This window comes from Podarcis raffonei, chromosome 2 (genome assembly GCF_027172205.1).
Source record: "Podarcis raffonei isolate rPodRaf1 chromosome 2, rPodRaf1.pri, whole genome shotgun sequence".
NCBI lineage: Eukaryota > Metazoa > Chordata > Lepidosauria > Squamata > Lacertidae > Podarcis > Podarcis raffonei.
In genome coordinates, this window is record NC_070603.1 from 18,167,742 (window position 1) to 18,239,830 (window position 72,089).

The following is a 72,089-nucleotide window of genomic DNA, read 5'->3' on the forward strand; positions in this document are numbered from 1 at the left end:
CTGGGGAGAAGCGTGCTTCTCCCCAGCGCCAGCCCCACAAGCTCGGGGGACAGCGGGGAGGCGGAGCGCCGCCATCCCGCTGTTCCCCGACCTGGTTTGGATTCCCCAACCTGGTTTTGGGGGGGAAATAAAGGGGAATTTCCCCCCCTTTATTTCCCCCCCAAAAAGCTAGGTGCGTCCTATGGGCCAGTGCGCCCTATGGGACGAAAAATACGATAGAATACAAAATGGATCAATCCATTCCAGACTTTTAAAAACAACCCCCAGAACTGCAATTTAACATGAATTTTATTATCTAACGAGACCATTGATCCATAAAATGAAAGCAATAAGCAATGTACTGCAGTCACACAATCAATCAATCAATCAATCAATCAATCAATCAGTAGCTGAACTGGGTTCCACACAGGCAAAAGACAAAACAAAAAGAGCCACAAACATGTAAAATAAAAAGCAAAAACAGACAGACCTCAGCATAACACTCAAAACGGAAGTGTGGCACTCAAATCAGAAGTATAACACTCAAATCGGAAGTGTAACACTCTTATGGAGCACGTTCGGCTTCTGAAAAAAGTTCGCAAAGGAACACTTACTTACAGGTTTGCAGTGAGTGGGTTCCAAGTTGTTTGAGTACCAAGGCATTTGAGAACCAAGGTACCACTGTATTCAGATCTGGTATTCTGACAGTGGAGGTAGTTCTGCCCTTTGAGAAGAACCCTTTGTTGTTGTTTAGTCGTTTAGTTGTGTCCAACTCTTCATGACCCCATGGACCAGAGCACGCCAGCCACTTCTGTCTTCCACTGCCTCCAGCAGTTTGGTCAAACTCATGCTGGTAGCTTCGAAGACAGTATCCAACCACCTCGTCCTCTGTTGTCCCATTCTCCTTGTGCCCTCCATCTTTCCCAACATCAGAGTCTTTTCCAGGGAGTCTTCTCTTCTCATGAGGTGGCCAAAGTATTGGAGCCTCAGCTTCACGATCTGTCCTTTCAGTGAGCACTCAGGGCTGATTTCCTTCAGAATGGAGAGATTTGATCTTCTTGCAGTCCATGGGACTCTCAAGAGTCTCCTCCAGCACCATAATTCAAAAGCATCAATTCTTCGGCAATCAGCCTTCTTTATGGTCCAGCTCTCACTTCCATACATCACTACGGGGAAAACCATAGCTTTTACTATACGGACCTTTGTTGGCAAGGTGATGTCTCTACTTTTTAAGATGCTGTCTAGGTTTGTCATTGCTTTTCTCCCAAGAAGCAGTCGTCTCTTAATTTGAGAAGAACCCTTATCTTCTCTTAAATGCAGGAGATTGTGTAATACTCAGTATATACTTTGCAATTTAACCATGAACTTTAAGGTGAATTATCACCCCCTCTCCCCTTGCACCATCACTGAAAAGCAAAATGGCATTTCTTTCCTGCTTGTAACAACCCAGGACTATTTTCCCACAGCCTGGAGATTTTCTAAACAGAAATATAATTTTTATATTGCCTACTTTCCACCCCCACCGCCACACCCAGTCTTCTTTATTCTCAAAATTGCAGCTGTCTTTGGAGATTATAGGTCAAACTCCCACTGAAATGATGTTTGCACTCTGCCACAATAGTCAGTCCATGCTAATTTAATATGTACCCAGATAGCTATTCGGTGCCATCTTCCTAGTTAAACAAACGATTCAAACTTTTGTGTTGACAAAAAGACCGCATTCATGCAGTCTCACCTTTTGTAATGTCTCATCAATTACTTTCTACCTCAGATCACCTCTCTGTCCTACAGTTCATTAATTCCAGTCATCCCATTCTTTGTTGGCTTTACTCTCTAAACTACTACATCATTTACTCAGATAAATTAAATTGCCTGAAAGGGAGGGAATTGCAGGGTTTTTTAAAGAAAGAAAGAAAAAAGATGAACTATTCTGTCTCTTTGCCCCATTTCTGAGAGCTCAATTAGAAGGACTCCTTTGCACCAATCATGTATTAGTATGAATGAGCTTTGAGAACAGGAATTCCTAAATTTTGGTTATAGAAAGCTAAGTTTTCAGGAGATGTTTTTTAATGGAAATTGCAGGATGGGATTTATTTTATCCATCTTCCACATAGAGCATTTCCATCTAGCACTCACAAATTTGCTTGCCGATCAGATTGCAATGCCTAGTCAGATTATGTACTATTCTGAATTTTGCAAATTAGTTGATGTTTGCAAAAAACAACAACAAAACACCAAACCAAACCTATGGAAATTAGCCCAGTACTGGATCTGCTTTGCCATTGGGATCAAATTCCCTACCCCAATTTAAAAATGATTTTGAGACTGCCTGCTCATCCTACACACTTACATACAGTAATGGAACAAAACCTACCCTCAGTGTTATATTTCTGAATATACAGAACAAAATTTCCTACAGCCTAGTGGGAAACCACTCCAAATTTTGTTCTGCCTAACTTCCATCACCACCTTTTGTTCGACCTCACTGGAACATTGAGAGGTACTATGGCTGAACTGTGTATGTGATGGCACTTATTGGTATGTTTTGACCACTCTCCCTCCAACTCACCCTCCCCTTCTTGACACACACTAAAACAACCAGTTTGAACATGCTTTGGTCTGTCTCCATTCACCTTCAACAGAAGCTTGCATCTCGAGGCCCCAAGACCCACCCCAAAATAAATACACACGGACACTTATATTAGTTCAAGTTTTGGGGCAAATTTTTTGGCCACAAGTTTATTGAAATACAATCACGTGAGTGGTATTGGCTTAGGCATTGACTCCCCACTATAACTAGCTCCACCTCTCAGGGTGATCGTCAAATGGGGTAAACCAAACGAGGGAGCTAGGTTGATGAGGACCAATGTGAGCTCACCCCAGGGTTCCTGTGGTCCCGGCATGGCCCTAGCCCCTCAAGTGGACTTCGGACGAGATCCAGGACCCCCAGATTCCTTTAACGGAATACCCAGTTCCTGAAGGGGCAGGTGATGGCTGCACCTCCCCTCCCCACAATCCAACTGAGCCAATGCCTAACCACCACCTTACAAGTTGTGACAATTTGCTAAGGGGTAAGCGAAAACCAAATGGTTAAGCCAATCTGCCAAATGGAAAAATTCCTACCCAGCCCTTGTTCCAAAACAGGCGACCCAAACCAAAGCAAGGCCAAGCGACTCTACCTAAACTAGGGAGGGTGGGCGGGTGTTCAACAGTGTGAAGCAAGTGCCCCTCCTTGCATCACACTGCTGTTCTTAAAGCCCCTGGGATCACACCACCCACTGGCTATTGGGTAAAATCGCCTGGTGTGATCCCAGGGGAATGGCCAGGACTTCTTGCTCCTCCCCCCCATACTAACCCTATCAGGTGAGCTCTTGGGTCCCGTGCACAACCAGGACCCTCTGTTATGAGGATCCCATTTATCAGAATCAGGGGCCCAAGCTCCTCCCTAACCAATGAAGGCTGTAAGTCTATTGAAGTAAATTAGGATTGTGATAGTGTTAGCTTTAGTGTGAAAATTGCCAGTTTGATTTCCTTCTGTATAACAGCTCTCTTTCTGCTTACTTGGTGTGGAGTCCTTTCGGAAGCACACTTGAAAAGAGAAACCTGAAGATGACTGATTTGTCAGACAGCTAAGTCTTGTCTTACATGTTTCACATGTCTAACAGTCGTTTGGCAAGGAAAAATAGGTTAACGAAAAAGAGAATTCCCTGGATGCCAAGATCTAGATTTGGGGCAAGTACTCTTTGGTGAGAGAACCCCAGCAGAGATTTAAAATCACAAAATATGCAGCAATGTAAAGTGTGGAAATGTAGGTTGTTATACCTATTCCCTTAGCATAGAAAAAGACCACATGTTTGATAAGTTGAAATTGGTTTCCTTACGAACTTTCCAAAGGTCAGGTTCATGTGCTTTTCCTTACATCAGTCAGAAAATGGAGGTAGCAAAATGTAGCTCAGTTACAGTTGTGAAAGTTTCCAGATTATTGGTAGAGGAACACAATAATGGCTTGTAAGGGCCATTTGGTTTGAGCTTGGAGCAACCAGCTCAGACCTCTTCACACACTGAGCTTCTCATGTAGACTGAAGGAGCAAAGTCTTGATTACCTGGTCCCTCCCAAAGTGAGCTAAACATGGCAGACAGCTTACTCTATGGTCTTAGCCCCTTCATGCATTAATTAGACTTAAGTGTGTTGGTTTATATGAGGCTGGTTATCCTACACTAACCACCTTTGCTTTGTGTTAAATGTTGAGCTGTAAGCTGTATGGCAGTGATGGCCAAACTTGGCCCTCCAGCTGTTTTGGGACTACAACTCCCACCATCCCTAGCTAACTGGACCAGTGGTCAGGGATGATGGGAACTGTAATCCAAACACAGCTGGAGGGCCAAATTTGGCCCTCACAGATGTATGGGGATGACAGGGCTAGATCTAGCTGAGTCCTGTTTCCCTACCTTGAAGTGCCTTCAGAAGAATACTTAAGTTCTCATCTAGGATTCTGATTGGCATGTTTTCTGAGCTGTTCACAAAAGGGTCTAAGGATAGATGTTGAGATTAGAAGGGGCAGCTTTTAAAAGTGAAGGGAAACAGGGGAGGAACTGTGTTACAGACAGAACATATGCATACTGGGCCAGTCCTATCATCAAGCAGAATGAGGTGGCGGCCTTAGGGGACAGATACTATGAGGGGAGGTGGCCAAGTGTGGGAGGATATAGCTGTGTGCACCATGTGGTCTGTCATGTGCCTCCTAAACCAACCTACTGCCCTCAGATGTGCTAGAGCAGCGGTTCTCAAGCTGTGGGTCCCCAGATGTTGTTGGACTACAACTCCCATCATCCCTGAGCTCTGGCCTTGCTAGCTAGGGGTGATGGGAGTTATAGTTCAACAACATCTGGGGACCCACAGCTTGAGAAAGGCTGTGCTAGAGGATGCTGACAGTTAAATTAAGTTTCAAACTACCAGTTGATTCCTGTCCATTGATTGGTGGTACAGCCTTGTCTTTTGCCTCAAGAAGCAAATGCCTTTGGCCAGTTCTTCAGGCCTTGAAATTCCAGTGTAACGGACTTCCAAGAGCAGGCTGAAAATGGTCTCTGTCTGAGACACTATGGAGGGCAGCAGCCATGTAGGGGAGACAAAACTGAACTGGATGAGTCAATAGTCTGCATTGGTTCCTAAGGTTGCTCCCAATATACATTTTATTGTGTATTTGTGGTGATTTGCACTCATAATGATATCAGGGCATGTGATCCCATTTGCAATACAATTTTGACCTGCAAAAGTTTTACAGCACATGTACCACAACTTCCTGCTGCTGAAATCCTGCAACTTTTCATACCACAAATATTCCAGGTTCTCCCCCCTCCCCCATCACCCCACTTTTATTGCACTATAGTACAGCGTTGCCCCTTTACATGGGAGTAATGCTGTAACACTGAGGGTTCCGACCCAGTGGTTTTGCCCACCTGATAGCAATCGTCACAGCTTGGCTCAAGTCATTGTTTTGGATGGTGGTGAGGTTGTAGTCTCCGCCTGCCCCTCCAAACACTGGGGTATCCCGTTAAAGGGATCTGGGGGGAGTGGTTATCTCTGCGTGCCCAGGTGGGGCCAGGGCCGAAGGCACTCCCTCAGAGAGTGGTCCCTATGGGGGTCACCCTACATGATGTACGTCTTAGGAAACCCCTCCTGGATTGACCACACGTCACTTCCGAAGGGTGGGCCAGAAGTACTTTGATTGTCCCATGCCCAAGCCAAACCTCTTTCATCTGTATTCAATAAAGTTGTGGCCTGTTTTGATCCAAACCAGTCTTATTGCTCTTTTATTTATCCGGGTTGGGGTCCTGGACCTGCAACAACTAACAATGTGGAATGATGTGTTGACGGCCCAACATGAATCCATCACTAAGGCACCATTATTGCATCTTAATTCTCAGTTAGGATCACTTGCTCCATCACTGCACTTGGATTCCTTGAATAAACTTGTACCCTTTAAAATCTCCAGTGAATTAATCTATTCTTCCTCCATGCTGCTGCAAAACATGCACAGAATCACTTGATTATGCATTCAGCCGGCTATTATTGTTACCATTATGTTCTCCACTTTAATATTGATATTGCAGCAAGTTTAATTCATTCTTTTCTTTCATTATATGTGCACTTAACGACATTTGAGATGATAATGCACAGCAACAGAAAACATTGTTTGTATTCTCTAGGGGTGCAAGATTCTCCCATAATCCATATGTAGCTACATGAGAGATAACTTGTTTTATTTTACAGGCACGCACCTCTGCCAGGGATACACATCGAAAGATCTCTGTTTAGCTTCAAAGCCTCAAAGAAAATTGAAACACGCTGTTCAGTGGTTTCGTACCAATACAAAAGAATTAAGATGAAACAAAGTTATTATAGGATTTTCCATCATCGCTATAGTAACTCGCTTTCTCTGATTTTTTTCAAGGAACACATGCACTGATCTACATAATAAGTTATTGCTGTTTGGCTCTGTTGAAAGATCAAAATCTGAGGCCTGCCATGTGAATAGTATTAATCATATTTGTATCATATTCTTCCTTCAAGGAGCTTGGGATGGAGTGCTCCCCTTTTCACAACAATCCTATGAGGTCTGTTGGGCTGAGAGATCTTGACTGATTCCTTGTCCCTCAGTGAGTCATTTATTTATTTTCTTACATATGTTGTTGTTGTTTAGTCGTTTAGTCGTGTCCGACTCTTCGTGACCCCATGGACCAGAGCACGCCAGGCACCTCTGTCCCCCACTACCTCCCGCAGTTTGGTCAAACTCATGCTGGTAACCTCGAAAACACTATCCAACCATCTCGTCCTCTGTCGCCCCCTTCTCCTTGTGCCCTCCATCTTTCCCAGCATCAGTGTCTTCTCCAGGGAGTCTTCTCTTCTCATGAGGTGGCCAAAGTACTGGAGCCTCAGCTTCACGATCTGTCCTTCCAGTGAGCACTCAGGGCTGATTTCCTTAAGAATGGATGTGTTTGATCTTCTTGCAGTCCATGGGACTCTCAAGAGTCTTCTCCAACACCATAATTCAAAAGCATCAATTCTTCGGCGATCAGCCTTCTTTATGGTCCAGCTCTCACTTCCATACATCACTACTGGGAAAACCATGGCTTTAACTATACGTTTCTTACATATATATCCCATCTATTCTCCATCATGGGATGGTCATTCAGATGGTCCAGAGACATTCCCTTGGAGGAGTAATGGTGTCACTGGCCAAGTGCTTGTGGGACAAGAGAGATCGGGGAGAAAATGATATATTGGCCTTTCTGTTGACAAAGCAGACTCCCATAGAGTATATACAGTATACCTGAAGGAGCACCTCTGCCCCCATCGTTCAGCTTGGACATTGAGGTCCACCTCTGAGGGTCTCCTGGTGGTTCCCTCACTGCGAGACGTGAAGCTACAGGGAACCAGGCAGAAGGCCTTCTTGGTACTGGTGTATTCAGCCAAATGATGGGGATTTCCTCTAAGTGTGTAGCAGTTGCCAAGTTGGATTCGCTTCCTTTCCCACACTGGTTGAAAGTGTCTAAGTTTGCCACCACCTTCTCCTCTTTTGTCTTCTTTGGTTTGATTACAGTCATCCACTGGGATCCCCCAAAGTTGTCCCACTGGTTTTCCTCCCATCCCCTTTCTGAAAAGGACCAAAAATTGAAAATACTAGTGACACTTTAATAATCTTTCTCTTGTTTTAAGAGAAATTAGATGGTGGCTTTCCACTGTGTATTTGGCTCAGCTACCTCACAAAAGTGAATGCTCCTGCCCAGGTTTTTCACCTTTCTGGTTGTCTACATGCCCTCTTCAAAATTAATCAAGAAACTTAAAAAAACAAAACCTTGGCTTCTTGCAGGAACAGTTAGCAATCATCACTTTATATTCTGTTTAATTAAGTTTGGGAAACCTGCCTTTTCATTAAAGTTTGCTTCTACTTCACTTACACAGTAAACTCCTTCCCCAAGTTCCTCTCATTAACAACATGTGGGCAGCAGATTGCGCAAATGGAAATATGTATTGCAACAGCTGGAATTTGCCCTATGATGACCCTAACTTCTTTTTCAGTTATGAGTCATTATTTTCCAGTGCTATGGATTGGTGGCCCTTTTGTTGTTGTTTATTTTGGAATTATCTACTGTGGCCACAAGTTAACACAACTAGGTTCTTTTCCCTTGCGGATCTGTGTGGCTTAAATTCTCTCGGGCTGGTTCATTGGTTGGGTTACAGAAATAATGTACACGTCGTATTTCCTGGCAATGTGGAAATTGTACACTGTATTAGATTATCAGAGAGCTTTTCCTGTTAATGCCATCTGAATCACCACAGGTCGAATTCAGCTAAGTTATACAGTCGTACCTTGGAAGTCAAATGGAAACCATTCCGGAAGTCCGTTCAACTTCCAAAACATTCAGAAACCAAAGCGTGGCTTTTGATTGGCTGCAGGAAACTCAGAAGCCACAGGAACCCCATCAGACGTTTGGCTTCCGAAAATAGTTCACAAACTGGAACTGTTACTTCCAGGTTTGCGGTGTTCGAGAGCCAAAACGTTCGAGAACTAAGCTGTTCGAAAACCAAAGTACTACTGTACTATTGAAGTGCAGTGATTTAAACTAATAGAGCTACGTGAGTTATGATAATTCATTTTAATGGGTCTACTTTGAATGGGACTAATTTGGACACAACCCTAAGCTTGTCTGTGTCATGCCCCAGTGTCAGAACTTTTTAAAATCAAGAGTTGGTGATGCAAAAACGTAGGATGTTTGGACACATGTTACTCGAGGAACTTAAGGTCATGTGGTGCCTTGAGAACCGGCAAATTGAGAGAACAAATTCTTGAGAGAGACTCCCAATGATTCAGACTTATCTTCAATAGAGTGGCTGAAAACATCCCCCAAAGCTGTTGACAATATTGTGATATGAATTCCCCCCCCCAAAAAAAATCCAATATTTAGTAATATTTTACTTCATTATTACACTCTTTGGAAAAGTTTGTAAAATGTTGAAAGAGAATCCACTTCACTGTAACAAAGTGAGCAAGAAAGCAGAGCCTTGAAATATCATTCCATTTGGTTAATTTAGAAATTAATAAACTAAAAAATGGGAATAATTCATTAAAAGGGTGGATGTGCCATAAGAATTGCACTTAAATTGAAAATATTCCTGTTGTAATGGCTTAGTTGCAAATCACTGCCTTGTTCCGAATACTTTCCCATAAAACATGTGTTTGCCATCCCATCTTTATATTAAATATTAAAACAAAGGTCTCTGCAAACAGATCTGAAGTCATATATATAATGGACTCATTCCTTATATCAGCCAACCAGGAAACTGGAAAGTTCCAGGACGTGATCTGCATGGAGAAATCAAGGTATCCATAAGTCTGAGGAATGTGTTGTTTGCAATACAGGAAACATGTATATTTTAAAAGGGTTTGTTGCACATGGTCCCAGTGCATTAATAAAAAGATGATGAGATCACTTGAGTTACTATCCAGAGCTGCTGTTAAGGTTTTGTTCCTCAAACTTTTAGAAAGGCCATTCAGAAATGTGCTCTCTGAGGTCACTTGGTGGCCTTGGACAAATTCAGCATCTTGACAGCTGATTGCGTTCTGTGGCTGATGGAAAATAATGTATAGCCAGTTCAGGAAGTCAATAAAATATAGTATCTTTTCTCCCCCCCCCCTTTTTTCACTTAAACTCTTCAAGTTTATACATTTCAAATTTTACAATAATTTTGACATTTCAAAACTTGACTTCCTTCCCCCTCTTTCTGCGGTTCCTTAAATTTATTTTTAATATATTCTGCATATCTAAATTAACTTAATTTGCTCATTTCTTCATCTTCTTTAAATATACAGTGGGACTTTGGTTTTCGAACGTCTCTGCTGATGAACATTTCAGTTTTTTAATGTCTCCATTGATGAACATTTTGGTTTTTGAACATCTCACTTGACAAAATTATGGTTTTTGAATGCGGTAAACCTAGAAGTAAATGCTTCAGTTTTTGAACATGCCTCAGAAGTCAAACAGAAAACACGGCTTCCCTATTGAGTTTTCCCTATTGAGTTTTTGGTTTTCGAATGTTTCAGAACTCAAATGGTCTTCCGGAACGGATTACGTTTGAAAACCGAGGTACCACTGTATCCTCTTATGAATCTTCAGGTTATTACAATAATCCTGCCAATGTTTTTATCTGTTTACAATTTTTCTGTAAATATTCAATAAACCATTTCCATTCTTTTATTTAAACAATTTGTTACTTTGATTTCTTATTCTTCCGGTCACTTTTGCCATTTCTGCATATTCCATAAGTTTTTGTATCCATTCTTCCTTTGTTGCGATTTCTGCTTCTCTCCATTTTGGGACCAGTAACATTCTTGCCACTGTAGTACTATACATAAACGAATTTCTATACAGTTTAGGTAGTTCAAAAGGTTTAAGGCCCTAGATCACATTAATATATAGCTGTGAGTCCTGTAGGACCTGGTCCCTGCTTTCATTCTGGCCTGTTTCAACTTAGGAAATAGAGCTCTGCTTGACTTCAGCTACAAAGATTGCTGCTGATGGTGCCAGATTCCATCTAACTAGGAGTAAGGATGGGGAAGAAGTTCCATTCCCATTATAATGGACATCTACCTTATTTGCGTTATAATGTGAACCAACTTAATTTGAACTTCTTAAGACAATATGCGAATTGAAATATCTGAGCTATCCTTTATCATTCATACTTTTCAGAATTTTGTGATGCACATTCACACCCAAAGAAGTGTGCAGCAATGTGAGCATTAAGGGCAAGCATGCATAAAAATGCATATATTTGTGAAAATAACATACAAAAAGTAGTAGCACATTGGGAGAAACAGCTTGCAAAAATGTGTCTATTAAGACAAAAGAGCATATAAATGATATATTTCCACAAATGACTACCCTGGGTTTCAAGAGTGCCTATCTTGCCAGGTGACACTGGGATCTTCTTTTAAGGTGGAATCAAAACTATAATGGAGCAGGTACAAGGAATTAGCCATATAGTTTTCTGGAGCAGGAATCCTTGCATCCTCCTTCAAGGGTTGTGCTTCTCTCACAACAGGGTTTCCCAAACTTGGGTCACCAGCTGTTTTTGACCACTGGTCCTGGTAGCTAGGAATGAGTTGTAGTCCAAAAACAGCTGGAGACCCAAGTTTGGGAAACGCTGTCTTACAATATACTATTTTGCATTGAGACATGAGTGAGGGACGAGTGTAACCATGAGCCATCCATTAAGCAGCATTTTATGAAACTATTCATGAGCTTAGAAGTTGTTGTGCCATGAGTGTACCATGTTTCCCAAATAAAATGCTATTGTGTTTATAAGAGACTATCTATAAGACTATTGTGTTTATAAGAGATGCTGGTGGCGCTGTGGGTTAAACCACTGTGCCACTTGGGCTTGCCAATCGAAAGGTCAGTGGTTTGAATCCCTGTGATGGGGTGAGCTCCTGTTGTTCGGTCCCTGCTTCTGTCAACCCAGCAGTTCGAAAGCAGACAGTGGAAGTAGATAAATAGGTACCACTCCAGTGGGACGGTAAACGGCGTTTCCGTGTGCTGCTCTGGTTCCACCAGAAGTGGCTTAGTCATGCGGGCCACATGACCTGGAAAAACTGTCTGCGGAAGCGGACAAACTCCAGCTCCTTTGGCCTTTAAAGCAAGATGAGTGCCTCAACCCCAGAGTCGTTCACGACTGGACTTAACTGTCAAGGGTCCTTTACCTTTATCTAACCATAGGACAGTGATGAGGAGCTCAAAGTTTGTTGAACCAGGAGTGCCAACTTGGCCCCGCGACTGTGGGTGCCCTGGGGCCATGGGTGCCATGCAGCGTGCATGGCCCTGACACTGAAATTTGTGGGTGCCTGGTCCCTTTATGGGGAATTTTGTGGGTGCTTGGGCACCCAAGGAGTTGGCACCTATTTGCTGAACTACAAAGCCCATCACTCCTGACTATTGGTTGGTCTGATGGGGAGTCCAACAACATGGGTTAGGCCACAGGCTTTCTCATCTCTGCCTTAAAAGGAAGCATTTGCTTTTCATTCTGCAAAGCAACTCCAGCTAGGATCAGGCTGGATCAGGCTGGTGATAGCTGTACCTGTGTGGAAACATCTGTGAACGTGCCACGTCAATGCAGAAACAGCATGCATTTTCCTCTAGATGGGTTTTCAATAGATGCAGGCATTCATGGGGAAAATGTTCTGAACACCGAGTAAACAACCCAGACCCATATCTTATCTAAAGAGGGAAATGTGGATGCTATTAATTACTCCAGCAATAAAGTCAATCAGAGAAGTGTCTCTTGTTAGCTATCTTCTAAGGCTCGACTTAATGGCTCATTTGTTGCGAGTAAACAGTCAGGCTCATATCTCTTGTAGAACAGTACAAAGCAGTGAGTGAGACAGAGTGACATCAGCAGAAGCACATTCACCTGTTATTGCTTCCAAACATTCTTTTGTTTCCCCTACATGTACAGAAAATTCTGATTTTCCCCCTGTTGTAGAAGGGCTCTTTGGGAACAATGGAAGCTGCCTCCTATCAGATCAGACTATTTATCCATCTACCTTCAAGTGTAGACTATTTATTTGGTCTAGGCATAGCTAACTTTGGCCCTTCAGATGCAAAATTTCAACACTCAGTGATGCCTTAAGACAGCTGTGCATTTCCATCCGTTGAAAACGGCTTCCCTATGTGAACCAGGAAGTGACCTCTCCAGACAACAGAACAATTTTTTTTTCCTCTGTGGCTGAGACCTCCTGGGTGATGCAGATGCCTTTGGCAGTTTTATGTGCATGCTTACTCTGTTCGTTCCCCTCCCTCCCACCTCCTATCCATGTGGCCCCGGGAGCTGGCAAAGACACTATGTCCACAGCATTTCCCTGATCCACCAAGTTTGTAATTCCATAAAAAAAAAAAAGAAATCAGATTGGTCTCGCATGACTTATTTTTGAGAAACCCATGCTGTGACTTAGTAATCACAGCATCCTTTTCTAAATGCTCACAGACCGACTGTTAAATTATCTGTACCAGGATCTTCCCTGGTATAAATGTCAAGTTTTCCAGTCGGTAGTTACCTGGGTCTTGCTTTTTGTAGATGGGGACAACATTTGCCCGCCTCCAGTCTGTAGGGACCTCATCCATTTCCCAATATTTCTCAAAGATAATAGACAAACGCTCTGCGATTACATCTTCAGGCTCCTTTAGTACCCTTGGATGCAGCCCATCAGGCCATGGAGATCTGAATTCATTTAAAGCAGCTAGGTGTTCCAGTTTGACTGTACTGAATACTAAGATTACTAATAACCAAGGTGTGTTAATTTAAGCAAAACACTAATAAAAGGCTAGGTGCTAATACTGTAAATTTTGGAATGATTTCTATAACACAATGTGTGTTCACCTCACCACCAGCCCTCCCCGGCTTCACAGAAATTGCTGCATTTTAAAGCTACAGTCCAACCCTCCCTGTACCAAGGCAATGTTTTATATGCTAGCCTATTTTCTGTGCGGTAAATGAGCCCTATTGTGTTAACACTGAACAAGTGCTACAATTTTCCAGGTGGGCAACTTTGATTAGGCATCACTGTGGGTCTGCTCCTGCTCCAGACTCCAGGTGCTAAACAGCAGATCACATTAAATTGAAATAAAAGAGGCTGCTGCCCGACGCAACACACCAAAAAAGAAATAATAAGGCGATTTCTCTTTTTAAACTATCGGCTGTTCAGCAGGCACCCCTGGGGTTATGTCGAGTTGAGTCCATCGGGAAGCCAGTTGTGAAGGTCCATCTTACCATTTGGTAACAACTTTCCCTTTTATAGAGGAAAGAAGTTTAAGAGTTATGCAACAGGCCAGAAACCCAAGCCATGTTTTGGCTTCCCTGCCCACTCTTGGAACTACAGGTAGTGAGCACCTGTTGCATGTCAGTAGGTTTCACATTGTATGTCCCATTGCTCTGCTCCAGGTCCTGCCAACCTAGCAGTCTGAAAGCATGCCAGTGCAAGTAGATAAATAGGTACCGTGGCGGTGGGAAGGTAAACGGCTTTTCTGTGCGCTCTGGTTTCCATCACTGTGTCCTGTTGTAAGTAGATAAACAGGGAAACCCAGACAGACAGGTGGGGTATAAATAACTTCTTCTTCTTCTTCTTCTTCTTCTTCTTCTTCTTCTTCTTCTTCTTCTTCTTCTTCTTCTTCTTCTTCTTATTATTATTATTATTATTGTGGGTGGCAGCTGTGGAAACTCAGGCTCAATGATCTGTGTCTGCACTAAGAGACAGCCAAGATGGTTCAAAAATATATCATGATGTAAGAAAACATGTTGTTGTTGTTTTAAAATATATATATTTAAATGCTTAAATATGAATTTTGATGCAGGTTTTTAAGCATTACAAATTAATGCAGAAAGAGAATGGAACAGATTGATGTGCAGAGATGCAACAGTGGTAGGACGGAAATAGATGATTTCATCCATCCCTAGCCACAAACTCCTCAGTGCCCTTTGCTCAAAAAACATAAAAACTGGAAGCACAATAAACGACCTGCTGCATACACACAACACAAATGCACTCATTGTTCTCCCTTTTTATGGGATGCTAGGGGAAAACCGAAATACGTTGCTAACATCCAAGCCCTTTATATTTCCTAGCCTGCTACACATCCCAATGAAGGATCTAAGACACTGAAAATGCTGGTTAGCTAGGCGTATTTCTGTATTGCGGCTGAATGCTTCTGAGATACTTTGTTCTCTGCAATGAAGCTCCCCCTCCCCGTCCCTCAAAATAAATAAAGATGAATGGGATGAATAGCAAAGGAGGCCGTCAATAAGCCAGTTTGTTAGCTGCCTTGGGATTCACTTGAATGGAAAGTGGCGTAGAAATGCAATAAATCAAACTTCTCCGGGGAAGGGTCGTAGCTTATTTGCAGAGGATCTGCCTGCCATGCAAAGGGTCCCAAGCTGAATACCCAACATCTTCAAGTAGGACTGGGAATATCCCTGCCTTAGCACCCTTGAGAGCTGCTGCCAGACAATATGGAGTGAGATGGACCAATGGCTCGCCTTGATTTCCTATATTTCGATGTACCCCATCAAAGCAAATGCAGTCTCTATCAATCTGCTTTAAAGGTTTGTGAAGTGTGTCCTTTCTCCTCAGCCAGAGATGATGTTATTCCGTTCAAGCCAAACTTGGTGTATTATTATTTTATTTCTATTCTTCTGGAGGGAAATTAGCTTTCAAATTACATAGGAAAGAAAGAAAGAAATCTGTAAAACATAGTGTTGCTTGACAGTAAGGATTAACTGTTCCTACAGAGAATCATAGATTTGGAAGGGACCTCAAGGATCATCTAGCCGAACTCTCTGCAATGCAAGAATCTCACCTAAAGCATCCACAATGAATGGCCAACCAAACTCTACTTAAAAACCTCCAAGGAAGGAGAGTCCACAGCCTCCCAAGAGAGACAGTCAAACAGCTCTTTCTGCCAGAAAGTTCTTCCTGATGTTTAGTCAGAATCTCCTTTCTTGCAACTTGAAGCATAGGTTTGAGTCCTACCCTCGGAGCAGAAGAAAACAGGCTTGTTCCCTCTTCCTTGTGACAGCCCTTGTTGAGGTTTGTGAGAAAGACTCTCCTCCCTGGAAGAGAGGGGAGTGGTTGTGGGTGGGAGCCCGAGCTCCGCCCCTGGCCGGGGGCCTTAGCCCCCACCCCTCCTCACCTGGCTGGCGCCCACGCCCACCGGAGGCAGCCAACCAGGTGTCTCCGGGGGGCATGTTTAGCAGCTTAATGCTGCGGCTCCAGCTCCGCCTCCTCCTCAGTCGTCGTCATCCCACGCTCCACCTACTGTTGAATAAACCCACCTCCTATAGTCATCCAATGCCTAAGCCAATACCTTTTCACTGCTGTAATCAATAAAGTTGTGGCCTTTTCTTGCCCATTAACCTTATATCACGTGTCCTTGTGTGTTTATTTCACATAGCGGGGGTCGGGCCCTCGATCCACAAACTGCAGCTTTGAACTGGACAATTAGTGAGTTGGCAAGAAGCCAAGTTAAGTAAGAGTATGTGAGAAAGTCTGCTTGGAGATAAGGAAGCCTAGCAACAGGTGATGATTGGCTAAAAGTTTTCCCTTATAAGCAGCATGACACAGTAGTTTGGTGTTAATGGACTAAGCCACTCCCGAATTTAGGAGGGGGGGTGTTGCGGGCTCATGACCCCGCCCACACGCACTCTCGCGGGGCTGGTGTCAGCCCCGCGGGAACCAGGGATTCCCTCTTATTATTCATCTCCTGCAGCCTCAGCCAATCGGCTGGCAGCAGGGGCGGGCCGACCTAGGGGCACTTAAGGTCGGTGCAGCCCTTGGCTCGCCCCTTTTCCTCCTTCGCAGCAGCTGTGTTTTTGTTTCGCCGCGAGTCAACTGGATCCGCTGCTTGCAGGGAAGTATTTGCGTGACTCGGAAGCTGGGGGGGAGAGTGTGATCGTGCTTATTGGCCTTATTCTGCTGCTTCCTTTGCTGCTAGCATTCTCTCTCATTCCTGGCTTCCGCTTCTGTTTCTTTTCCTGACTCTAAATTGTGCTGCATTTTGCCCTCTCACCCCTAGCGCCAGATTATTTTCCTCTTTCTGAGCGGTGCCGCTTTGAATCGTTGTGTGTGTGCTGCTGTGGGCCGGTTACCGCAGCAGCTGTGCAGGCTGTTTTATTCACTTGGACCTCCAATTAATCACTCAGGGTGGGGGGCTGCGTTGGTATCTAGTCCAGAGCCGAGTCAGAAATCAGGAACACCAAAACTTTAATAAGGAGTGGGGACAATTTATAACTTATCTTAAAGACCATTGTAAACAGTTAAAATCATTAGTAGGATTGGAATATCACTTGTAGTTTAAGGTTGAATTCTGGACATATTGGAAGAGGTAAAGGATGTGGAGTATCACAAAAGATGTGGGAGGAAATGATTAATCCACAAAGGGGAGAATGGAAGTCCAGGAGATTCCTAGGAATCTTGTTTTTATTATTTATATTTGATATATATGATTGTAAAAATTTAATTTGCAATGCAAATTTGTAAAAGAAAGAAAGGAAAGACTTTCATTTCCTCTTTGTTTTTGTTTGTTGTCGCATGCGTAAATTACTGCTCCCATGCTTTCACTTCAAAAATATCACCCTGTGGTTATGTAGTTTCCTATTGACTCTTTATGTTGCTTCTTTTCTAAACACCTGCCACTTTCTTAGTACTAATCTCTCTCTCTCTCTCTCTCTCTCTCTCTCTCTCTCTCTCTCTCTCTGTGTGTGTGTGTGTAAATGAGTAGTAAGAAAGCAACAGGTGTTTAGAATGTATATATTCTCAGAATTCTTTCCACTTTCCCTTTAGTCTGATTAATTATTTTACTGAAATGAAACCGTCATTAATATTCCCTTCAAACAAGTCTTAAGGGTTTCCCAGATCCTGCCGATGATTTAGCAGATAGTGCATTAGCAGAGTGACTTCAATTAATTTTTTTCATTTTAATTTTCTCTTTTAATTCCGTGTTGTCATACAGATAATTGCTAAAGATCTGGGATCTCTTTTCTTGAGGACTTTTGTTTCCTCCCTCTAAAACAAGCGATAACATGTGAAATTTTTATTTGTTGGTGGTACATGTGTTTATTATGTATGGCTTTGTAAAAAATTATAATTATTAATCCACTCAGTTATGCATATTTAAGGCAGTGGGTTGTAGCCAGTATTAGTCTGCTCATTGTATACTTGCTGAAATTAATACGCATGACTCAATTATTCATTGTAATTGGTCTACTCTAAGTAGGACTTAGTTGGCTATGACCCAAATACTATTAGTAGGATGAACTGTACATAACTAATCTCATAATATTATGATTGATTTAGTTTTGTAAACAGTCACCTATTCTCACAGCTAATACTTTCAGGGTTGCCAGGAACTGTATCTTCAGCAATTAAATGCCAGACCAGGAACGTCTTTACATTCCTTAATGTTAGTAAAGAAGAAGAAGAGAGAGATACCACACCAAGTAGGTCGTTCCATAAACAGGAAACCACTACTGAGGAAGTCCTGTCATGGGTTTACATCAACTTGGTAGTGCCTTTCATTGGTGCCACCAATAGGGCCCCCCCAGCTAATTGTAGGGCCTGAGGTGGTTGATATTGGAAAAGAAATATGTGAAGAACAGAAGCAAGATACCGAGACATGAAAGGGAAACAAAAGGAGATTGACAAAGGGCACCAGGGCAAGCATAACCGAATCATTTCATTTCAGGGTTATAAGTCCCACCCCCACCCCCTTTTCTCCATTGCCTGTAATAACAACAGATAATTATAGCATCCCTTTTCGCCTCTTCAAAGAGCATGTGTGTGCTTCTGTAACATTCTATTCTTAATGGAGTAATTACGAAATCTCAATATAATTGGTTTCTCCCAATTTTATGTATGCATAACTTAATAGACTCTATTTGCTTCACAAGGCTCCTCGTCTCCTAGCTCAAGATATTCTGAAGGGGTTTCCCCCCCGCCTCGCTCAGGCATCTCAATTAAGCTGGATGAGAGCCAATAAACTGAGTCTGAACCCTGCTAAGACTGGGCAGGGATTGTGGGCAGTTGATTCCCAGCTCCAGGAACTGGGAAAGAGTTCCTGTTGTGGATGAGGTGGAATCAGATATTTGTGGACTTCGGCTCTAATCAATCCTGACCACTGGCCATGCCTGTTCCCCTATCCTTGCTTTGTAGGAATAGGTGCACAGTTCAAGCAAAGGGCTACTATGGCATGGAGCTCCTTTTGTCAGCTTTGAAAGGGGAAATCAGCAAAAACGATCCCTGGAGCCTGTCAACAGTGATCCATGTGTTGATAACATCAAGGCTGGGCTCAGAGCCAGTGCAGCCATTGAGCGTGTTGAGGCTGCCATCTCAGGAGCCAAAAACCCTCCAGGTGGTGCCCTGTCTGCCTCAATGCCTCCCTCCACCTCTGGCAGGGAAGCATCACCAGCATCAGTGTTGATTTCAGGTGAGATTGCACCGATTTCTGGCAAGGTCTCACCAAATTCAGGAGAGATCTGTTGGAGGAACTGGACATGGAGGAAGGGGTTAATTTCTTTCATGGGCACAAATCACCCTATGTATGAGATAAGCTATCAGGTGCATAGTCAGTCAAGCCAGTTGTGAGTTGAGAACCTGCCACCCACTTAGGGATAAATAAGACACAAGGACACAAGTATTTAGGTTAATGGGATAAATAAGGCCACAACTTTATTGGTCACAGCATGTGAGTGGTATTGGCTTAGGCATTGGATCAAACAACCTATAGATGACTCCACCCCGAGCAGCAGGGAGTCATTTGAGGGTTAACAACCAGTGGGAGGAGCTTGCAAATACAACTGAAAGCTTCCCCTGATGTCACCGGGGGTCGTGTCATGGCCCTAGCCACAACAGGGCATCAGACGGGATCCACAACCTCTAGATTCCTTTAACAGAATACCCTACCTCTTTCTCAAAGCAACTTCACTTCTGCTTTCTCAGAAATGAAGCAGCATAATCACATCCAATAAAAACATGAAAAACCAAAATAACTTTGCACACCAATGAGTCCAACTGGTTTGAGAGATCTCAATGTACCAGAGAACGTCTTCAGATTTGTAGATCTGCTTCTAAGCCATACATTTGGGCCTCCTGGGTTTTTCGCCATGTTTCCATGAATAATAGCCATCACATGCGTCTGTGTCGGATGTTCAAAAAGCAACATTCTTTGGAGGACAAATCTGACCCGAGTGGAAAGTCTTATGTGATTCTTCCCCTTCCATGACTGCTCTCAAATGACTCTTCTTCCTTTCAATTCACTTTTCCATTAACACTCCTGAATGAATAGCACAGGTTATTATTACATGTAGCACAGAACACCTTGCTCCTAAGGACAGGGAGTAGAGGAAAGATGCTGGCATCTTGCCAGCAGTCAAACAACTATGAAATCAGCAATTGTTTGAGGTTGTCATTCCTGAGTGCCTTCAGAAAGTCACCCGTTCTTTCCTGCATTGTGCCATAAATCATAAAAAAACCACAACCTTCTATCTTTCCTTACTGCTATTTCTCCCTCACTCGGGTCTTTCAATAGATGGTGAAGCAGTTCTACCAAGCACAATGCCATGCCAATTTGTTTAGTTGAAATGTGACAGTGTTTCTGCAAACTGTTAAAAAAAAAAAAGGTAAAGGACCCCTGGATAGTTAAGTCCAGTCAAAGGCAACTATGGGGTTGCGGCGCTCATCTCGCTTTCAGGTCGAGGGAGTGGGTGTTTGTCCACAGACAGCTTTCCAGGTCATGTGGGCAGCATGATTAGGCCTTATGCGGCCTAGGACCCACGTATCTATGGGACTGCCTCTCCTGGTATGCCCCGTGGAGGATCTTAAGGTCCACAAATGACAACGCTTTGGAGGTCCCAAGTCGCAAGGTGGTTAGATTGGTCTCAACTAGGGCCAGGGCCTTTTCAGTACTGGCCCTGACTTGGTGGAATGTTCTGTCACAAGAGACTAGGGCCCTGAGGGACTTGACATCTTTCCGCGGGGCCTGCAAGACACAGCTGTTCCACCTGGCCTTTGGTTTGGACTCAGTCTGACCCCTATGTTTCCCTCCCCTTATGGTTTTGATCTATGGGCTACTTTTAAAATGAGGCTGCATTTTAAATTGCATTTTAACCTGTATTTTAAGTTGCCCCCCCCCCATTTTGTTTTTACTGTAATTTTACTGGTGTTAGCTGCCCTGAGCCTGGCTCTGGGCGGGGAGGGCGGGGTATAAATAATTTTTTTATTATTAATGACTAAACCGCTTCTGGAGGATTTTAAGCAGATGTTGACTGTCCATCAGTCATGGATGCTTTAGCTGAGATTCCTGCATAGCAGGGGGCTGGACTAGATGATCCTTGTTTTTTCCCCAGCTCTATGATTCTATGAAATAGTGTTGGGAGGAGGGACCAGGAGAACCCTTGGAATAGCGTACAAGGGGAGGAGACATTGGACTTAAGAAGCTGAAATGTCTGATATGACAGAACGGCATGACATTGAATTCTAACCCAAGTGCTTTGTGAGGAGGGTAAATCCATCACAGGCTCCCACATTTTGAAAACATGCCCTTTATTTAGCCAATGACAAGAGATGAACTGGGGAAGAATTCGTGGCTTGCGTCCAAAGATCCCACTGCAAGAGCATAAAATCATAGAATCATAGAAAAATCTCTTGTTTCTTAGTGGTCCCGTCTTTGTTCCAGTTTTTTCAGCATCCACCACCTGAGCTCGCTGTTAGAGGGAGCAGTATTACATCGCTTGCTTTCCCCCAATTTTAAATGAAATAAAAAATAACATTGTTGATATATACATAGTAAGTTACATGACCCGAAGCTAGACCATGGGTCTACCTAGTTCAGGATTGACTGGCTTCAAGATTTCAGGCAGAAATTTCCCCCAGCCTTCTCTGGAGAAGCCAGGATTTGAACCCGGGACCGTTTTGCAGCAGGCTCCCTATCACTGAGCTACAGTCTGCATAGATGGCTCCTTTGCTAAAACTTTAACTTTACTCAGCCTCTTGAAACAAGAATAGTGGGAAGGGCAGCTGGGCTTTCTTTTCTTTCATTTTCTTTACCTTTTAAAGGGATCCTTGCTTTGATAGAAACGATGGCCAAAAATTAATTATAAGTAGAAGCTTATTCTCCTTCGACATTTCTTTTATGTGTGTTGAACAAATGAGGAGATAGGGCTTCTCCCAACACATCTTTATCAAGTTCCTCAGATAGGTTATTGCCTCCTCCTGGGGTTTACCCTCTTTTCAAGCTGTTTAGCAATCTCCTCCATTCATTCTTTCCTGGTGTTATGAGCCTTTAGTCACTGTGTTCAAAGTCAACTTCTCAAAGGGGAAATAAAAAGGAAGTACATGGAAACTGTTCCCACTTCTCCAAAACAGAGTATGTGATGTAGGATTAACACGCTTCTGCGTTTGGCAGGAGCTGCTTTTCCTATCACCCTCCTTGAGCAGCAAACATCGTGAGACTTGTTTGTTTGTTTCCGTGTCATTTATTTAAGGCATTTATACCCACCCTTTTCCTGCCAACCTAGCAGTTCAAAAGCATGTCAAGTGCAAGTAGACAAATACCGTATTTTTTGCACCACAACACTCACTTTTTTCCTCCCAAAAAGTAAGGGGAAATGTCTGTGCGTGTTATGGAGGGAATGCCTACGGGTTGCATGCCTACGGACTTTCCTCCTCTAAAAACTACGTGCGTATTATGGTCAGGTGCGTGTTATAGAGCGAAAAATACGGTAGGTACCGCTCTGGCAGGAAGGTAAACGGCGTTTCCGTGTGCTGCTTTGGTTCGTCAGAAGCGGCTTAGTCATGCTGGCCAGGTGACCCGGAAGCTGTACGCCTGCTCCCTTGGCCAGTAAAGCGAGATGAGCGCTGCAACCCCAGAGTCGGTCACGGGGTCAGGGGTCCCTTTACCTTTACCCACCCTTTAGCAAACAACAACAAACACCAAAAAAGTTCTCGGAGCAGCTTAGAAAAATTGGTGCCAAGAGAGAGTCCCTGCTCTCAGGTTTACAATCTAAAAGAAGAAGACATATATGAGGAAAGAGAAAGGGAAAGAGAGGAGGGGAAAGGAGGGGGAAGTTAAGCATAAGCAGTTAATGTCCTTCTAATGCAGTTTATAGTTCTCTCTGTGTAGATTCTGGCTGTCTAGATGAGCAGCAACTCCTGGCCAGTGTCAATTGGTGGTTCTGGCTACTTACCCAACTCTACAGTCAATGAAGGAATACCTAAAGATTGTAATATTACCAGCACTGAGATCTCATGTTCTGTATGCTCTGGTTTAGTAAGGGAAATACATTGTCCATAACTGTGTCTATATGTGTTGATTTGTCCTAGTTCTCAGTGGATGGAGGACTTGGATTTTGCTTTCTGCATCTGTAAAGGTCCGCATTCGCAAAGCAGAGAAAATTGCATTAGGCACAGAAGGTCTTACTCTAGGTGAATGTGGAAGGAAAGGCATGTGTTTTCTGTTTCCGTGTGTAGGCTAATAGATGATTAATTGCCATTATCCAGAGCTGCACATCTTGCACAGCGGGAAGCTGAAACCAGAGAACACAGTGTCTATGCCAGCAGTGGGGAATAAGCTTAGGATCTGTCTCTGGGACCAGAGAGAGGAAAGTTTGTTGAACTCTATTAAAAACTAAAAAGCAGATGGGACAACATTGCTAGTTTGATGAGCAATGTGTTACTTTGTATCTTGCAATGTTTAATTGTAAACGTTTAAGGCTATTTGCAGTACAGTGGTACCTCGGGTTAAGTACTTAATTCGTTCCGGAGGTCCGTACTTAACCTGAAACTGTTCCTAACCTGAGGTACCACTTTAGCTAATGAGGCCTCCTGCTGCTGCCGTGCCGCCGCCGCACAATTTCTGTTCTCATCCTGAAGCAAAGTTCTTAACCCAAGGTACTATTTCTGGGTTAGCAGAGTCTGTAATCTGAAGCATCTGTAACCCGAGGTACCACTGTAAAGCTTTGAAACTCATAGCCAATTTGTTTTCTACTCTGCACAAAGTCCAATTCAGTGATTCTGTTGCAGCAACTCTTAACACACTGCCCCTGCAGGTTGTGAACATAAGATGCTTCCATTTAAAGGATATGTCCATCTATCTGAGTATAAGCTACTCTGACTAGCAGCCAGAGGTCCTTTTAAATTAGGAATGCCAGGAAATGAACCTGGAACCATATACATGCAAAACATTTGCTTTCTCTCTGATCTGGGACCCTCTTTGGCAGGGGTACAGAGCATGCTGGCACCACATAATAATAATAATAATAATAATAATAATAATAATAATAATAATAATGATGATGATGTTCCTGTTGAACTCCAGCTGCCAGCAGCCCCAGCCAGCATGACCAAAGGTCAGGACTGATAACCCAACAAGATCTAGAGGGCAAAAGGTCCTCCAGCCCTCCTCTATGACATCGGGTTTCCAGCTGTAAGACCATCCCAAACTTTAGTGCACCCAAATATCTAATGAAGTGTTCTTATCAAATTTAGTTGCTTCAGACAAAGAAAGAACAATTAAAACCCATCCATAGTCAACACTAATAAAACACTGTAAAAGAGACCAGAGGGAGCAATGATAATACATTAACAAATTAAATGGTGGAGAGGTTAAGAAGCCATAATTAACCATGCAGAACTATACTATTGATCTCTTAATTTGAAAAAAAAAGTAAGACACAGAGAGATTCCTCTAGAGGCATGACCTGCAACAGAATAATATATCAAGCATCATTCCAAGAATAATCTTATTAAAACACAAAATGAAACTTTGAACCAAAATAGCCCTGCTGAGGATAGAACCTACCTTGACGGCTCAACGGCTGGGAATCACTGAGCAACTTCATTATGTGGTCAGCTGACGTTGATTGGGCAAAGATGCATACCGAAGGCTTCAGCCTACTCTCTCAGAGGTGATAACATAAATAACATTGGAGATACATAATTATGGAAATAATATGTAGGGTATTTTAAAACATTGCTTTCTAGGGACTGTTCTTTTATGGGCATGTCCTAATCACTGATTATTTGCTCTGTATATGGATCTATCTCCTTTTAACAGATCCTGAAGCTGAGGCTCCAGTACTTTGGCCACCTCATGAGAAGAGAAGACTCCCTGGAAAAGACCCTGATGTTGGGTAAGACTGAGGGCACAAGGAGAAGGGGACGAAAGAGGACAAGATGGTTGGACAGTGTTCTCGAAGCTACTAACATGAGTTTGACCAAACTGCAGGAGGCAGTGGAAGACAGGAGTGCCTAGCGTGCTCTGGTCCATGGGGTCATGAAGAGCCGGACATGACTAAACAACAACAACATTATGGGGTGCCACAAAGCACAATGCTACCCCTAATGCTATTTAACATTATCCGTAAGAGAACCCATCCAGAATGCGGCAGCTAGACTGGTGACTGGAAGTGACCGCCGAGACCACATAACAGTGGACCTGAAAGACCTACATTGGCTCCCAGTACATTTCCAAGCACAATTCAAAGTGCTGGTGCTGACCTTTGAAGCCCTAAATGGCCTCTGCCCACTATACCTGAAGGAGCATCTCCACTCCCATCGTTCAGCCCGGACACTGAGGTCCATCTCCAAGGGCCTTCTGGCAGTTCCCTCACTGCAAGAACCAGGCAGAGAGCCTTCTTGGTAGTGGCGCTCGCCCTGTGGAACGCCCTCCCATCAGATGTCAAGGAAATAGACAACTACCTGACTTTTATTTTTTTAAAAAAAAATGATATTTATTAAGATTTTTCCATTTTAATACAACAGAAAATCAAAAAAAGACGAAACAAAAAAATTAAAAACACATAGAATTCAAAGTCCTTATTTTCAATGACATATTTCCCTGACTTCCCCACACCTCCCCCTCTTGTATTCCAATTCAAATTGTTGGTTCAACAAGTTCTTGTCCCCAATTTTTAACCTTTTTATATTTAATTCATTTTAGAAAAACCAATTTTAACTTATAAACATCAATATTTAAACAACAGTTCAACAAGTTCTTGTCCCTAATTTTTAACCTTTTTATGTTTTATATTTAGTTCATTTTGAAAAACCAATTTTGCCTTATAAACATCAATAATTATACATCCGTGCTTATTCTTAAAACCTTTTTCTAAAGTCGACCTAAATTCCCTTCCACAATTTCCTCAATTCTCATACAAATAACAAAACAAAATAAAAGCAAAACAAATTATAATTATACACCCTTTGGATTCCCAAGCTCCACCCCCCCCCTTTCCCGGTTCCAATCCCCAATAATCGCCCATCAGTCAATCTACTATCAGCCTGGAGACCTCACGTCCGAGGCTCTTAATTCTCTCTCAATTCCTCTCTGCCGGCTTTTTTGATAGTCCTTAGTATTAAACACCAAATCTCGGAGAAGCTCTAGTCCAATAAAGTCCATGTTTCTTCCAACCAGACCTCCATACTTAAAAGTAGAGCCTAAGTCTTGTTTCTTACTCCTTTCAAATCCAAATGTCTCCAAAGCTCCAACTTCCACCTTGATCAGATTTGTAATCCTTGGGTCTTCAGATCTCCACACAAGGAGATCTCGCCATTCTTCAGTCTCCAATTCAAACCAAATTTTCACCATCAAGTTCTTATTTTCCTTTGCAGCCATCATGTCAGGCCTCTGGCTCTCCTTTATCATCTGTAAAATTACAGCTCCTCCTTCCTTTTTCTCAGGAACAACCTGTATCTCTTTCTTCACACTCTCAAAGCTCTCAAGTTTCTCTTCTTGTTCAGCTACATGGGCTTCCTGAGTCAATTCCTTATCAGATTCAATGAGTTTGTTTACTGCTAAGTCCAGAGTTGTAACATTTGTAGCCAAAACATCAATTTGGCCTTGTAGCTTTCCCAAGAGAACAAAGACTCTGTCCAATTCAGCTTGGATTTCCCCTCCTTCAGCCATTCTTGTAATGTCCCAAAACCCCCTCTAGAGGGATTTTGGTTACTCAGTATTCTTTCCAGTTCAAATCCAAAAATCAAAGTAGTTTGTATCAGTTCTTCCTTGTTTTCAACAAAATATAGTCAGATTGTAACAAATATAGCCAGCAGAAGCAACAGAAACAAAGTTCTCTTTTTCCATCTTGACAGCTAATTTGACAGCTGTCAAACTCTTCAATACCTTCAACAGGCTCTCTCGCGGATCACTCCCGGGTCCGGGGGTGGCGGCACTCCAGCTCCCAAAATTAGCTCTTATCCTCCAGTAAGGTTTCTTCTAGTGCCAAATCGTGAAATTAATGTCTTTTGCCCAATAATAAAAGAAAAAATTATCTCGACCTTAGTTAGCAGGTCCTTGCTTTAGATTGTATACAGGAGGAGGAGGCAGACTTCCTGTTTACACCTCCCCCAATTGTACCTAATTCACTGAAAAATTTTCTTTAAAAATCCAATTTCCGTACTACTCACGGGTTGTTATTTTGAAGTCCAAATCACAAGAAGAAGTCAGCGCTCTCTGCCAATGGCAGCGTGGCTTCACTCCACAGGAGAAGCAGTCGACTCTCAGCACCGCGCCGCTCACCCCGTCCCCCGTTCCAAAGCCTTTAAAAAGGCTCCTTCGCAGGTCAGGGGGGCGCAAATGGTGCCCGCCGAGTCACCAGGTTCACAGGCTTCACCGCCTGTGATTTTTAAGGGTCTCCGCGTTGCCGCAGCGGTACGACCCTGATCCTGTGGAGCCGATTCCCTCCAGAGCTCGGAGGGAATCCGCCATTTGCCGCTGGCGCTAACCCGGAAGTCGACAACTATCTGACTTTTAGAAGACATCTGAAGGCAGCCCTGTTCAGGGAAGTTTTTAATGGTTGATGTTTTATTGTGTTTTTAATATTCTGTTGGGAGCTGCCCAGCCCCAGCCAGATGGGTGAGGTATAAATAATATATTATTATTATTATTATTATTATTATTATTATTATTATTCACATGAAACTGTTGGGAGTGGTCACTGGGTACCCAACTCTATTTCTCCATTGCATTTGAGTCAGGAAAGGCTGTGTAAGCTCTTGGGTAATGCCTGGATGTGGTGGTAGACTGGATGCGGGTGAATAAACTGGGAAGATTTGTAGCTTGCGAGGTCCAGCAAGGTTCAGCAAGGTATGCTCTGATCTTCTTATGGATCAGAAACTGGTTAAGGAAAATGAAGGAAAGAGCAGGAATAAATGGATAGTTCTGGAAGGATATAGAAAATAGAGAGGGTCTCCCACACACCAAATGTGAGGGGGCACCTGAGAAGTGTACCCGACCCCCGGCATGGTACTGAATTGAGAGAGATGCACTCCATAGTTTCCCCCTTTCTCTTTCTTCTGAGAGTTACTGTACTGGCCTGAATATAAGCCTCACTTTTTTTCCCTCCAAGTTTCAAACATGAAAAGTTAAAGTGCTGCTTAAATTCGCGACCTTACAAAAATCGGCTTTTACGTTATCACTGATGAAACAGACATACGGTAAACAGAGCAGGTTTGAGTGCCTGCGGAATTTTAAGGGAGCGGCTTATATCCAGGTATATTTCTCTCCCCCCCCCCCGAATTTTAAAGGTACGGCTTATATTCAGGTGCGGCTTATATCCAGGCCAATAGGGTAGCTTTGGAGAACAGCCCTTCATGATGTAGGTGCCCTTGAGTGATCACCAAGGCAGCTAAGACAAATCTCTTCCCTTCCTGCACTCCTTGGCAGCTGTGACAGACAATTCAATCGACCAAATCAAAAGTTCCTCCCCCATACAATCACCAATGATATGCAGTAGGTGAAATAAGACACGTTCAAGGCCACCCACAATTCCTATTCTGTATACACTGATATTAGACTGATATATGCTCACACTGTCATAAACAGATGAGAGTGAGGGATGCCATGCTTCATAACAAAGAGGTGTGCGGCCACCTTTTAACATTGCTCTTGCATCACTTTAGGTACAGTACCTCCAGACTGTCAGTATTTTGTGGGCGAGTTCAAAGAGAATACTGGAATTTAAGGCTTGTGCATTTACAGTGGTACCTTGGGTTAAGAACTTCATTCGTTCCGGAGGTCCGTTCTTAACCTGAAACTGTTCTTCACCTGAGGTACCACTTTAGCTAATGGGGCCTCCCGCTGCTGCTGCGCCACCGCCGCACGATTTCTGCTCTCATCCTGAAGCAAAGTTCTTAACCTGAGATACTTTTTCTGGGTTAGCGGAGTCTGTAACTGAAGCGTCTGTAACCTGAAGTGTCTGTAACCTGAGGTACCACTGCAATACAGATTAGGGTGCCCTATTGCCCTAGTTTTATTATTTATATTTTTTTATATCCCACTTTTCCCTTGGAACTAAAAGCAGCTTACACAAATTAAAATAGTAAAGGTAAAGGTACCCCTGACCATTAGGTCCAGTCACGCACGATCCTGGGGTTGCGCGCTCATCTCGCTCTATAGGCCGAGGGAGCCAGTGTTTCTCCGCCAGCATGACTAAGCAACTTCTGGCAAACCAGAGCAGCACACGGAAACACCATTTATCTTCCCGCCGCAGCGGTACCTATTTCTCTATTTGCACTTTGACGTTCTTTTGAACTGCTAGGTTGGCAGGAGCAGGGACCGAACAACAGGAACTCACCCCGTGGCGGGATTCAAACCACCGACCTTCTGATCGGCAAGCCCTAGGATCTTTGGTTTAGACCATAGCGCAACCCGCGTCCCCATAGTAAAGGTAGCGCAGGACTATTTAAAAGCCCTTCTGTTTTTTTATAAATTCAGTCCCTTGTCACAATAAAATAGCATTCAGAAGGACAACACAGAGCTGAGTGACACTGCCAATAAAGTTAATTGGCATAAAGAATGCAGCGTGTATTACCACCAACCATACGTGGAGGATCATTTCATGTTTATATCTCATCCGAGAGAAGAGCAATGGAGTCGACATTTAACAGCTCGCTGTGCTGAAGGAGCCCTCTTTAAAACGTTGGAGGTAAGCTGTGGGCACGAAGATAACATAAAGCAAGTATTAAATGCGGGGTGAGGGGAAAAAACATATTTGTGCAGTGCATGATGATCATAGAGAGATAATTTACTTTTACTCATACATTTTTCCTCCATAATAATGTTATATTTAGAAGCCCATTTATAATAATGCTTATCTATCTGGTGTTAAACTAGGCATGACACAGCTAGTCCTGCCAGACTGTAATGTTGGAAAGCAGTTTACCAGCACAGTCAAAGCAGTGAGAAGCCAATTTCCCCCCCTTCTGAATTAATTAGATTACTAAAAGGAGTATATGTAGGAATGTAGGAAGCTGTCTTATATTAAAGACGATTCTCCCCTCCCCCATTATTATTTTATTTTAGCAAAGTAATAATCATAAATAGGTAAGAATAAAAATGTGCACCCCACCACTGAGCTCATTCCATTGTAACTATACAACCTTTCAAAATTTCAACACCTCTTGCGATGGTGTGACCCCTTTCTGTTTTAACAGTACAAATTCTACACACACCTTCCATATCTACTTGAAATAATTTCTCCTGCATATTCCCCATCTTACCTTAATGGCACATGTTAATCTATCATTAATAGCTATATCCCACACCTCTTTATACCATCCTTCCATTTTATATTCTGTTTGCCCCTTCTGCTTTCTAGCTATCATAATTCATGCAGCTGTCAATAAATTTGTGAGCAAGTCCTTCATAGCCTGTATTCCAGCATGACAATGACCCAAAACACACGGCCAAGGCAACAAAGGAGTGGCTCAAGAAGAAGCACATTAAGGTCCTGGAATAGCCTAGCCAGTCTCCAGACCTTAATCCCATCGAAAAATCTGTGGAGGGAGCTGAAGGTTCAAGTAGCTACACAACAGCTTCGAAATCTTACTGACTTGGAGAGGATCTGCAAAGAGGAGTGGGACAAAATACCTCCTGAGATGTGTGCAAACCTGGTGGCCACCTACAAGGAACGTCTGACCTCTGGAATTGCCAACAAGGGTTTTGCCACCAAGTACTAAGTCATCTTTTGCAAAGGGATCAAATACTTATTTCACTCGTTGTTGTTATTGTTGTTGTTTAGTCGTTTAGTCGTGTCCGGCTCTTCGTGACCCCATGGACCAGAGCACGCCAGGCTCATTATAATGCACATCAATCTCTGACTTTTGTCTTCTGGGTTTCTGGGGGTTTTCCTATTGTTATTCTGTCTCTCACAGCTACAATAAACCTACCATTAAAATTATGGACGGTCATTTCTTCGTCAGAGGGCAAAGGGGCAAATTTAGCAGGGGATCAAATACTTTCCCCCCTCACTGTATGTACACCCCCACCACATGTGAACATAATTCCCTGTTTTCTGGCATCCCCTCCAACATAGCCCCGAATATTCCTTGTTTATTTGATTTAATCTGAATGCTGTTAAATACCATCTCCAAACTAATTCATAATAATTTTCTTTTTTTCATCCATTGAGCATGGCATGGCATTGTCTTCATACAGGTACACATGTAAAGGTGTGGGGGGACGGGGCAGGTTGGTCTATTTGTTAATAGTTTGTGTGTGTGGAGAGACAGACAGACAGACAGACAGACAGACAGACAGAGTGAGATTGTGCCGGAATGCCCAATGAAACTCACTGCTTAAGGTGGGTTTTAAATTGACTGATACACGTTGATCAGACACATTTATTTCCAATGGAGGCCAGCTTAAGATTGGTTGAAGCACTGGAGCTGTACTAATTTGCCAGGGGTCTGTGTGTGTGTTCCAGAAAGCACAATCATCTATAGAACAGAGTTGCATCAGTCTGGTTAAAGGAACCAAAATGTGATGTATATGATATAAGCACTGTTCCCTTTTGCAGCCATTTTATACCCTGTTCTGCATTTTCTCAACAGCCATGCAGTGAAGGTTAGGCTGAGAGTTGGTGACTTGCTCAATCCAGAGAGCAAATCTGAAATATACTCAGAGTCGAGAGTGGATTTCATGCTCTTTATTCAGCTCATAGTGGTGAGAATGGAATGAAAGTTTCCCCAAAGTATCTGCATTATATACATTATTTGCACAATGGGCTGCACGTGATTGGCTAATTCCGGAATTCTCCTGTAGGCCAATCAGGTTGTGGATTCACTTCCATCTGGAGCTGGATTGGGTGGCTCCTGCAGACCAATCATACTGCTGCATTGTTCTAGGACCAGTAAGACTGCTGCATTCTGAATCCTATTGTTCTAGGACCAATCAGACTGCTGCATTTTGGATCCTATTCAACTCAGTACCTAACAAAAACCAATACTGAGTTAAGTGCACATCCTTCAAGTATCTACCCTTCTATCTATCTTGGCAAAAAAACAAAAAAAGTTAGCCATTTGCTAAGAGTTGTGGAACTGCTTGTGATCAGTGTTCTTTTTGTGGTCCATGAAAGCTTAAAGGTAAAGGTACCCCTGACCGTTCAGTCCAGTCATGGACGACTCTGGGGTTTTGGCGCTCATCTCGCTCTATAGGCTGAGGGGGGCGGCATTTGTCTGCAGACAGCTTCCGGGTCATGTGGCAAGCATGACTAAGCTGCTTCTGGCGAACCAGAGCAGCGCACAGAAACGCCGTGGTACCTATTTATCTACTTGTACTGGTGTGCTTTCGAACTGCTAGGTGGGCAGGAGCTGCGACCAAGCAAAGGGAGCTCACCCCATCGCGGGGATTCGAACCGCCGACCAACTGCACCAGGGCCCCCCAACATTTTCATCTGGCCTTGCTCCAGAACCTTATGGTTCATATCTGTGGAAGTCTTAAATCCTTCATTGACAAAGCAATTCAGAGGCAAGTTCACTATTTCACATATCTTTCTTTATTTGTGTTTCTGTAGCTTGATAAATCCTTAGCAAGTCCTGGGCTTCCCCCTCAAAGGCTGATGCTGGCACAAGCTCCATTAGCCTGAGCAGGTCTCCCAGTAACTGCATTCATTTCGTTTTTAATTTTTATTTTATTTTATTTAGGCCTGAGGTTACCATTTTGATCCTCATGCTAATGAGGAGAACTGGAGAGGGAAAGAGAGAGAGAGAAAGAAACAGAAAGGAGTTTCCTTAATTGATAATTTTCTAGCTGACAGTCATTCAGAGTCCCCGGTGGAATATTCTGACAGAAAATATGCAGAGAAGAAAGCAGTAAAATAATTTCAATAAAGCAGAGCTGTGTTTTTGCTGGAGGAGTTATTAGCGAGAGATGGGCTCTAGGATGCCGTTTCATGAAGCAGCTACCAAACAAGAAATTATGCTGTGAGTCCTTGTCAAATGTTTTGGAAAATGTGAATAACAAGTACTGTTACATTTTAAATGTTCCATTCCCTCCTCTCTCTCTCTCTCTCTCTCTCTCTCTCTCTCTCTCTCTCTCTCGTATGTGTGTGTGTGTGTGTGTTTTCAGACAACAGGAAAAGTTGCACCAGAAGGATGGGGTCCTATGGCCACCAGGCTTCCTTACCAGTATGAGTTCTTTAGAGTTCTCAGTTGCTGTGCACCCCTCTAATTTATATATTCATTACATTTATATCCCATGTTTTCTTTAAGAAGCTCAAGGCGATGTATGTTATCGTAACTCAGACTCTATAAAGTGACCATTTGCTTTTTGCTAAACTTATACTTTCTTGGCCCAATCTGGTGGTTTACAAAAGTGATGCAATCTCTTTCAATCTTCCTGACAGTGTTGCAAGCATCACTTCAATCACGGATATTGTTATTTACAGTTCTGCCATTGATATTCATTTTCCAAAAAAAAAAAAAAAACAGCTATGTGCAAGCCTCGAGGAGTATTGTGATCTGTCTGTCTCATGGTGCCACATTAATTTTGACATATCCCTTTCTTCTTTCAACTTTTTTAAAAAGGACTTTAATGAGGCTTGCATGTGAAGCTGAACAAAGTACTTTGTTTTGCTGTTTATAATGTTTACTCAATAAACTGTTTTAAGACTGCATGTTATATTGCTGTAACCTACTCTGAGACCTTCTGGTGAAATGTGGGTAACGAATCTAATAATAATAATAATAATAATAATAATAATAATAATAATAATGGTACCTTTATTGTCAATGTACAACCTGTGTACAATGAAATCATCATCATCCATCCTCTGTTGTGCTATTAACCCTGTTTGTTTGTTTGTTTTTAAATTGTCATTATAGTTTTACTTTAAGCATGTTTGTAAAAAATGCTTTTCTTAAAAAAGGAAGAAATCCTTTTCTTTTTAAAAAAATAAGGATTCAGTTCAAACTACTCAATCAATATGCTGCAAATAAGCAATATTAAAATATTTTAAGTTAGATTCAGGTTTTAAGTGTAAATGTTCAAACATTTAAAAATATAAATCTTCCCCTGTGTACAAGGTTCAGGGCTGTGGGATTGTAATAGGCTCTGTTTGTCCTTCAAATGTCCAACTGCTTCTCCATGGAAAAAAATATTCTGCATTGTTCCCTTTTCTATATGAGAAATAGATGAAAACATAATATTAATATATGAGGAACTGAAGAGGAGAGATGAGGAGACTAAATAAAAGGTGTGTAATTCAGAATGACCTCAGTTTTGTACAATGCGTGAGACTGTGTGACATTTCGAGAATCTCGGAGAATCATTCTTTGTTTTAAAAATTATTTGCTTATGTATTTATAAAGCTACTCATGCCACTAAGGATTCTTACTGTACCCCTCTCCCGGCTCCACACACAGTCATGCAATAGGTAGTTATATAAGGGGAAAGGATAACAAATGAATGTTAGTGACTACCATCATCACCTCAATAAAACAATTCAAGGGAATATGCATTTTAGCACATTGGATCAGAAGGTAATCTGCACCAATGACAACGAACAAAGCACTGTTAGTACAATAGGCTGGGTTCAAGAACACTGTCATTACATTTATTCTTTTCTTTAAAAAATTAATGTGCCATTAAATATCACTGAAACCATTATCAGCTCATATGGTCAGCGAATGAGTGAACAGCACAGAGCTCATATTAAAGTTGTAAAATTATCCATCTCACCTCCATGTGACCAGGATTATACTGAGAAAAGGTGGAAAGATAGAGGACCTGGATGGTTAAGTCCAGTCAAAGGCGACTATGGGGTTGTGGCGCTCATCTGGCTTTCAGGCCGAGGGAGCTGGGTGTTTGTCCACAGACAGCTTTCTGGGACATGTGGCCAGCATGACTAAACCGCTACTGGTGCAACGGAACACCGTGACGGAAACCAGAGTGCACGAAAATGCCATTTACTTTCCTGCCACAGTGGTGCCTATTTATCTACTCGCACTCGCGTGCTTTCGAACTGCTAGGTTGGCAGGAGCCGGGACAGAGCAATGGGAGCTCACTCCCTCGTGGGGATTCGGACCGCCGACCTTCCGATCGGCAAGCCCAAGAGGCTCAGTGGTTTAGACCACAGTGCCACCCGCATCAGTGACTGGCTCAAGGTCATCTAGTGGCTGAGTGGGTACTTGAACCCTGGTCTTCCAACACTCTGATATACTGCTGTAGTCCTGTTATTGTTTCCTAATTGTTGGTTACACTGTAGTTTCAACTTTTCTGGTATACGATTACAATGATTCTGTATGTACTCTGTCCTGGGCTTCATGGTGAAGGGCAGGTTATAAGTATTCAGAAGAAAGAAAGAAAGAAAGAAAGAAAGAAAGAAAGAAAGAAAGAAAGAAAGAAGCATAACTCTGACAGCAGCTTCAGGGGTGAGGTATTTTGAGTTAGCGCTATTGGGTGACAACAGGAATTGTGTGTCTCTGTGTGTTTTAACCTTCATATTTAAAATGGTCACCACATGCCATTCTCAGTTACTGCCAAGGTGGAGACAGGTGGAACAACCTGCCTCTGTCACCCTTGCCCCGACTGGTTTGCTGCCTCACCCTTTCTCTGCCCCTATTCTAGAATGGTCCCAGTTTACCACCCACTATTAGTCCTGATGTTGCTCTCTGGCTCCCACAAAGCTGTGGGATGACAGCTTGTTGAATTGGTGTATTGTCGAACCAAAAAAATGACAGCTGACATTCTGACCAAGCTACTGCCAAAAGACAATTTTGAGAACCTTCAAGTCGAGATTGGACTTTGGGTTGTTCATTAATAGTGCAGCGATTGTTATATTTGCCTGAGAAGGGGTTTGTGAGATAACCAGCCTCATATAACAAACATGCTTAAATCTAATTAATGCATGAGGGGGTTAATGCCTTAGGTCCTGAGAGATCTGCATTGGCTCCCAGTACGTTTGCAAGCACAATTCAAAGTGTTGGTGCTGACCTTTAAAGCCCTAAACGGCCTCGGTCCTGAAGGCGTGTCTCTACTCCCATTGTTCAACCCGGACACTGAGATCCAGCGCCGAGGGCCTTCTGGTGGTTCCCTCATTGCGAGAAGTGAAGTTACAGGGAACCAGACAGAGGGCCTTCTCGGTAGTGGCACCCTCCCTTCAGATGTGAAGGAAATAAGTAGCTATCCTCTCTTTAAAAGACATTTGAAGGCAGCCCTGTTTAGGGAAGTTTTTAATATTTAATGCTGTATTGTTTTTAAAACTCGATTGGGAGCTGCCCAGAGTGGCTGGGGAAACTCAGCCAGATGGGCAGGGTATAAATAATAAATTATTATTATTATTATTATTATTATTATTATTATTATTATTAGAGTAAGCTGTCCTGCCAGGATTAACTAGGTCACTTTGGGAGGAAGGCAATCAAGCCTATTGTTCTGCCTGAGAAGCTCAGTGTGTAAAGAGGTCTGAGCTGCTTGCTCCAAACTCAGACCTCATGGCTCTTACAAGCCATTTTTGTGTTCCTATACAAATAATTTAGGAACTTTCACCACTGTTAACGATGCTAGGTTTTCCTGCCTGTGTTTTCTGACTGATGTATGGGAAAGCACATGAACCTGAAAGAGTATGTAAGTAAACCATTTTTAACTTACCAAACGTGTGGTCTTTTCTATGCTAAGGGAAAAGGGAAGTTTTGGAATTCACAAAGGCATATTTTAAATGCCCAGCAGCCTGTGCTTTACTTTGCTGCAGATTTTGTGATTTTAAATCTCTCTTGGGGGTTCTCTCACCAAAGAGTACTTGCTCCAAACCTCAATCTTGGTATTCAGGGAATCCTCCTTCTTCAACCTATTTTTCCTTGCCACCAACAAAGGCACCAACATGGGCTCATCATCAAAGCACAAGTAACTAAATGTCCAGGCCGTTTCAATCACTGTAAATTCCAGATCCTTTTGCATTTCACACAAGGGGGTCTGTCTCTGGGCTGTGCCCTCCCTAACTCCCTGATTTGTCCAATATTAGCTTTCCTTTTTCAACCGCAGATGCTCTCTGTGTGTCTGCATAGCAATGATTGATTCCTATCGACACTTCCTTTAGCTTCCCTTGTGCTACTTGCTACAGTGCAATTTAAAAGCCTGCTGAAATTCATGGCCGGCATAGCGGAGCATGACATCTCATAAATGGAATTGCCACTTAGGCTTAATCTATCTGCCCTTCTCCCTTTATGTGGAAGAACACTGTCAGGAGGTGGGCCACAGCACCCAACACTGGGACGTATAAATTGTGTGCATTCTCCAGGTGTTTTCCCCTTAATTGGAGTTCATCTTTCAGTTGGGTGTTTGTTGTAGGATCTGTCCTTTGTATGCTACTGCAGAATGAGCACTTACAGTTAATGTTAATTAACTTTTTAGCATATATCAGTTTGGTATTGAATGCTTTTTAAAATGATAATAAAAAGTTACCATAGTTTTCTGCGTACAGTGGTACCACGGGTTAAGAACTTAATTCGTTCTGGAGGTCCATTCTTAACCTGAATCTGTTCTTAACCTAAGGTACCACTTTAGCTAACGGGGCCTCCTGCTTCCGCCACACCTCCACCGTGCGATTTCTGTTCTCATCCTGAAGCAAAGTTCTTAATGCGAGGTACTATTTCTGGGTTAGCGGAGTCTGTAACCTGAAGTGTCTGTAACCTGAGCTACCACTGTATAAGAAGAGGTTTTTTCCATTTGAAATAAACTTAAGAAATGGGGCTCGTCTTATACATGGATAGTGCAGAGGGGCACTTTAGCAGAAATGCTCCAGGTTCTTCAGTGCAGTATATTTGTTGTGAGCTATATATACAAATGGGACGCGGGTGGCACTGTGGGTTAAACCACAGAGCCTAGGACTTGCTGATCAGAAGGTCGGCAGTATGAATCCCTGTGACGGGGTGAGCTCCCGTTGCTCGGTCCCTGCTCCTGCCTACCTAGCAGTTTGAAAGCACGTCAAAGTGCAAGTAGATAAATAGGTACTGCTCCGGCGGGAAGGTAAACAGCGTTTTCGTGCGCTGCTCTGGTTCGCCAGAAGCGGCTTAGTCATGCTGGCCACATGACCCGGAAGCTGTACACCGGCTCCCTTGGCCAATAAAGCGAGATGAGCGCCGCAACCCCAGAGTCGGCCATGACTGGACCTATTGGTCAGGGGTCCCTTTACCTTTACCTTTATATATACAAATATCTACAGGCTATAATACATGAGCAGTTCATACAGTCAAACAGAGTACCTGGCTGCACATTAAGGCAAATAGGAAGACCTCTCTCTCTCTGACCACACTCCTCTACACAACCACTTACTGCTGAACAGGTTTCACTTTTAAACCGATGACAGCCAATCAACTGTTAGCACATTACTCCTGAGTTATTCTGACCCAGCACTTCCATAAAAAGTATTGCAGGCTGATTGCTAACAAACTCAAGCCTGCAGACTTACTATCTCACACAGCATTCTGTGATCCCAACAGGATGGGGGATTTCTCGCTGCCGTGAGCAGGAGATTGCCAGCAGTGATAGTGTGGGTAATTTGTGGCTCTGGCAAGGGCTGTTGTTGATTGGCTCCTGCAGTGGCATTTGGGCGGGCGATTAGGCTTGCTGGCTGCAGGCAACCAAACAATTGGTGGCTTCTGCACCTCGTGTTATTTCTAGCGTTGTCCTCCCGGGTGAGTGATTATCGGCAACCCCCCAAAAAAAGCTGAAAAAGGTCCCCCCCAACTGTGGGCAATAGTCTGCAAAAAAATCTCAACAACTCTGGTCAATATCCCCCCATTTTCTTAATTATGAATCCCCCAAAATAGGGGCGTTTTATACACGGGGGCATGTTATACACGGAAAAATATGGCATCTTGTTTGAGACAACTTTTTGTAAAAGGCAAAGGTAAAGGAACCCATGACCATTAGGTCCAGTTATGGTTGACTCTGGGGTTGCGGCACTCATCTCGCTTTATTGGCCAAGGAAGCCCGCGTACAGCTTCCGGGTCATGTGGCCAGCATGACTAAGCCGCTTCTGGCGAACCAGAACAGGAAACGCCGTTTACCTTCCCGCCGGAGTGGTACCTATTTATCTACTTGTACTTTGACATGCTTTCAAACTGCTAGGTTGGCAGGAGCTGGGACCGAGCAACGGGAGCTCACCCCGTTGCGGGGATTCGAACCCCCGACCTTCTGATCGGCAAGTCCTAGGCTCTGTGGTTTAAGCAACAAATAATAATATAAAATATGTCTTCTGGATCCTGCGTGCTTCATAGCTGAAACAAATGGCTGCTAAGACTGAGGAAGGAATTGACTTGGTCTACTTTTCTCGCTGGACCAACTCACTCAGATGTTCCCAACTCTGCTTGCTGATTGGACTGCAACTTTCCAGTCTTCTTCAGATTTTGCAATACAGTTCCAGCATGGTGTGCACCAAGAAGGATGCATGTTATGCAAAAGGTATGTATAAAAAGTGCGTCATATGGCTGAATGTGTACGAAAAAGGATTGAAAAAAATGCATTGTGATCCTTTGGTCATCTTTGATAATGCATAAGGTAAGAACAACACCTATGGTCCACAACGAGACTCTTCTCTCCCTCCTTCCAAAAGAGGCAGGAAAAGAATTAGAGGATTTTAATGGAAAATAAAGGGAAGTGTTTAACACAGAATGCCTATTAATATCTGGTCTCCTCCCAAGGATCTGGATGAGCTTTCCTCTGTGTATCCATCAAGCCTCATCCCTATCATCCTATAAATCTATCTGCAAACCCCATTTCCTCTTCAAGAAGCTACATAAATTTTAATACCGTATAAAGTTATTAATATAGGAAATAGCCTTTTAGGTGGGTTTCAGGGAAATTAATGACAAGCGTGAACACGAGAGAGCCTAAAATATTAAAAACAAAGCATTTCTCCTTAAATTTTCTGCTTGAATTTTCAAGAAGTCGGCTGCGTATGCTTTGAATATCCTTTGTGAGTTTTGATTTATTTCTTGTGGACTCTGTAGAAGACAGCCATTCTCCAGGGGGAACCTGAAAACGTAGAGAACAAGGCATGGTTTCAATGGGACTTCGGAATTATAGCTTGGATGCTATGTTGGGGGAAAGTATAAAAGGACGATAGCAGTCACTGCAGCCATCTGGCTTGGTGCTTCTCCTCTTGTAACTCACTCCACGTGGGGCTGCGCTTGAGACTGACCCAGAAACTCCAGCGGGTGCAGAATGCCACGGCGAGACTCCTTACGGGGTCCTTGCTGCGGGATCACATTCACTTAGTGCTATACCAGCTGCACTGGCTCCCGGTGGAGTACAGGATCAGGTTTAAGGTGCTGGTTTTGACCTTTAAAGCCCTATACGGCCTACGACCCTCGTACCTACGGGACTGCCTCTCCTGGGATGTCCTACGGAGGACCTTACGGTCTTCAAACAGAAACATCTTGGAGGTCCCGGGCCACAGAGAGGTTAGGCTGGCCTCAACGAGAGCCAGGGCTTTTTCGGCTGTGGCTCCGATGTGGTGGAACGCTCTGTCACAAGAGACTAGGGCCCTGAGGGACTTGACTTATTTCCATAGGGCCTGCAAGACAGAGCTGTTCCACCAGGCCTTTGGCCGAGGCACAGTCTGACCCCCTCCTTTGGTAATCCTCACAGAACTCTAGCCCAATGGTTGCCATTAATTGATTTTGAATTGATTTTAGAATGAATTGATTTTAGAATGCTGTGTTACTTTTATTGTTGTTAGCCGCTCTGAGCCCGGCTTCGGCTGGGGAGGGCAGGATATAAATAAAATTTTATTTTTATTATTATTAGTGTTGAGTCCTTAAAAAACATGCTACACCCAGGTTTGAAAACAACAGCAATTACCAACCGTAGAAGAATGGCGACAGAAGGTAATGGAATATGCAGAAATTGATAGATTAATGGGGGGAATTCAACAACAGGGCAATGAAACATTTCAAAAAGAATGGGAAAGTTTTATGTCATACATAGGAAGGATAAGGTGAAATAGTGAAACCAGTAGAATTGAAATAAACCTCATAATGTGAAATACAAAGAAAATTTCTGGATAAAGAAAATAATAAAAAGTAAAATGTACAATGTGATTAATGTAACCAATGGCAGTTGTAAATGAATACAGGCAGACAATAAGAATTGTATATGCAGGAGGATTTATTTGACTATAGACACTCTGTGGACAAATACAAAAGAAGAATAATAATATACAAAATGGATGAAGACAATGCGAAAAAGTTAGATGTGATATAAAAGGTCAGAAGAGGGAAGGAGGCTCTTGGGAGCAGGTGTAAATGTGAAATGTAATACAATAAGTTTCACATTTACACCTGTGAAATGTAATACAATATGTAGGAGACTCTTGAGAGTCCCATGGACTGCAAGAAGATCAAACCTATCCATTCTTAAGGAAATCAGCCCTGAGTGCTCACTGGAAGGAGAGATCGTGAAGCTGAGGCTCCAATACTTTGGCCACCTCATGAGAAGAGAAGACTCCCTGGAAAAGACCCTGATGTTGGGAAAGATAGAGGACACAAGGAGAAGGGGACGAGAGAGGATGAGATGGTTGGACAGTGTTATCGAAGCTACAAACATGAGTCTGACCAAACTGCAGGAGGCAGTGGAAGACAGGAGTGCCTGGCATGCTCTGGTCCATGGGGTCACGAAGAGCCATACACGACTAAACGACTAAACAGCAACAACAATACAATATGTGTATGTGGAGTATACAAATGAAAATCAATAAAGAATATTATTGGGGGGGGGACATGCTATAAGCTGACATCAGACCTGGTGGGTCCTTTTGGGGTGTCAGGGGAGATAAAAGAGGGGAAAGGTCCAAGGGTTGCCCTGCTGAAGACTTCCTTTAAATCCCCTCAGTTTTTGTACTAAATCAGGTGTTAGGTATTCAAATCATGCAAGGGCTCAATTATCACAAATGTAATCACATTTCTATTAAATAGTTCTGGGTGACAGAAATGCTCCAGTGATTTATTAATAGGATGAAATGTCACACTGCTTCTTCATACTGGCTTCATTCTTTTCCTTTCTTTTTTCTTTTTTCTAAATCTACATAAAAAGAATATAGTTTTTCTGACTGCTTTGTCAGGAAGAAGAATATGGGGGGCGGGGAGAATATTGTGCAGACTTTTGTCTAAGAATAAGTAAATGAAGAGCAGGATGTGTTTTCTACCTTTTCTTTTAAGGGAATTTCATTTTGTCTTGCTTTTTTAGAATTTAACCTGCCATTCTGGAAGGACTAATTAAGCAACTATGGCAGAATTCCAAGTATCAGGCATACTTAACATGGCGGCTTACATAGTATTATTATTTTACAGAGAAAAAGCTGGTGAAGCTTTCTGAACCCTTTGACATTTATCCCTCAGGTTATTGCTATGTACACAATCTATGGAAAATTCCAAATATCCCTTGTCATGTTTGTTCATGAACCCAACTCAACTGTGGAGGAATCTTTCAATTTCAGTTTCTCTTGGTTTCTCATTTTTTTTCAATCTTAAACACAGTTCTTCGCACAAATAAAATAAAATAAATAAAATAAAGTCCTCGTGAAAATTCATCAGCACTTTAGTGTGAATTTCTCCCAAGAGACATCTTTGCAATTTTGCCACATGTACACATTCTTGATAAGCAATTTCCCCGTGTGTTATTGTGCCTTTTTAATTACACTTTACCCTAGTATATGCATTTTTTGGACATGTTAATTGGCTGAGAACTGCATCGTAAAATTCAGAGAAAAGTGAACTCCAAAAGTTGGCTTTGTTTTGGTTCTCATATTGTTTCAAAAAAGACTCTCCTCCCTGGAAGAGAGGGGAGTGGTTGTGGGCGGGAGCCCGAGCTCCGCCCCTGGCCGGGGGCCTTAGCCCCCGCCCCTCCTCACCTGGCTGGCGCCCACGCCCACCGGAGGCAGCCAACCAGGTGTCTCCGGGGGGCGTGTTTAGCAGCTTAATGCTGCGGCTCCAGCTCCGCCTCCTCCTCAGTCATCATCGTCCCGCAGTGAGTCACCTACCCTCCACTCCCATTTAGCTCAGGGTCTAGGTTTTTTGGCCTTGCTATGGACCTTAGGTTGGTCGCCCCGGTTGTCTGGGGGCCCTGGTAGGAATTTTTCCATTTGGCATTAGGCTTTTTGGTTTTTTCGCCTACCTCGTAGCAATCGTCACAACTTTTGTGGTATTGGTGGGTAGGTTAGGCATTGGATTCATGTGTGTCAAGGGCTAGGTGTGGCCATCGCCTATGCTATCTACCGTGGGTTATTCCGTTAAAGGAATCTGGCGGTCGTGTATTCCGTCCGATGCCTGCTTGGCGGGAGGCCATGGCACGACCCTCGGTGACATCAGGGGTGAGCCTATAGTTGGATTAGCATCAACAGGCTCCACCTACTCTTGAATAAACCCACCTCCTATAGTCATCCAATGCCTAAGCCAATACCTTTTCACTGCTGTAATCAATAAAGTTGTGGCCTTTTCTTGCCCATTAACCTTATATCACGTGTCCTTTTGTGTTTATTTCACATAGCGGGGGTCGGGCCCTCGATCCACAAGTGCCAGGTCTATTTTGAAATCATTTTTATTTGTTTTACAAACCTAAATACATATCCGTATATAGAGATTTCTCTGCATCTCAAGACTTCCCCCCCATCCCCTCCATGGGTCTTATTGTCAACATTTTCAACTGGATATTATTTCATAATCTATATTTTATATCCATTCATATTATCCATAGTGTTTGTTATGTTACAAGTGTGATTAAAATCCTGCTAATATTTTCATCTGCTTACAGTGGTCTCCTAAATAAATTATAAAAATTTCCCATTCTTTTTTAAAGGTTTTGTCCTCTTGGTTCCTGAGGACAATCAGGATCAGGAACCAAAAAGTGACAGTTCTAGATTGGGTGGGCTTAGACAAAGTGCCACCAGTGATTCTCACTTCTTCTTCAAGGCACTTTTGTCCACACACTTGCTGTCTCCTTCTGTGCTCAAGCTGTAGAATATCTCAGAGTTTGGTGGAGAAGGATGCTTCATCTCCCTATTCTTGAAATTATTATTATTATTATTATTATTATTATTATTATTATTACTACTACTACTACTATTTCTACCCCGCTCATCTGGCTGGGTTTCCCTAGCTACTCTGGGTGGCTCCCAACAAAATATTAAAAACACGATAAAACATCAACCATTAAAAACTTCCCTAAACAGGGCTGCCTTCAGATGTCTTCTAAAAGTTGTTTATTTCCTTGACATCTAAAGGGAGGGCGTTCCACAGGGCGGGCGCCACTAGCGAGAAGGCCCTCTGCTTGGTTTCCTGTAACTTCACTTCTTGCAGTGAGGGAACTGCCAGAAGGCCCTCGGCACTGGATCTCAGTGTCCAGGCTAACGATGGGGGTGAAGACGCTCCTTCAGGTATACTGGGCCGAGGCCGTTTAGGGCTTTAAAGGTCAACACCAACACTTTGAATTGTGCTCAGAAACGTACTGGGAGCCACTGTAGGTGTTTAAAGACTGGTGTTATGTGGTCCCGGTGGTCACTCCCAGACACCAGTCTAGCTGCCGCATTCTGGATTAGTTGTAGTTTCTGGGTCAAATTCAAAGGTAGTCCCACATAGAGCGCATTGCAGTAGTCCAAGCGAGAGATAACTAGAGCATGCACCATTCTGATGAGACAGTCTGGGGGCAGGTAGGGTCTCAGCCTGTGTACCAGATGGAGCTGGTCAACAGCTGCCCTGGACACAGAATTAACCTGTGCCTCCATGGACAGCTGTGAGTCCAGGATGACTCCCAGGCTGCGCACCTTTGTTGCTTTATTTGTTTTTACATTAATGACCAATGTAAAGTTTTGTAAATAATAAAGACTCTGAGAAACAGAACCAAAAGGTTTATTCCTCTAATGGGAATTTTACTAAGAGCTGGAATGCTATGGATGCTGCTGTAAAGAACAAAAAATTTTTTTCCTTCCAGTAGCACCTTAAAGACCAACTAAGTTAGTTCTTGGTATGAGCTTTCGTGTGCATGCACACTTCTTCAGAATCTGAAGAAGTGTGCATGCACACGAAAGCTCATACCAAGAACTAACTTAGTTGGTCTTTAAGGTGCTACTGTGCTGTAAAGAAGTAAAAGATTCAAAAAAACTTTTCTGTAAAAGGAACTCTGCTGCAGAAAGGAATCAAACCCCAAGAAAAGATACTTCCGCACCAACAGTAGAAGACTTTTTTAGTTCCATCAATTGTGGGGGTGGTTTCATGTGTTACTTAGTGTGCTTTTCCTTTATCATTCTTTTGTTGGCTTCTTTATGTTTACATTGTCTTTATCATTCCCTCCTTAGGGCAAATCAGAAGGGTGGCTAAGAAATACGAGAAATTAACAGCAACAGCAAAAACATCAACCCAGCTGGGTAGGCAGGGAGCTGTATTCCCAATCCTTCTGAGTTGGGTTGGTGGGCTATAGCTTTCCCTTTGAACCACACAGCTCCTTTACAGTATCTCGCTGTCGATATTTGAAGGTGACCGAAACATTTCTCAAGGTTAAGAGATTTTTTTTTTTAAAGAAAAGCGTTTTTACCCCTAATAAACCTCCAGCAATTTAGTTTTTGAATCAATCCCACAAAACGGCTCTCAAGAGCGATCAATGCTTTTGCCATCAAGAAAGAATTATTGTAATTTACACTACCTGGGGCCCAACAGCTCCTGAGCAGAGCTGCATGCCATGTAAACATCAGTTTAGACATACATTTTTATATACTCGTTAAAATATCTTCCTAAAGAAGTCCATTTCTTTTTCTTTTCTCAAAGAAAACATGGAGAAATTGTTTTTAAGAGAGAGAGAGAGAGAGACTAAAAGAGGAGAGAGTGTCCTTCTGTTTACATTTTGTCTGTAGGTTTCCCACAAGCCACTGTGAGAATGGGATGCTGGACTAGTCAGCCAGTGGCCTGATCCAGCGGTCTAATTTTATGTTCTTATTTCTCCATAAGCTTACAAGTGTTGTCATTTTATTTCATTTCAATGCACCCTTTATTCATACAGATAGCAGGACAGCATACTTCAGGCCTGTCTAAACTCACAAAGTGACAATTCGCAACACCTCAAACTACAGTTCACAGAACGTTCTTTCATATGTGGTGGACTTGTAAAAGAGGACTGCATTTCTCTTGCAGTCACGGGAGTCACCATTTTCATTAATTCCTAATGGCAAGTTGCAGAGTTCCTGAGAAGAGCCTAATCATCCAGCGACTGTATTTTATTTTTGTTCTAACTGTTCGCTGTGATGTTTTTAAAAGCTGACTTAACATCTCCTGCGGATTGGTTTTTAAAAGCTAATTCAAAAGCAACAAATAAAAACTCTTGGTTATCCCTCTTCAAAGTGAATTTGCAATGAGAGAAATTCTTCAACAGAATACTGAACAGCTTTTTTTTTATCATTGAGTTTGATCCTTCTACTTCCATGTCTCTGTTCTCTCTCTCTCTCTCTCTCTCTCTCTCTCTCTCTCTCTCTCTCTCAGTGATTGGTGATTGTTGGAAAGTGTAAGTTTGGGACATTAAACTGGCAAATGGTTTTCGAAAACCCTGTCCTCTTCCAGGCACTGGGATTGTCAACATTAAATGAGGGGAGGGGATCAGATAAACACTGGGAAGGTCCAGATGAAATAAAGCTTTTAAGAGTTCAGTGGGGCTTACACCCCAGTAAGCATACCAGTGTAAGCACAGTGTAAGTCCCACTGATGTCAGTGGAGGAAGTCAAACATAAGGCAGAATAAATCCATGGGAAAATCAAAGGGGAGAAATGGGATTGAATCTGCTCATTCCCACTTGAAGTGTTTAACTCTCACTGTAGCCAAAATTAACCAGTTCCAGCTTCTGGCATTCTCAATAAAATAAATGAGAACTGGCTTTCTTCCATAGGTTGTGATGGATGCAACCATAAAACAGTTTTATGATGAAATTGTGCACAACTCAGGTTACTTTTAGTAAATATCATTAGTACTACTATTCAGTAGTAGATTCTTATACGCTGAAACTCAATGTAATACAATAAAGTCTAAACTACCTAGATGTTTAGTGGCTTCTAGTTTGTAACATACCTATGACGGAAAATTCCAGCTCTAAACAAAACTACTGGCAGAGTTCCAGAAACTACTGCTGAGAACCCCTGAGAAATCTTCAGCATCTGAAAAGAGTCCCATTTCTGTTACATTTTTGGTTTATTTCTTAATATTGCATCTTAGCTCGTCTTCCCAATTCTACTCTACCCCCAAACACTATGGAAAATTGTCTTTCTTTATAGCTATATTCTTCTTGCCATAATAATGGAATCATGCTAGTTCTCCTTTATTGAGAAGCTGCAGTGTGACCCAACAGAACTAGAGATGAGCAGAACTCCCTTGAGAAATTTTGCTAGCCTTATCAAAGCTCTCTTTGCTTCAGCTGAAATTCCTCAGACCCCACTTCCCCCAAGTGAAAACCTCCATAAATACATGCATCCAAGCTTTCCTCAAAAGCTTGCTGGGGGGGGGTAGGAACTAAGTGGTGAGTCTAGTCCCTAGTGTTATTAGTTTTGCATGACTAAACCACTTCTGGTGCAACAAAGCACCATGATGGGGATTCAAACTGCCAACCTTCTGATTGGCAAGCCCAAGAGGCTCAGTGGTTTAGACCACAGCACCACCCGTGACTCGAATCCCCACGATGGGGTGAACTCCTGTTGCTCTGTCCCAGCTCCTGCCAACCTTGCAGTTCGAAAGCACACCACTGCAAGTAGATAAATAGGTATCGGTGCGGCTGGAAGGTAAACAGCATTTCCATGCACCCTGGCTTCCGTCAGTGTCCCGTTGCACCAGAAGCGGTTTAGTCATGCTGGCCACATGACCTGGAAAGCTGTTTGTGGACAAATGCCGGCTCCCTGGGCCTGAAAGTGAAATGAGTGTCACAACCCCATAGTCACCTTTGACTGGACTTAACCATCCAGGGGTCCTTTACCTCTACCTTTACCTTCCACTGTGGGGAATTCCTTCATCAGAGCTTGAGATTGGGCATTCTGTACAGGTGTAAGAGAAAGAGGACACCACACTGCACAGATAGGGATGGAGAAATCACTCCTCCGTTCTGTATGAATGTCAAAAAAAATAATTTTTTTTTTAGCCAACGGCCATCACAAAGCAGTATGAGCCCAAATCACACAGACACAAAACAAAAGACATTGCGTGCATTCTGTGTCACTTTTGCACAGGTTCACCCAAATGACTGGTCCATCCCATTTGCCACAGGTGATATAATGGTATACCAGAAGAAATTTGCATTAAACTGCTAATAAATTTTCATGAGGACTTCAAAAAAATATACTCACAAACTGATGTGGAAATGTGGAGAACCGAACTAAAGATTGGAAGAATAAGAAACTGACAGAAACTGAAATTGACCTATTCTCCTATCCCTCACCCCCACAAGCACACACATTTCCCAAGTACACATTTTTGAGCCGGGAACTACTGCTGCACACAAAGTGGAACACTGAAAGCATATTTAAAGTGCATGACCTCTTCGAAATAATCCCAGGAGCAGAATATCAATTCCCTTAACAAACTATGGCTCTCATGATTCTTTGGGGACATCGTGTGTACACAGCCCAAGTCTCAACTTTCAGAGAAGTGTGAAAGAGATTGGAGAGCTCTGTTCCAATCCAGACAGTCACCCAGGAAGTGTTGATCAGGCCAGTTCATAATGGAATCCACAAAGTTTCTTGAGCACCCAATACTTTGCTTGAAACAGGATAACTACAGGTGAATCAATCACCTTTTCTCTTTTTGTACAGCTCTCACACAGGGTTTGGGTTAATTCTGTAATCCTGGGGGAAGATCCAATATGGTAGGTTACTATTTCTCCATTGTGCTGAATCAACAAAAGAGATGAGAAAGAGGAAGGAAGTGGAAGTGCCGTACTTTTAACTACTTTTGGAATTTATGTCACAGAAAAAAAATCCAGTTTTGAAAGTCATAGGTTACTGAATTGCATTATAACTGTATGCAGACTTTTACATTATGCCTTTAACAACAACAAAAACAAAAACAACAACAACAACAATTTATTATTTATACCCCACCCATCTGGCTGGGTTTCCCTAGCCACTGTAAGCAATATCATATTACACTGAGAAACCTGGAAAGTGTTGGTTTCTGTGTGTTGCCACTGTGCAGTGCTTTGGAGTCACAGGACTCTGTTTACATTCCAGGGATTCCAGACTGTTGGAAGTCTCACGGAAGACAGGAGACAGATGTGATGTTACTGGTTTCCTGTTCCTTTGTTGTTCAGTTGCTTTCTGCTCTCACAGAGAGAGGATATATTTCTTTTCTGTCTGTGTAGCTTAGTAATAAAACTCTTTAGCCATGCAGCTCAAACTTCTCATCACTTCTGCTGCTTTGAAACTCTGCTGAATGGGGAACGTGCTTGGAGCCTTATCAGAGGGTCAGGTCATTAATCATGTCGGAGGCGATTTCGGAGGAGCTCGGTTGAACGCAAGTCCAACAGAAAGTACAGTCCAGAAATAGAGCAATACAGGGAGCTTACAGTAGCTTTAGAAATATTTGTGGGGAGTCCTGTCCTCCTTGTCATAGCTGAGAGGTAGATATCATGCTTTGCGTATGTGAGGTCCTAGTATCTCAAGGTGCAAGGTCTCAGGTGGCAGGTTTGCAGGGGTGACATTGACCATCCCAACAAGTACAATCCCTCAGGGGAAGATGTGTGCCACTGAGGTTTAGATTAGCTACAGTTGAAGGATATGCTCTTTGTGTGTGTACATGGCATGCATAGTCTGGATGTCTCTCTTACTCAGGGCTTCAATTTCCCTTGAGTCCTTGATTGCATGGAAGCAGCTAAGATGACAATTGTTCAAAGTACAATAGTGTTTGCACCCTTCCACCGCAATTTGTTTGGCCGGCCTCGCTCTCTTTCTCTCTCCTCCTTCAGGGTATAGCAAAAAGTTTGCCCCTTTCTTGACCCCATCCTGTTATCTCAAATAGGAGACAAAACTGTAATGGCCACACCGATCACATATCTGGGAAGTGCGATTCTGCATGCAAGGGAAACACCATAAATGATTCATCGTGCCCCTATTTCTCATACTTTATTTCCTGCGGGTGTAGAGAAGCGAGATTTAGAAATGAAAAGCACCGCTCACTATTCACGAGGGGGTTTGCCTGGAGCTGAATTTACTGCCTTGAGTTTTCACATTAACTCTCTGGGTACCAAATTCAGGAGCTGAATCCTGAGAGCGAAGTGTGTTTCAGGAACACAGCATCATGTTTTGGGAGGTGGGAGAAGGACAGGAGAGGGAGCACCTGAAGCCTACAATTAAAGAGGGCTCCCTGGAGTGACTGCTTGAGACACTCAGGGAGGACTTCAAACGAAGGAAACCACTTCCAAAGAGATAAAGGGGGAACAACTCAAGTGTCAAAGGAGAAATTATACACACACAAAGGCATTTAAAGCAGGGTGAAATGTAAAGGTAAAGGTAAAGGTACCCCTGAGCAGTTGCAGATGATTCTGGGGTTGTGCGCTCATCTTGCTCTATAGGCCGAGGGAGCCAGCGTTTGTCCACAGACAGCTTCCAGGTCATGTGGCCAGCATGACTAAGCCACTTCTGGCGAACCAGAGCAGTGCACGGAAATGGCATTTACCTTCCCACTGGAGTGGTACCTATTTATCTACTTGCACTTGACATGCTTTTGAACTGCTAGGTGGGCAGGAGCTGGGACCGAACAACGGGAGCTCACCCTGTCGCAGGGATTCGAACTGCCAACTTTCCGATTGGCAAGCCCTAGGCACTGTGGTTTAGACCACAGCGCCACCCACGTCCCTAGGGTGAAATGTAGTGGTGCTTAAAACACAGTATTGTTGAGTAACAGCTCAACAATGGTGCAGATGAGTTTGAGCGCTGGCTGAACAGCCATTCCTTTCCCCCAAAGAACTCTGGGAACAGTAGTCTTGTGGGGAGCACCAGGGATCCCTGGCAGGAAAGTCGTACAATCCTCAGCAAGCTATAGTTCCCTAGAATCTTTGAGGGACAGCATATTGAATAAACTGGAAGTAAATTCTTCAGTGGGTGATATGTCCTTAAGGCATATTATACTCAAGGAGGACATAATGGTGCTTCTTTGTCATCCTGGGCTTTTAATGTTCTAATGCATGCACATACCCAAAGATCAGCAAGACAGGAGTCCCTAGGGTGGTGGTAGTAGCAATGATTCTCTTTCATGCTCCCACAGAGCTATTATCTGTTATTATCTTCCTGTTGGTTCTCACAGGAAAGTCAGTGGTTTCACTTGTGTCTGGGGAGGTAATTAGTTTTTGTCGCCAACTTGGACGCCTCACCCTTTAATTTCCTCCCATAAGGATGGACTGAAAAGCCATTCTGTTCTATCCAGCTATATACACATCACACAGACCTTTTACATCAAATACACACTTTTCAATGCGTTTGCCTGCAAAATATGCATTTTGTTTGCATCTTTTACACAGAGTTGCATTCCAACCTGCAAGCAAGTTTGGGAGTGTTGGTGGGGGCTGGTCAGCTGTGAATGAATGAATTCCGCCCCCATCCCTAATGTGTGAATGACTCCCATTGAGCTCTTGAGAGAGAGAGAAGTAATCACCATCCTTTTTATCGATGAGCACATAACTAAGTTGAGAGACAGATATCTCATAAATCTGACAGAACAGTAAAGATGAAAGGAATGCATCTGTCACCAGATCTAAGATCTATAGAAAGGACAGAGTAAGTCAGACTGGAAAGGGTGACACACTGAGGCATAGACTGGGCCTCTGCTGCCTCTAAAGGTAGCAAGCACCCATTTTCAAATGAGTGTCAAATGCGTAGAAACTGGATTACAAAATGAGCAAGGGCAGATCTACTATGAAACTAACAAAGCTTAAGCTTTGGTGCCCCTAATCCTGAATGGGTCCCAGAAGCGGCTTAGTCCACACTGCTTAAATAGTAGTAGACCCAATCTGAGTTGCACAACTCAGATTGATTGATTTTGGGTTGTATATATTTCAACAATCCCAAAGTTTGAGAGTTGGTAGCAAAGATGTTGTAAAGGTTTGGTGATCTGTCATGGAACAAACCCATTGAAGAAGACAACGGTGGTTGCCCAGACCTCGTTGCTGGTTGCGAAGGGGCCCCCCCATAACAGTTCAAGCTTTGGGGGCCCAAAAATGTAGGCCTGCCACTGAGCATGAGCCCCATTTATTTCCATTCACTGTTTTAACTATATGCCCTCAGTACCAGGTGTCATGGTGGGGTGTTGACTCCACCAGTGCATTTAATAATGCACCCCATTGCCTCTCTCCTCCCTCTCCCAGTAGGCAGCAGCATCTCAGCTGTGGGGAGGTCAATATTGCTATGCCCACCATGTTATTCTCCATTGCGCCCATTCATTGCTTTTGGCATTCGGTTCAATTCCGCCCCTACCCACCGTTACTAGATGAATGCACATCCCTTTTATGGGTTGCAATCCCCAAACAAGAAAGGACGTTTTTGTTAGAATTCCTGCTCTGTGATTGCAGTCATGGGATTGTTGTCTTTCACATGACAGTGTATGTTTTGACCCCACAAAGTGGGAAGTGATGGAGACAGGATGTTTGTGTTACTGTGTTCCGTGAAGTGGGACTATTGTCCTTTCTTCTTTTTCTCTTTGCTGGCTGATGCTAGAAAGAGAGGGAAACATGTTGCAGTGCTCTGTGTGTGTTTATATGTAAATAAAGTAGATTAGCCAAAATGCTGAGTTGCTGAGGTCTGTTACATAAACTGCGAAGACTCTGCAGATCCCTAAGTGTGCCGGTGTCTGTTGGCATTGGTCACTGTGATGTTCGGCCTGAAGAAAGCTTTTGAAGCTCCCGAACGAATGTCCAGGAGGCAGAGAACATGTCAGTCGGGCATGTGACTCTACCAGGGTCCTATTCAAGTTGAGCTCCTGACAATTTTATCACTTCCCCTGACAAATATTTTGGTGGTGGTGGTCTGAAATACAGAGAGAAGGTAAAGGGGGGGGGGGGGGTAAGGCAAGCAGCAAAAGTGGATAATACATTACAACTGGAGATGAAAATAAAGAGTCAAGAAGACACAAGGAATTGCTTTAAAACTAGGACCACATTTTTTTTAAGATTTACAAACCTATCTGCAAAGGAGAAATGAAACATGAACTAGACCTCGCCTTTCTTGCCGGTGGAGAGCTACTGTTTCCCCATGTCTGGGGTAAATAAAAGCTCCAGTCATGACGAGAAGAGAGGTTCCAGTCTAGTTCTAGCTCAAGTCCTGATTTATTCCATTTGATTACTGGCTCTGGGATGGCAATTCATATTTCTTTTCGCTCCTTATAAGTTGTGCACTAAGTACTAGCTGATCATCGCGATGTGCATCCGCATCAGCTCCATGTGTGAAATGGTGGCAATAACAAGTGGAAACAGTAAGCGATTTTGGCTTGGAGCAATTGCTTGTAGAACCAGTGAGACAAAATGTATCTCTTGATTAAGCCCTAAGTGATGCAAGAATCTAACGCAAGCCATAAGCATTGCTAAGCAGATTCGTTCGATAGGATCTAATTTCCAAGGAGTGGGTTTCTGAGGGGAGAGCATGTGAGATGGTTGTTTAAAAGGATGCTTAACCTCAAGGGCACTGAAAGGGGAGCAAGATCCCTTCAGGCAGCATGGAAGTTAATTAAAGTAACCATTTTGGAGAAAAATAATAGTTAAAATAACTCTATTCTCCAAGGAGCATTAGTCGAAGCCCTTGTATCCAAAAGGTTCTGAGCTCACTATCTTGATTATTTTTATCAGTCTCTTCTCTCAAGAGCAAATGCTGTTTGTACAAAATTGGCTTCTTCTCTTTCCTTGTGGAAAGGTTCTAATGGCTACCTTGGAGAGCAGGCTTCCCTGTCAACTCTGTTGCATGCCATCAGACTTTAAAGTCAAGCTAGAAAATGCTCTGCATCATGGAAGGAAAACCTTGGCTTCTCCAGATGTTGTTGAACAACCACAATTATTATTTATTGTTTATGTGCCACCCATCTAACTGGGTAGCCCCATCTACTCTGGGCAGCTTCCAACAAGAAAAAAATAGTAAAATACAACACATCACACACCAAAAACTTCGCTGAACAGGGCTACCTGTTGTCTTTTTAAAAAATCACATAGCTGTTTATCTGTTTGACAGCTGCTGGGAGGGTGCTCCACAGGGTGGGCTCAACTACTGAAAGGTCCCTCTGCCTGGTTCCCTGTACCTCACCTCTCACAATGAGGGAACCATCAGAAGGCCCTCAGTGTCTGGGCAGGACAATGAGGGTGGAGATGCTCCTTCAGGTATACAGGGCCAAACCTATATCTCTCATCATCTCTAAAAATTGGCCATGTTGATTAGGGCTGATGGGAGTTAGTCAAGCAACATTTGGAGGGCTACAGGTTCCCCAGTCTTGTTCTATATCATACCATTTCATAACATGTACAGTTTTTGTGATCACAGTGTGCTCAGATGGTGTGCCCAGATGTTTGCCGGTTAGGGACTACAGAAGTTATAGAGCAAGCCCAGAGATAAAAGTTGCTCTGGGAACTTGAACCAATCCTACCAAGAACCCCTAAGTAGACCTAACTCACCTCTCCCTCCCTCTCTCTCCCAAGCAGATTCAAGGAGCTGAAAGTTATTCCAAACCAACAGCACAATAAATGATGCAGGGATTTTCAACATTTTAAGTCTCATTTGACCAACACTCCAAGCGGCAGGACAGAGAGTACAACTGACACGTCCCTAATCAAAATTGTGTACACACAAAAAGTAATTACATGCATATATAAGGTTCCATCCAATGATAGCCACAGTCACATAATTGCTTGGCTGACTTAATGGCTACTAGAACAGACCTCTTGCGAGGGTATCTCAACAAATGCAGGACCACCTGCTAGCTTACTTAATGTATCCCCTGTTAGGTAAAATATCCCGAATGTATTTATGCGTCTGGAGCTTTCAATCAATGTCACCAATCATTCTGAGCACATCCATGGTCTCTGCTGGCGACAGGTGTGATCTGGTTTTGGTTTAATTGCCTGCCTGGCAGAATGATATCAACAAATATCTTCTCCCTTGTGTGTTTGTTGTTGTCTGCTGAAAATATGCAGTAGCTGACAATTGCAAGCACAGAGCATGGGGTGTATGAGTGCTATACTAGGCACAAATCTGGATGAGAGAGAGGGACAACATTATCAGAGAAAACTGGGAAGTACAGTCAAGAAATAAGAGGAAGCTCACACTAGCTTTTAAAATATGTGTTACAATCCTGCTCCTTTTTTTCAAGGCCCCTTAGTTCAGTGGTAGCTTGCCTATGTAAGTTCCCAGTATTTCAAGATGTGACAGCTCAGGTATCAGGGCTGGGAAAGGCTTCCACCTGAGCCCAATGCACATCACTGCCAATGAAACTTAGCACACCCCCAATCTGCACTACACCTTTAAAATGGTATCATACTGCACTGAGAAGTCCAAAAATGGAGTTCACACAAGCTTTTAAAATATGTTAGGGGAGGCCAGACTCCTCTTAGGTCAGAGGCAGATCACATGCTCTTCAGTCAGCATCGGCCAACATGGCCAATGATCAGGAAGGATGGAGTCCTAGACCTCTTTGGCAATCACTCGTAGCCGAGTAAGATTGTCTTACATGAATATGGTGTGTCCATAGGTGACTGTGGAATTATTGATCCGTACATCCTTTCATGGTAGGGACATAGGTTTCCGGGTGGAAGTTGATCATGGTGAGGATTTGCCAAACGTGCCCTCCTCTTATCTCGTTTCTCCCTTTTATCCTGAATCCGTGCTCCTTCAAAGTCCATGCTGCCTTTGGAAGAGGCTCTTCTCCAATTGGAGCGCTTGCAGGCCAGTGATTCCCAACTGACAGTTTTTATACTACTTTTTTTTAGATTTGCCTTGAGAGAGTCTTTAAACCTCTTTTGTTGACCACCAGCATCATGCTTTCCATTTTTAAGTTCAGAATAGAGTAGTTGCTTTAGAAGATGATAATCAGGCACCCACACATCACCAGTTGATGTTGACGAATCATTGCTTTGACACTGGTGATCTTTGCTTCTTCCAGTACACTGACATTAGTTCGCCTATCTTCCCAAGTGATATGTAACAATTTTCAGAGACACCGTTGGTGGAATCTTCTCTAGACCAACAACATATGGAGGGTACCACACTGATGATCTGATATAACTCAAAGGCAGGTTTAGGTGTTCATTGCTGCATCAGTGTTGGAATATTTGCATCCAGGCATTCAAGATAAATTTTAAAACATAAATGGGGGGAATGCTTGCTTGTTTTTATGAGCCTTAACCAAGGGGACCTAAGTGGCTCCTTTTTCAGCAGATGCTTTGCACCTTGTGAAGAACTCCCAGCTTATGTCATGTTAGTTTAGATGGTTCCAAGATTGCCTGACATTGTAGGGAACTTGCTCCGCTTATGACAGCAGTAGGTAAGGAAGAGATAGAAGGAAATGGACAAGGGATGCTGTGCAAAGAAACAGAAAAGACTGGAGGAGAAGACAGAGAATGTATAGGTAGAATATGGAAAAGTAAGGGAAGGAGAGCAGGCATGTATTGTGAAGAAAGCCTAACCTTAAAATAGGAACTAAAACAACCTAGCAAAACTAGGTTTTGCTAGGCAAGAACTAGGATTTGCTAGACAAGAAAGCCTTCTTGTTCTAAGGATGCTTGACTGAAGCAAAATTGAATGCTGAACTTATTGTCCTCAGAAGGAAAGTGGATTTTTTTTGGGGGGGGGAAGTATTTCAGTAAGCTGTTAAAATTCTGGACATGGTTGATTTTTATCACCTAACATATCCTAAGGGGTGGGATCCTACTGAGTTTCCTTTTTTATTTTGCAAAGAATTAATATATTGAAAAAGTTGAGTCCAAAAGATACTGGGAGAATGTAGTCCTCCTTGAATTAATTACATTTTTATCACTATCTTTCTGCCAATAATCATTTTACTGGGGAAATAAAGACAAGAAATAAGGCTTCTCCATAAAATATTTTGCTTGTAAATGAAAACCCTGTGATAATGAAAGGATATTGTTAGCAAACCGCAGAACAATTTGAGATAGTGTGTCACCTTGGATAAATCTGTCAATTTTGATCTCTCTCAATTTCTCATTTACTTATTTATTAAATTTATATCCTGCCCTTCCTCCTGAAAGGAGCCCAGGGCAGCAAGCAACAAAGCGATAAAACATCTTTTTAAACATTCCAATGCAGATGTAGACTGGATTTTTCCAACCCTAAGATCAGTGTGTCTGCGTTGGGGTAGGTGTGGGGGAGAAGCTTGTCTTCTTGGCCAATATGCATCTAGAATGGAGAAATTCCTCCTTGCTCCCCCAGAAAGCAGCCAGGCTATAAGGCTATCAATGGCTCCCAGTCATGCCGGCCTTGCTGTACTTCTACTTTTTGTTTTGCAGGGAAACCAAAATGCTTGTTTACAAAGCTATTGTACTACCAACTTTACTGTATGCTTGTGAAACATGGTAGACTTATAAACGCCAACTCCTTGAAAGATTCCATCAATGGTGTCTCTGAAAATTTTTACACATCACTTGGGAAGACATGCAAACTAATGCCAGTGTACTGGAAGAAGCAAAGATCACCAGTGTCAAAGCGATGATTCTTCAACATCAACTTCGTTGGACTGGTCATGTTGTGTGAATGCCTGATGATTGTCTTCTAAAGCAACTACTCTATTCCAAACTTTAAAATGGAAAGCGTAATGCTGGTGGTCAACAAAAGAGGTTTAAAGACTCTCTCAAGGCTAAAAAATGTAGTATAAACACCAATACCTGGGAAACACTGGCCTGAGATTGCTCCAGTTGGAGAACAGCCTTTACCAAAGGTGTCACAGGCTTTGAAGATGCTCGAACTCAGGATGAAAGGGAGAAATGTGATAAGAGGAAGACTCGCTTGGCAAACCCTCATCATGATCAACTGCACCCAGAAGCCTATGTCTCCACTGTGGAAGGGCGTATGGATCCAGAATTGGCTTCCACGGTCACTTACGGACTTGCTGTCAAAATCGTGTTTATGAAAGATAATCTTACTTGGCTACAAGCGATTGCCAAGAAGAATAAGCTCTACTTCCACTGTCAAAGGTAGTGGTCCAGTCGCTGGGAATCAGAACTGGGAAGAGAGCTGTTGTAACGGCATGATCCAGCAAGGATCATTTTATGTTCTTATGCTCATGTTGCTGCAGTAAGAACAGGCAAACGAGTGCTAAACTATTCAAAAGTGCTGGGAAAGTGAGGAAATATACAGAGTTCACCAAATGAATCCCATCAGCTTACCAGATGGAACAATCCCCCTTCCCCCCTTCCCCCATGTGCTCCCCATTGGCTCAAGGGGGGGGGGTGGTCAGGAGAAACTCCAAAACAAGATGCAGGGACAGGAGACTAAAGATCATTCCACGTGGCAAGCTGATATTGTGCTGATGGAATATTCGTCATAGCACAACCCCAAATTCATCCCCTGGTCTGTTCCTATTGTTGGGATACTGCCAGGGAGACAAAGTCCATCTGAGCCCCCAAGCTCCTGCCGGACGATCCATCAATCTCCCATAGACACGCAGTATCAGCAATCAGCGACACGAAGCCTCAAGAAAACATTGCCACATTCTTAGGCTGGTGCACACTCTATCAGCAGAATTCACACAGCAAAAGATGCACAGCAGGAGAGCATATTTACAATTTATTCAGCGTTGGTCAGAACAAAGAAACCATGACCGTCTGCTTCGGTCTGCTCAGGCAAGAAGAAGAAACGAAAGCAACGACACAACATAAACATCCTGTGAACAGGAAATATGCAGACTCTGTGACTCACAAAGCCTGCTCCCTTTTAAGGTGGAACGGAAATATCCTAACACCTATTGGCATGAGGCTATTTCATCCAGTCACTTCCAGCCATGTCTGAACCCAGCTTCCTTACCCACTGCCAGTTGCAAAGCTACCCTGCAACTAGAGCGCAGTGAGGTGGAAGTGGAAAAGAAGCAGACCTTCCAGAAGCACGAAGAGATAGCCATTTGCTGTGGGCAAAGAAATACGCAAATGCTTTGCAACATAAGAAATGCTCACTAAAGTGCCTGCTACAAATGATAAAATAAGGTGACTTTTTAGCATTCAGGCTGTGCTTGTTGTTTTGACCAAACTTGAAATGATGTGCAAAAACAGATAGTTAATACACACGAAAGGAGAAAACGGACAATAAGTCATGGCATTTAGAAATGGTATCTTTTTGGGGAGCTTTGCCTACAGAGCTAATAGAAATGTCAATCATGGTTAAAGTATGTGAGGAGAATCAAGGTACCAGGGGTTATAACCACGAGAGACTCCTCCTTTAGTTTGATTTTCTTGTTTGTGGTGGCTTATTTATTTTGTGTAGACCAACGTCTAACAGATCTCCAGAGACAGATCAAATGATCATCTCTAAATGGAACATTTCACGGCCAGGCTTTATGGAACTCCAACTTCAAGGTCTGCCTCAGGGCAAACAATGGATCTGGCCTTAAAACTAATCCAGCTAGAGACTTGAAGCCTATGATCCAGCTGGTTAGTTTAAATTCACTCTTCTCTTTAGCTGGTTGAATTCACCCATCTTCTCAGTTATCATCCTGCCAAGCAACACACAAGGCCTCCTGTGTCACGGCTAACATAATGTCCCTTCTGTCCCCTCCCCTCTTGTTCATTGTCATCTTCATTGTCTCTTCCACACTTCTTCCTCCTAGGTCTCTCTTCCATCCATCAAACCCTCATAAGTCTCTTTCCCAGAGCCAAACTAGACTTGAGTTCTCTCTCTACTGGGGGAGCATATGCCCTTTTTAACAAACTTCTATTTGAAGGGATGTTGGCAGGCAGTCCTCTGTTTGAAGCAGCCCTCCTCCAGCAATGGTGTCCATTTTTATCCATGGTTCTTATTACCTTGCCACAGATTCTGTGTCTTTGCTCCCTTGATTCATTTTGTGTTTTTGTTCTGATGGAGCCATGCTTTCCCAGGCGATATACTCCTCTCACCAGCCATGCTCTGCACCCTCTGTATGGGCAATCTATCCAGAAGATAAATTGTACATTGAGGACTTACTGATCTAGATGTTAGAATACCTGCTCCATGATTGCAGTCATGGGATTGTTGTCTTTCACATGATGGTATATGTTTTGACTCTACAAAGTGGGAAGTGACGGAGACAGGTTGTTTGTGTTACTGTGTTCTGTGAAGTGGGACTATCATCCTTTGCTCTTTTTCTCTTTGCTGTCTGATGCTAGAGAGAGAGGGAGCCATGTTGCAGGGCTCCGTGTGTGTTTATATGTAAATAAAGTAGATTAGCCAAAATGCTGAGTTGCTGAGGTCTGTCACGCGAACTGCACAGACTCTGTGGATCCCTAAGTGTGCTGGTGTCTGTTGGCATCGGTCACTGTGATGTTCGGGCAGAAGGAAGCTTTTGAAGCTCCCAAACAAACGACCAGGAGGGAGATAGCATGCCAGTGGCACATGTGTCTCTGCCAGGGTCCTACTCGAGAGTAGGCTGAGCTCCTGACACTTAGTTGCCCTTCCTGCTTCTGTTCCTTCCCCTTCTTGTCTCTTATTAAGTTCTTTGATGACATGAGAACAGCCTTTAATGTCTTAATAAATTGGAAGGAAGTGATAGTGCTAGGTACCATCTTTGATGTTGGACATTGTTTAGAGAAAGTGAGGCACTTGGAGGTGGTGGCTAATGAATAATCTGCATGTAGCCACTAATGAATGATCTGTACGTAACCAGTCAGGCAAGCCACACAGGCTAGCTACCTATAAATCAGATGGCTTTGGGCAGAGTTTTTTCGGAGAAGCTCGTGCACGGACTGACGGCTGCAGGGTTGTGCAAACTGAGGCTACCTGAGGGAGTCACTTCGCCGCTTCTTGAGGGTTTCCAAGTGGCAGATTGAGGTGCTTGCTTGGTATGTATATATTGCTTGCTGTTTAGAATAAAATCTTTAATCTTCTCACTCACTTGTGTTTTGTATTACTTCTGAATCTCATTTTAAAAGAACCACCTTGCATTTGGCAAGACACACTCCTCTAGTGATTTTACCTAATCTGAATATGTCCTTGAACAGGGATAAAACCTCTTGCTTGCCTTGATGGAGGATGGAGTGTGGGGTGTGAGATGAAACCCATGTCCGCCACACCCACCACCATTACGTGGCTCCTGGCAGGTTGCCACAAGGGAATGTTGTCTTCAGACTGGAGAAAGGTCCTGAGCTCTGCCTCAGCATCTGTAGAGTTACAGAGAGAACGATGGCAGAGTTCTGGGTGCCGCCATATCAGACTGCAGGTATTGGACTGTATTTATGAATGACCCCCATGTTGTGGTTCGGCTCAACTATCAAGCAAAACAAAGCAAACTTTTCTGTTCAATCACATCACAGAGTGTTTGTTGTGGGGGAGGAAGGGAAAGGAGAATGTTAGCCACTTTGAGACTCCTTAAAGGGAGTGAAAGGCGGGATATCAAATCCAAACTCCTCTTCTTCTTCTTCTTCTGTTCCAGCAAGATAACCTTGATATGCAATTTCATTATTCATGCAATAATTCATGTAATTTATTACATATCCATGCAATAAATGCCATTGATTTTAGTTTGATAATTTTATTGTGTCTATCTACTTGTGTTAGCATTTTATTGGAGCTCTCTGTATTCGTGCCAATTTATACCAACCACACAGAGTTTCCTCTTTGCTTTTCTTTTTTCCTTTTAAATCAGTGGTGTAAAAATAGTGTGAAATCAAAATAACTAACTAACGTAGTATAACAAGGGTAGGGCCTACACACTAGTAGCCTGAAGTAGTACAATCCAGATTCCATCTAGGCCGCCTATTCTTTCTTTGCAATTTATAAAGCAGTGCTGGCAACTGATCGTAGGAAGGAGGAAATGATGGTGGTAGGGAACAAATTCATACATGCAGAAGCAAAACAAAACAAAACATCTTTCATTCCCCACCGAGCAAATGTTTCAACCAACGTTTCTAAGGCCAAATGGAGAAGAAGGACTCAGCTTTGCAATCCCACCATCAGATCTCTGCATCAGGTGAAAGCCAGATAATTTAGATCTCTCTTCACACACCCCAATCCACATACCTCTCCTTCCTCCTCTGTCTATTTTCAAAGCAGCCAGTCACAGTGGCGAATTCATTAGCACACTAAATGAGGATCTGAGCGGGTATGTAATTCTCCAGAGGGGAAGAGTCAGTTCAACGATCGGCCTGTTCTATCTGAGGATTTATGCAAACTGTTGATTATTCTTTTGTGAACGCACTGGTGTGATCTAAAGCATTTTTTCTTTTTTCTTCCTCTTCTTTTCTTTTAAAAAAACTTTTTTTAAAAAAAAGACTGATCTTCACAGCTCAGTGCACCTGGGCTTAAGAGGAAATAAAGGCTGGTTGATTATTCACTTAAAAATGAGTGTAAGAACTCCAATGCAGATTGTCCAACTTCCCTTACTGGGTCTTGCATCTGATTTTATTTTCCCCCATGCAGAGGATGGAAGAGAAGGCCTCTCTGGACAACAACAAAAACCACTACTGTGCCCTGTTCAATTGGGGGGCTGTTGCTGCAGTGTTTTTACCACCACTACCACCCTCCATTTTCTTCTGTGCTTTTTTCTAACTTTTTGTCAATGTACCGCTTCAATAGAGTTGCCACAGAATGCAAATCAGAGGTGGAAGTTCCTCGCCTGCCAAAAAATATAAAGAAGTCTGAGGGAAGGGAAGAAAACCAGAGTAGTGAAATTTCTCATTTCCCAAGAGGCTCCCTATATCTTTTAGAAGCCTGCTTTTCCAGGGTGCTAAAGTGCATTCAGAACATCTACAAGTCTAGGAAGCTTCTGGCTTCATACATTTCCCCATTCAACTGAAACAGACCCTCCAAGTGTCCCTATTTTCCAGGGACAGTTCCGGATTTACATAAACCGTCCTGGTTTCTGATTTGATCCCGGAATGTCCCTCTTTTCCATAGGATGTCCCTATTTTCATCGGAGAAATGTTGAGGGTATGGACCCCTGAACCAAGGAGATAAGTAACTATACAACCTTTAGAAGACATCTGAAGGCAGCCTTGTATAGGGAAGGGTTTTTTAATGTTCAGTGTTTTATTATGTTTCTATATATGTTGGAAGCTGCCCAGAGTGGCTGGGGCAACCCAGTCAGATGGGGAGGGTATTATTATTATTATTATTGAATAAAGGTAAAGGGTAAAGGGACCCCTGACCATTAGGTCCAGTTGTGACTGACTCTGGGGTTGCGGCACTCATCTCGCTTTATTGGCCGAGGGAGCCGGCGTACAGCTTCCGGGTCATGTGGCCAGCATGACTAAGTCGCTTCTGATGAACCAGAGCAGCGCACGGAAATGCCGTTTACCTTCCCGCCGGAGTGGTACCTATTTATCTACTTGCACTTTGATGTGCTTTCGAACTGCTAGGTTGGCAGGAGATTATTGAATAGGACACCCCTATTTTCATCAGAGAAATGTTGGAAGGTATGGAATGATTGAGGGGTAAAACTAGTGAACTCCTGCCCACTGTACCACTTATGTGTTTGCTTGATGCTTAAAGAGGACTATTAATATTCTAATCAAGTAGGAAACTCTCAATTTCATATGTGCCCTGATATTGCATGTTCTTAGGTCCCATCTGCACTATTCTTTTAAACAGGGCTTTTTTTCCCAGCTGGAACTCACTGGAATTCAGTTCCGGCATCTCTCAGGTGGGCGCCATTGCCATTATAAGAGAAAAAAGTGAATTCTGGCACCTCTTTTTCTAGAAAAATAGCAGTATCTATTTTAAAGCAGTGTCATACCACTTTAAGCAGTCATGGCTCCCCCCTGCAAAAAAAATAATAATCATGGAAAGTGTAGTCTGTTAAAAGTGCTGAGAATTGTTAGAAGATCCCTATTCCCCTCACAGACCCTCAATTGGCAAAGTTCCCTGGGAAGAGGGATTAACTGTTAAACCACTCTAGTAATTGCAGCTCTGAGAGTAATGAGGGCCTCTTCGTAAATTATAGGTTCCAAGATTCTCTGGAGGAAGTCATGAGTGTTTAATGTGGTTTGATACTGCTTTAAATGTACAGTGTGGATCACACCTTATTGCCAGCTAAGAGAATATCAATTGGCTGTGGATGCCTCACCCTATTTGAGATTAGTAGTGTCGTTCCAATAAAAGCCCTTGAATCCTAGAAGAGATTCTAAGTTGCCAAAAGGTTTTTTTTTCCCCGTCCAAACAAGTGGGGAGTCATTGAATGGAGTCGGGCTCAATTCTCTTTCGAAGTTCTTGTCCTGCTCAATTCTACCCCAAATTCAAAGCATAGCAAATGTAGCAGCGTAGCTATTACGTGTCTAATTGAACGAAATTTTCTATGCAACTCTATCAAGAGTAATTTAAAATTGGTGAGCGTGTTGATATTGTCAAATGTTAATTAGGTTGATAAGCTTTGCATAAGTGTCTTTCTAATTGCTTAAGTTAAACTAGGCAGACAGTGTTGTTGTTGCGGCATTTTTCTGAGGGAAAGACTTATTCTTTGCCACAATCGCATCAGAATAATTTGCATGAAAAACTTGGACGGCTAAACATTATAGAATCCATCATGTTTATTGTGTGAGTGAAAAAGGCTACGCTGCCAAATTGCCTGAACTCCAATCTTGGGGGAAGAGTGGTACATATGATTTATCCTGAACTATAGAAAGGAAGCTACAAATATGGACAGCCAACTTTGGAATCTTTCTGTGAAGAATTCTTATGCCGCATTATAAGAACCATTTCATAAAATCATAGACTTGTGGGATGCCAAGGCTCATCTAGTCCAGACCCCTATAGTGCAGGAATTCTGCCCATAGCCATCCCTGGGTGGGCTCAACCCACCAACCTTCTGTTTAACATTCAGACACAATGACCCATTTCACCATCACAATCCTTCCTTCCTTATTATTAGACTACTCACCACTTGACTTCTGTTCTGATGGTCAAAATCCAAGCCAGAGAAGAATTCCCAACTTCACCCCAATCATCCTTACCAGCCTTTCCTATCCTTCAAAGCCATTCCTGCCTACCCCAGGCTCCCCGCAAATCCTCCCTCTCCTCTTTCAATTGTGTTGTAGCAGTGGAAGTAAGTGGCAAGATGAGAGGAGGGGGTAATTTTGTTTCCTTCCATCCCTTGCTACCACCTAGGGCAACACACAAGGATGCAAAACCCAGGAGACCATAGGATATATTGTTCTCCTGAGGCCTACTGCAATTGGATTTTCTTTTCTTAAAGAGATGGCAGCACATGAGAACACAGGAATCTGTCTAATAGTCAGAGCATAGGCCACCCAGCTCAGAACTGTTGTCCCAGTATACCTGAAGGAGCGTCTCCACTCCTGGCTGAGGTCCAGCGCCGAGGCCCTTCTGGCGGTTCCCTCATTGTGAGAAGCAAAGCTACAGGGAACCAGGCAGAGGGCCTTCTTGGCAGTGGCACCTGCCCTGTGGAACGCCCTCCCATCAGATGTCAAAGAGATAAGCAACTACCTGACATTTAGAAGACATCTGAAGGGACGTTTTTAATGTGTGACATTTTAATGTATTTTTAATCTTTGTTGGAAGCCGCCCAGAGTGGCTGGGGAAACCCAGCCAGATGGGCGGGGTGCAAATAAATTATTATTATTATTATTATTATTATTATTATTATTATTACACTGATGGGCAACACCACACCAAAGATTCAGACATGTGTCTCTCCCAGGGTGGCTTGGAAACACCAGGGAGTGAACTTGTGACTTTCCTCAGATGCTCTATCACTGAGCTACAGCTGCAGAACTGTACTTCATCGAAGAGCAGCTTAGGGATCCCTTGGTCACAGAATGGATGAAAAAGCAATGAAAAAGTGTAAGATATTGCTTGCCTGCATTCTGTCCTCCTCTACCACCATCACTAACATCTCAGGCTGTAAATCCTCATAGCCTTCCTTCCTACCCACACTGCCTGGTGAGCATTTATGATTCCCCATGTCATCTTTTTCCCTACTCAAGACATACCTCTGCAAGTAACAAATAGAGTCTTCTTTTCAACTAAATTAATCTCCCTAGAACTTTGGGGATGGAACGTTTTCACATTTCGAGAATTGCAAATTCATCACCTTCACGTTGCTTTCGCCAACTTCAGTGGGGATCATTCATCATCTTTCTGTTGGCATTAAATGAGTAAACAAAAGCCAATCATGTTTTCCCAAAGTCTGTCAGATGTCACTTTCAATCGCTTCTTGTTTCGCTGCATGAAAACAATACACCAGTGGTCTCTAGTAGCTTGAACGGATAAAACAGTTTGCACAGTTCAACTGCCAGGGCTGGATTTAGAGGCCAGTGATCCAGGATGCCAAGCTTGAGAAGACAACTGGTTGAGCGGCACCTGTCACGATACATCTAGTCATCTGCTTAGAAAGCTGACAATAGGGACCTGTGCGGTCAGTGCTGCTTTAACCTTTGTTCTTCATTCAAGTGAAAATTTCATTAGGTAAAGGTAAAGGACCCCTGACAGTTAAGTCCAGTCGTGAATGACTCTGGGGTTGCGGTGCTCATCTCACTTTACTGGCCGAGCAAGCCAGCGTTTGTCTGCAGACAGTTTTTCCAGGTCATGTGACCAGCATGACTAAACCACTTCCGGTGAAACCAGAGCAGTTCACAGAAACGCCGTTTACCTTCCCACTGGAGCGGTACCTATTTATCTACTTGCACTTTGGCATGCTTTCGAACTGCTAGGTTGGCAGGAGCTGGGACAGAGCAACGGGAGCTCACCCTGTCATGGGGATTCGAACCACCGACCTTCTGATCGGCAAGCCCTAGGCTCAGTGGTTTAGACCACAGCGCCACCCGCATCCCAATTTTCATTAGGACCCTTTCAATGTGTTGCATTTGCAGTTACAGGGAACCAGGCAGAGGGCCTTCTCTGTGGTGGCGCCCACCCTGTGGAACGCCCTCCCATCAGAGCTCAAGGAAATAAACAACTATGACTTTTAGAAGACATCTGAAGGCAGCCCTGCATAGGGAAGTTGTTTATGTTGGATGTTTTATCGTGTTTTTAATATTTGATTGGGAAACTGCTCAGAGTGGCTGGGGAAACCTAGCCAGATGGGCAGGGTATAAATAATAGATTATTATTAGTAGTATTCTTGCTAGTATTATTATCGTTATTAGTATGATCCAGCAAGAACTTTTGTTAGAATTCTTGTACATTCTTAGACAAACTGATCGTGTCCATCAAGAGATTAAGTGAGCTGTTACCTAACTTGTGGCATTATAGTATTAATAGGTGGCTGACTTTGTAAAATCAGATTCTAAGAAAAAAGGCCCCGCACTACCATTCATGATCTCAGTGTCTCGGATACTCCAACAGCGCTAAAATGCTTGAGTGTGCCATGCTCAGGTTTAATACCTGTGGTCCCAGATGGGGGTGCCTATTAAAACAGCCATCCATCCTTGCCGTTTACTAATCATAACCTCCATACTGACATGCTATGCTGACAACACGCAAGATGAGAGAGTTTGGATTTGTAACACCAGCTGCTTTGAGCAATTCAAACATTTTGCAAGAACAGTAAATGGATTCATCAAAAGGCTGTTCCTCGGCTGCTCCAAAAAGAATAGGGACCCACTGGGAAATATTAGGAGAGTCTACTGTAGTTTATATTTCATGGGTGTATCGTGAGACCTCCACTTAACTTCACAGGAATATGCAATGTTCAACGGGTCACGTTTTAAGAGGCCATCATTGTCATAAAGCAGTCTTTGCAGTTTCGTTGTATTCTACAGGTGTGCATCAGATCTGGGTGGATCCTGATTCCCAGGCCAAATTGGTAAGCCTCAGAGGGATTGAGGATTTGTCGGCGGCAATGCAAGATCTGCACAAGTTAGCACAAGTAGCACAGGGACTCTTGAATTGCTTTGTGGTACCTCAGTAATCCCATCACCTCCTGGCAAATAGAAGGGGAAGAAATGGAGGCAGTGAGAGATTTTACTTTCTTGGGCTCCATGATCACTGCAGATGGTGACAGCAGCCACGAAATTAAAAGACGCCTGCTTCTTGGGAGAAAAGCAATGACAAACCTAGACAGCATCTTAAAAAGTAGAGACATCACCTTGCCAACAAAGGTCCGTATAGTAAAAGCTATGGTTTTCCCAGTAGTGATGTATGGAAGTGAGAGCTGGACCATAAAGAAGACTGATCGCCGAAGAATTGATGCTTTTGAATTATGGTGCTGGAGGAGACTCTTGAGAGTCCCATGGACTGCAAGGAGATCAAACCTATCCATTCTGAAGGAAATCAACCCTGAGTGCTCACTGGAAGGACAGATCCTGAAGCTGAGACTCCAATACTTTGGCTACCTCATGAGAAGAGAAGACTCCCTGGAGAAGACACTGATGCTGGGAAAGATGGAGGGCACAAGGAGAAGGGGATGACAGAGGGCGAGATGGTTGGATAGTGTTCTCGAAGCTACCAGCATGAGTTTGCCCAAACTGCGGGAGGCAGTGAAAGACAGAAGTGCCTGGCGTGCTCTGGCCCACGGGGTCACGAAGAGTTGGACACGACTAAACGACTAAACAACAGCAACACCTCAGCAATCCAGACCAAAAAAAAAAAAAAGAGTACTGTTAATAAGCTTACTGTAAAAGCAGTAATGCCTGGATGGGATGATAACTGAAAGGAGAGCCAATATTAGCAAATGGAGAGAGGGAAGAGGGAGAACTGTATTGCAACTGAAAGGTCAGGCTTGTAATGAGAAGAAATGATATTACCCAGAAAGCGAATCCCTTTTAGTTTTTTAGCATAGATCCACATGAAAAACCAAAACAGTTTTAACACCCATCCCCGAAACCACTATGACTGCAGTGACCAAGGAAAATACTGTCAATTTGCATTTCTTAGTGCAGAAAGTATTGATCTGATGTGTAGAGATCTTTCCTATTCTAATTAATTCAAGAAGGTTCTGGAAGCTTCTCTGTGTGAATGAAACAAGCAGAAGGTTCGTGATGTTTGGGTTATACCTTCAGAGAGGCTGAGTATAACTGGCTTAAACTGGTTCTCTTATCTCTTCTGTCAAGGTCATGTTGATTATAAAAGTAAGGCCAGAAGGAGCCTGGGTTTCACTCTTTCTATCTCTCCTCCTTCTGGTGTGGTGTTCTGTATATCGTGTTAAGGTTTAGTCTTATTATATGTTATTGTACTGTAAGTTTAAGTTAAGTCTGCTGCAACTGGATTTCTTATGGACAGTGCCAATCCTGAATGTATTGGATTTGTGACCATTATGCTCATTTGCCTTCAGTAGCAGTAAAGCTCTGCTGCATGAAATATGAATTGCCTCTGGTCTATTTTTTGGGAATCCCTCAACGTGTTTAAGTATACCTGCCCAGGGTTTTCACTGATGGGACTTGTTGGGTGAAACCAGAATGCTATAGTTTTGAGTCCCTTATTAATGTCTGAAATTTGGATTTGGCTACCTAAGTTTCAGCACATAAACACTGGGGATTGGATTCACCCACAAACCCTGAAATTGGCCTGGATGGGTCAGAAGAATCCCCCAGAATAGTGCTCAAAGAGAGAAGAATGGGACTGTTCCATCTTGGAAGGTAAAATGCTTGTGTAGAGGGAATGTCTGTAATAAAGCGACACTGAATTTCACCCTGGGATTTTTAAACCGAGAATTCTTATTTACTACTTAATGCACTTTGAATATGAATGCACCTGAAAGACTTCACCCCCAAAAGTGTGTGTGTGTGTGTGTGTGTGTGTGTGTGTTCCTTTGTGTGTGTTCAGCACTGTCAAAATAGCAGAAAGTACCATTTTCAAAGCTCCAGGCCCTCCTTCTGTAAATTGAAAATGGAAACAGACAACTAATGTGTTGCATTCTGGACATTATGGGACTCAGTATGCTGTTTGACTTGGGAGCTTATCCACATGGACTTCATTGGCAGCTCATTTCCACGGCTCTAAATAATTTATACAGCACTAGGCTATAGTTTTTTTATAGCAATAGCTATATAGGCTCCCACCATAATGTATCATATCATTTCCAAACGCACCATTTCCTCATTAGGCTTCCATCAGCATTGCACAAACATTATTCATTCACATAATGCACTGGCTACATAATTACACTGCACAACAGATTACCCTAAATTACACTTTCCTACAAAGCACTGTCTTGTTTCAGACTTTAGGTCAACACTGTAACCAAAATGTTTGCAAAAATGGAAAAGAAAAGTGCAGTGACATTACAGTGCGCCAGTTCAGCAATCGGGAAGTCTAAACCACTGAGCCTAGGGCTTGCCGATCGGAAGGTTGGCGGTTCGAATCCCCGTGACGGGGTGAGCTCCCATTGCTCAGTCAGAGCTCCTGCCAGCCTAGCAGTTCGAAAGCACGTCAAAGTGCAAGTAGATAAATAGATACCGCTCCAGCAGGAAGGGAAACAGCGTTTCCGTGTGGTGCTCTGGTTTCACCTGAAGCGGCTTAGTCGTGCTGGCCACATGACCCGGGAAAACTGTCTGCGGACAAACGCCGGCGCCCTCGGCCAGTAAAGTGAGATGAGCACCGTAACCCCAGAGTCGTTGGCGACTGGACTTAACTGTCAAGGGTCCTTTACCTTTTTACCTTTTAAGTCACAAACTTGTACCAAGGATACCACTCTTTACTATTCTTGAAATCTGGCCATGTTCAGAAGCCCTATCATGTGATCATGGTCACGCAAATTCTAAGGTCTTCTCTTTCCTGTCTTGATTAGGGACAAAAAAAAAAGGGAACAAGACCCAAACGAAAACAGAATTCTCCTGCAAAATTTGCACTTTTCTGAATTTTGCAATGCAGCTCTCCACTCAAGTAATATGTAGGGAAATGCACACATTGGGGGGGGGAGTGTGTATATATATTAGTGAAAATAACATATAAAATACATTCCACAGCACAAAATGGCTTTGCAAAAATGTATCTAGTGTGAGAACTTCAAATGAATTTTCATGAGACCATTTAAAAATAATTATAACCACAAACGGATGTGGAAATGAGGAGAGCTGAACTTAAAACTGGATGAATGAGCAACAGGAAGAAACTGACATTGACAGATTCACTGATGTCTACTTTAAGTAGCTTGATACAGCAGTTGCGTGTCGAGGTCCCCAAGCCACCCCCCAAATAACTCACAACGCACACTTAATTTTTGTTTAAGGTTTTTGGCATAATTTTGGCCACAACTTTATTTAAATACAAAACCATGAGTGGCAGAAGGTAACTGAAACCATCAACAGAACTGTACAGAACAACCTTACATTTACAGAGCAAAATACCCTCTTGAATTATATACCCAGCCCATGGAACCTGACAAAAGGACAATATAAATGGACTCTCCGTGCCCTTACCACAGCAAAAAGACTGATACTGATGAATTGGAAAAATAAAAATTCGGCTCCCTTCTAGGATTGGATTGAAGACTTATACAAACTTGCAACATATGAACAACTTGCATATAAACGCAGACTTGCCATGGACAAATTCAATTATATTTGAAATCCATTCTTACAAATACTGTAATAGGTTAAGATCTGGTGAAGTACAATAACAACCTTGTAAAATATAAAAAATAAAAATAAAACACTTCTTTTTTATAATAAAAAAAACCTAATGTACCTGAGTCCTCAGTTGCAAATGACCCATTCATCTTTAAAACCTTGTGTGTGAGATTGGCGGGGGGATGTCTTAATTTCATGGATATTGTTACATATATTGAACAGATTTCTGCTTAAACATAGATCTGACACATTTAACTCAATAGTTAATCCTGTCTTGACACTAGCTGGGAAATTTAGGTGACTCACAAGCTGCCAATAGGTTATAAATGTAATAAAACTGCATAGGGGTACGAACAGGGTTAAGACCCAAAGCAACAACTCTTTTGGTTCTGTCAATACAAAAAAATACATTTCTTGGGTAGCATCTCCCATTGTAAATTTCACCTATGAACTTCACACAAAGGATTGCTGACCTTCTGTTGCCGTAGCTTTAACACTATTTACCGTGAAAGGTTACTGTTTCCCTTAGGCTTTCCTAAGCATCCAAAAGATATTAAACACCTGGGGCAAAGGATGACAACTTTGATTCCAGAGAGATTTCTGTGCTTGATGTTTAATAAAGAATCAAAGGCAAGCCAGGCTGCCTTCTC